Source organism: Rutidosis leptorrhynchoides, chromosome 3, assembly GCF_046630445.1.
Source record: "Rutidosis leptorrhynchoides isolate AG116_Rl617_1_P2 chromosome 3, CSIRO_AGI_Rlap_v1, whole genome shotgun sequence".
Taxonomy (NCBI): domain Eukaryota; kingdom Viridiplantae; phylum Streptophyta; class Magnoliopsida; order Asterales; family Asteraceae; genus Rutidosis; species Rutidosis leptorrhynchoides.
In genome coordinates, this window is record NC_092335.1 from 150,423,177 (window position 1) to 150,495,265 (window position 72,089).

At 33.9% G+C, this 72,089-nt stretch overlaps 1 long non-coding RNA gene across 1 annotated transcript; it reads left to right on the top strand.

Annotated features, from left to right (window-relative positions):
- The first annotated feature begins 962 nt into the window (after positions 1-962).
- LOC139902773 (uncharacterized) lies at positions 963-60,432 on the top strand. The gene is made up of 3 exons (XR_011777677.1): positions 963-1,025; positions 59,788-59,847; positions 60,316-60,432. It is a non-coding gene; the product is annotated as an uncharacterized lncRNA (long non-coding RNA).
- Positions 60,433-72,089: the final 11,657 nt, after the last annotated feature.

The window sequence follows — 72,089 nt, forward strand, 5'->3', positions numbered from 1 at the left end:
TAAGGAGTGAAATAATAAATTATGAGTTGATAATTTATTATGTGACTAAATTAATGTGCTTGTGACGATGGTCATAGAAAATATCTGTTTTTGTGATTTGGACTTCGTTAGGACTGCCTAACGAATACATTTTGTTTTAGATAACAAATAAATACCCGTGTCTTTTGAATAAAGTGACTACTCCTTTTGCTAAATACACGTGGTGTCTTGTGGTTTAATTTCATATTAAATCTAATGACTAACGGATTAAACTCTTTGCTTTAATCCTTATTCCCTTTTTGGTAGGTAGAATTATCTACACACATACATCTGCGCATACAAACACAGACTTTTCTCTCAACATTTAATTCTTGAATCCTTGATTTTAGCAAGCCATCTATGGTACTTAATCTATATCGCGATTTAAACATAAATCAGGTAACTAGCACTTGATTTATTGTGATTTAAATTGATTATGTTTTTTTATAAGTTTGTTTCTTTTTATATATATAGGGTAGTGATTAAATTGTGCTATATGATAATTATATGTTAAAATTAGTTGTCCTTATAGCTTGATTATGATAAATACATGATTGTGATATGCTTGATTGATGCTGAAATTAAGAACATGGTGATTCTAGGGTTCTTGTTAAGAATTCGGTATTTTGTGTATTATGACCAATCTTGTATGATACATGTTTGTAAGTGTTGTTAGCTTGTTGAATGTTTGTTTTGTGATGTATACATGATTTATGTATACTTAACTTATGATAAACATGTTGAAATGATAGTTTTAGGGTTCATGTTTGTATAAATTGGGGATTTTAGTACTTTGATCCTAAATCTTGTGTATAAGTATTAGATCTTAGTGATTTTGAGTAAGGAATATGTGTATATATGTTTTGTGAATATTTTCTGTTAAATATGAAGCGTGATTCAACACTTGTACACTATACTAACTTGAGATATTTTGTGGTGATTCTCAGGTGATAAACGAAAAGGTGAAGGCTCAGTGATATAAGACAACTGAGTGCTTGTGCTTCCAGGTGAGTGGGATTATCTTTATGAATGTGATTATACAGTGACAAGTATAGTGATTCGTGTCATGCTTAATTAGACTGTGTAATGAGTATGTGACCAGTGCAGTGACTATATGTGATTATGTGCGCACCCAGTGAACGTCGAGGTGTTTTGTGCGACGTGCGTTGAGGTGTTTTGTGCGACGTAAGAGGTCAATGCTATTTACCTTGGTGTCGGGTAGTAGTATTGGGTCCAAGCGTTACTGATTGTCGATATAGTGTGAATGAGGAGTGCGTCACGTCTGGAAGACTATACCAGTGATTCAGTAATGGGGGCTATCGGTATATTCCAGCTTGATCAGCTACGGGTTGCTGGTCCTCTTGTTTATGGCTTTAAGTGATTAGTGACCAGTGCCTTTAAGCTGTGCTTGATGCTTGTAGTGATGTCCAACTAGATATTGTCATTCACTTAGCGTTATGCTAATTCCCCCACAGTGTTTTGCCCTGTAGGTGCGTATTAGCAGCTTTTGGTAAGTTTTGCAAGGCAAGTGAAGATGTTTGACACAGTGTATAACTCTGATGTTTTGTAATAATCTATATGGTCAACTGGTTTGTATTAATAATGTAACACCTGTGATTTCGTGTAATCATATTACTATGTAGTAATATATGATGTGTAAACTTTAAAGTCTTCGGCTGTGAGTGTTTAAAAAAAATGTGTATGTAAAAAGTACGATGTTACAATTTGGTATCAGAGCATAGGTTTGGCAGTATGTGCACTGTGTACGTAACTTACTCCCAAACTTATGAATGTGTCATGTGAAACATCCGAGTGGGGAATAAGTGAATGTAGAGATATGTGTCTAGGTGATTGTGCTTAGTGATAGGTGCTAACAGGTTATCAACTAAGCTTTTGTGAGATGATGTGTTTGCAGACAGGTATGGCTGACCAGACCAGAAATAACAATGCCCCTGTGACTCCCGGACCCGGAATATTTATAGCGCCATCAGTGGAACATAGTCCCGAAAGTGATCCAGATGAATATGTTCATCAGCTAGAAAGTCAATTACAAGAAACTCGAGAAAAGGTAAAGGAATTGGAGGCCCACATTATGAAATGTCCCGTTCTTATTGATTAAAAACGTTCCATATTAATTGATTTCGTTGCGAGATTTTGACCTCTATATGAGACGTTTTTCAAACACTGCATTCATTTTTCAAACAAACCATAACCTTTATTTCATAAATAAAGGTTTAAAAAACTTTACGTAGATTATCAAATAATGATAATCTAAAATATCCTGTTTACACACGACCATTACATAATGGTTTACAATACAAATATGTTACATCGAAATCAGTTTCTTGAATGCAGTTTTTACACAATATCATACAAACATGGACTCCAAATCTTGTCCTTATTTTAGTATGCAACAGCGGAAGCTCTTAGTATTCACCTGAGAATAAACATGCTTTAAATGTCAACAAAAATGTTGGTGAGTTATAGGTTTAACCTATATATATCAAATCGTAACAATAGACCACAAGATTTCATATTTCAATACACATCCCATACATAGAGATAAAAATCATTCATATGGTGAACACCTGGTAACCGACATTAACAAGATGCATATATAAGAATATCCCCATCATTCCGGGATCCTCCTTCGGACATGATATAAATTTTGAAGTACTAAAGCATCCGGTACTTTGGATGGGGTTTGTTAGGCCCAATAGATCTATCTTTAGGATTCGCGTCAATTAGGGTGTCTGTTCCCTAATTCTTAGATTACCAGACTTAATAAAAAGGGGCATATTCGATTTCAATAATTCAACCATAGAATGTAGTTTCACGTACTTGTGTCTATTTTGTAAATCATTTATAAAACCTGCATGTATTCTCATCCCAAAAATATTAGATTTTAAAAGTGGGACTATGTGATGACCCGGAAATTTCTGACCAAATTTAAACTTAATCTTTAACGTTTCCGACACGATAAGCAAAGTCTATGAATTTGAATCTCAAAATTTTGAACTATACAATTACCCTTCGACTGTTCTCGATGATTCGCGAACAATTATATGTAAATAGATACCTATATATACTATAACCTGAAAGCGTAATAAGGTATTAATTGTATGATACCGTACATTGAACTTATTGGTTTATATATCTATTTGAATATATATGATAAGTTGGAATAGTAATTGTATGAATAACTTGCGACGTATATTTAAAACGTGGTTATGAATATTGAATATAATTAGTTCTAGAAAACTAAATTTTATAATATTTATATATGAAATGATAAAAATTTACTATTAAACGATGCTTTTTCTATTTAAAAATTTTACGTATTAAGTCGTTTTATTTTTATGATATAATTTTTGTAATTTTTTTTAAGAAATGAAGTTAAATTAAAAATGTACAATTTGTAAAGCATAACGTACAACAACGTGTAGCTTAAATAGTTGAATTTAAATTAATTCATTTACTATTCATTGAATAGTAAATGAAACGAAATTAATTAATTTACTATTCACATGAAAGCGACATGATAGAAATTATTAATTATAAGTTACATAATATAACCCTGAAGTATTTAATAAATACGATTTTTTTTAAACATTTACGATTCAAATTTGATTCTAAATATATTATTATATTATTATATTTTATTTTAATATTATTATATTATTATATATATTATATTTAAATATGTCGACAAGGAAAACAACAAAAATGATTATTATTTTATTATTTTATTATATTATATTAATGTTTTATTATATTATTAAATTTAAAATATCTACATCTATATCTCTATATATATACGCATATGGATAGATAGATGGATTACACTCAATCATTTTTTTTTATAAAACACACTTGTTACTTCATAGTATCAATATTTTATTATTATACTTAATATTATTATTATCAATTTTATTACTATTAGTATTATTATTTTTATGATACAAAAATAATAATATACATAAAATACAACGACGGGGTTATGTTCGGGTGATTTTGAAAACGAGTTTCAAGTGGGTTATAGCTAAGGAGGTTATGGATAATGTTCGGGTGTATTGTTCGTGAATCTCAGACCAACTATGCATTCGTTGTTGTCATTGCATCTACATATTTTGCCTACAATATTGAACCACAATATTGTAATGTGAGTTTCATAAGAACCCTTTTTCTCTCAATATTTTTGGGCTGAGAATACATGCAAATGCTTTATTAACTGATTTACAATATTTATATGGGTGAGTTTCATACGATCCCTTTTTAATTGCTTTTGCAATATATATTTTTGGGCTGAGAATGCATGCACTTTATTTTAAACATAATGGATACAAGTACATACTAAATTCTACACCGAGTTTGAACCGAAAATCCCTTAGCTTTGGTAACTGTTAACTGCCAGTTATAAGAACTGGTGGGCGCGAGTAGTAGTATATGGATCCATAGGGTTTGACATCCCCGTCTGTTCCAGGTATAGAAATCCTATCCTGAACTATAAAATAGACGTATGCTATTTGAGTGTATTGTACATGTTGGTTGCATGTTAAACGAGGGGTACTTATTATATAGACGTTAAAGCTTAGTTACCAGGGTGCTCATTCTTGTAGAATATTTTGATAACCATTTATGGAAGAAACAACTGAAATCTTGTGATCCATCTTTATATACAGATTATGCGAAACATATAAACTATGAACTCACCAACCTTTGTGTTGACACTTGTTAGCATGTTTATTCTCAGGTTCCCTAGAAGTCTTCCGCTGTTTGCTTATATGATATACAAGCTATGTGCATGGAGTCTTACCTGACATATTTTTCAAGAAAACGTTGCATTCACCAATTCATCACCATGTACCTTATTTGACTGTATTGTCAACGAAAGCACTATTGTAAACTATTATATACGGTGATTGTCTATATGTAGAAATCATCAGTTGTCGAAAACCTTTGATTTAAATATACATTTATGGTGTTCCTTTTCAAAAGAATGCAATGTTTACAAAACGTATCATATAGAGGTCAAATACCTCGCAATGAAATCAACGAATGACGTGTTCGTCCATATGGATTTGGAGCGATAGTCACAGTTGGTATCAGAGCGTTGGTCTTAGTGAATCAGGTCTTGCATTAATGTGTCTAACTGATAGATGTTAGGATGCATTCGTAAGTCTGGACTTTGACCGTGTCTGCATGTAAAAAGTTTTGCTTATCATTTCTTGTCGGAAATTACCTGTTTATCAATCTTACGTCTTGACACGTGTTTTTGCATTTATTGCATACACGGTGTATATACAAATCATATCCTATCATATCTACTACAGTGAATCTTATTTGGCGCTTTTCGAAATTTCCTCCGTAAATTACGGAATCCTTTTACTATATATACGTATGCGAGAAGATGAAGGTATCATCCAGTATTCAACCCTCAATTTATACCAAGAATCATTTCATAACTTTCTGTGAACACGTAAGATGGCCTCCTCGAATAGACCAAGTCCCTCCAACTCCGAAGACAGCGTGACGGGACCGCATCGACCGATCAACTACCGTGATTTCTTTAGAAAGTGGAGATGGGTTAGCGAAATACTTACCCTATGGAGAAATGAAGAAGGTACTCCATACCACGAGCCGAACCTACCGCCTAACGTCGGAGTACTCGATCCACTTACTGGCGAACCTGTTCGCAACACCGTTTATACTCTTTTTGCGAGAATTTTTCATCTTGAAGCTACCATTAACGGAACCAGAAAAGATATCCGACCTCACACCGATAACCAACCAGGGTTAGTAGAAGAAGTTAAAGAACTTCAAGCTCGAGTGTTAACTTTAGAGAGCACGGTACACAATTTACAAACACCAGCAGTATCACCAACACCAGTAACATCACCATCCTCAGCACCAACAGCACTAGTACCACTGACAACAACACCAACAGTACCATTACCACCACCAACAACATCCACATCACACGCCTCAACATCACGATCTGTACCTCGGATATCAACATCATACGCACCATAGATACCAAGGTGTATCAACAACAATAAACGATGAAGTATTGATTCATAACTTCATCGGAGAAACATTCTACGGTGATTATGTAATTTCTAAAGTTTAGAGATTATCTATTCAAGCCTTAACCATAAATCAGATAGATTAGAAACCTTGATCGGAATAGTGAATGATTTACAAGTTAGACTTGTTATATCACAATAACAACAATACCCTTAGCCTCACCAGCACAGTCAGTGCTGTCAATATCGTTAGAATCGTCAGCACCTCTAACATCACAAGCTCCTCTAGGTCAAGAATTACCGTGGACATCATTACGAATCAATAACGCGTATATTGAATCAACGAGTTATAAAATAATAACTCATTCCCTCCGAAGAAATTATATGTATATCTTATATATATATAAATTTTAAACCCTAATAAATCTTTCTGTGCTAAGCTATTATGTATGAAACTTAACTACTCTGTTAATTCATATTACTAATATGATATGATGTACAACCTTCGTTAACTACAATCTCTGTTTCAATTCAATGAATTTCGTTTCATAATAAACCAAGTGTATTATTCAATAACATGGTTAATTTTACACTTTCATCTTCGATGCACTCGAAACTTTCTAGAAAACATCAATTGCACCTTGCAAAGTTAGCAAGAATTCCACGAATACCAACATCCTTTATTGAGGAATATTAATAAGAATAAATAATGAAGTATTGATTTCATTAGTGAAATACTCCGCGAAGATTATGCAATCTCTAATGTTTTAGAGATTATTCATTTCTAATTCAAGCCAAAAATCAAATGAGCTTAATATGATATTAACTCATTAAATCTGTATTACATCTGAAGAAAATATACATACATATATTTTCATAAAGACTGTAATAAAAATTCTTTTGTACAAAATGTTAATTGTGAAATCTTTAACGGGTAGGTAATACTCGGGAAATATATAAGTTCGCAATTAATATGTTAGATTGTACATTCTTCAACTTTGATTCACAAATCTATCAATCATGCTCACAATGATACCCAATCATCTCATACAAATTCAATTCCACATTCTGATATTGACGAATCAGAATCCAATTCATAACTCTGAACCGGTGACATCATTCTTAGATCACTACATCTTTCAAAGCTATACTTTGACTTCAAAACCGTGCAAGATCCTTTAGCGTTGTTTTTACCGAAAATAATCTTGCAATTCCTTTTCAAGGTATCTAGTGTTATCACCCTTGCAACCAGTAAATTTCGACCTTTTAGATTTGTAACCTTGACATATATGATATTGTTACCGGGGAACCTTTTATGTTCCCCCACATTTACCAACAACTTCATTTGTTCTTGACCTTCTGAAAAATCCGTATACTCATTATAACCCTATCATGTACTCATCCACATCTCTTAACAATAATTGCCATACGAATTAAAGGAAATTAGCAATCAGTATTTTGAAATCTTGCAGCACCTCTACGCCAACAGTTACATACTTTGAATGTGAAGTTTCTGAAAAACACCCTGAACTGCGAACTAGTTCTATAAATGCTGATGAAGCAGCAAAAACTGTAAACGACTTTAACAGTCAAAAGTTTGATGATAAAGAATGGTATGATGGTAAAGCTGAGAAAAGAGGAGGTTGGAACTGGAAAACGGATTGAGCAAAGTATGAAGGAGGATAAATCACAAAGATTGAACCTGCCTTCAAAGAATTCAAATGATTCAGTATCTGCCGAAGCCATTAACGAATACCTTACTCCTTACTCTAAAACCCTTACGGATAATATTCTTCATCATCATCTTATCTTGAATATTCTAAGATATCATCGTATCTTTCATTATAAATATCCTCAATATTTCTGAGGATAATTTCGTGACTATCTGAAATTATTCATTCCTTCACGCTATCTGTGTTACATCATAAAAGAAACTGTGTTAGTTTCTAAATTCTGAAAAAATTCAAGTTTAAAATATGAATGTTATGAAGTAGTGTTGAGAACTGAAGCATGAATTAGTATAATATAATGACGTCAGGCCAACGTGATTATATTACAGTAAGTCATGCTGAGTTTCTAATGGAACGTGATGAAGGTTCACAGATCCCACCCTCATCATGAACCATGTTACATAACTCTTTCATTCTATTTAACCTCTAAAATTATCAAGAAAACATATTTCTTGATGATTCGGCCTTTTCCAGATATTCTGGTAATTTGACAAATCAAGATCGTGCCATTACAATTTCTTTCCTTGAACATTAATTATGTTCATTCCGAAATCCATACCTACGAATTCTGGACCATTATTCGCTTGACTTAAAGTCGGGAAGAGAGAACGAAAGCATGGAGCTCCGAAATATAACGGAGGATATAAAATCCTGGAACAACCCCGAAATTACAAACCGTGTATATCAATACGTATAGCAATATAAAGACACGGGAGAATGAAAAACACTATAACCCCAAGGTAATGGTAGAAGAAAGTAACTTCCTCTGGTGGTAGATGAAAAAGAAGAATGACAGATATGAAAGTTAGGAGTATATCAAGAATCAGAACTGGATTAAGCATTTCACAATCTGTTGAAAGTATGAAATAAGGAAGAAGATTATAGGAGTGGTGAAAATAAATGAAACGGAAGTGGTCAATTTATAGCGAAATATCAGATATAGCAATCGAGGTAGATTACGCATTCAATCAAAGGAAAACTTAATTTCCCTAATTCCCGAAGAATCAAATCTTATTTAGATTATGAAGATTTTCTATTCCTTAAATTCCGGAAATCAATCGTTACTACATCAAAAGTTAAGACGAATCTCTATTCCTTCAAATTCACTATTATGCGATAACTTCTCTCTTACGCTTCGAGTAATCGGATTGTTATATCCATATTATTCAACGGTGATAAAACTCTATTTATCGACTCATATACGTCATGAAAACATTGTTATTGTTAGCCATTACGACCTCACTCAAATTTCGGGACGAAATTTCTTTAACGGGGGGATACTGTGATGACCCGGAAATTTCTGACCAAATTTAAACTTAATCTTTAATGTTTCCGACACGATAAGCAAAGTCTATGAATTTGAATCTCAAAATTTTGAACTATACAATTACCCTTCGACTGTTCTCGATGATTCGCGAACAATTATATATAAATAGATACCTATATATACTATAACCTGAAAGCGTAATAAGGTATTAATTGTATGATACCGTACATTGAACTTATTGGTTTATATATCTATTTGAATATATATGATAAGTTGGAATAGTAATTGTATGAATAACTTGCGACGTATATTTAAAACGTGGTTATGAATATTGAATATAATTAGTTCTAGAAAACTAAATTTTATAATATTTATATATGAAATGATAAAAATTTACTATTAAACGATGCTTTTTCTATTTAAAAATTTTACGTATTAAGTCGTTTTATTTTTATGATATAATTTTTGTAATTTTTTTTAAGAAATGAAGTTAAATTAAAAATGTACAATTTGTAAAGCATAACGTACAACAACGTGTAGCTTAAATAGTTGAATTTAAATTAATTCATTTACTATTCATTGAATAGTAAATGAAACGAAATTAATTAATTTACTATTCACATGAAAGCGACATGATAGAAATTATTAATTATAAGTTACATAATATAACCCTGAAGTATTTAATAAATACGATTTTTTTTAAACATTTACGATTCAAATTTGATTCTAAATATATTATTATATTATTATATTTTATTTCAATATTATTATATTATTATATATATTATATTTAAATATGTCGACAAGGAAAACAACAAAAATGATTATTATTTTATTATTTTATTATATTATATTAATGTTTTATTATATTATTAAATTTAAAATATCTACATCTATATCTCTATATATATACGCATATGGATAGATAGATGGATTACACTCAATCATTTTTTTTTATAAAACACACTTGTTACTTCATAGTATCAATATTTTATTATTATACTTAATATTATTATTATCAATTTTATTACTATTAGTATTATTATTTTTATGATACAAAAATAATAATATACATAAAATACAACGACGGGGTTATGTTCGGGTGATTTTGAAAACGAGTTTCAAGTGGGTTATAGCTAAGGAGGTTATGGATAATGTTCGGGTGTATTGTTCGTGAATCTCAGACCAACTATGCATTCGTTGTTGTCATTGCATCTACATATTTTGCCTACAATATTGAACCACAATATTGTAATGCGAGTTTCATAAGAACCCTTTTTCTCTCAATATTTTTGGGCTGAGAATACATGCAAATGCTTTATTAACTGATTTACAATATTTATATGGGTGAGTTTCATACGATCCCTTTTTAATTGCTTTTGCAATATATATTTTTGGGCTGAGAATACATGCACTTTATTTTAAACATAATGGATACAAGTACATACTAAATTCTACACCGAGTTTGAACCGAAAATCCCTTAGCTTTGGTAACTGTTAACTGCCAGTTATAAGAACTGGTGGGCGCGAGTAGTAGTATATGGATCCATAGGGTTTGACATCCCCGTCTGTTCCAGGTATAGAAATCCTATCCTGAACTATAAAACAGACGTATGCTATTTGAGTGTATTGTACATGTTGGTTGCATGTTAAACGAGGGGTACTTATTATATAGACGTTAAAGCTTAGTTACCAGGGTGCTCATTCTTGTAGAATATTTTGATAACCATTTATGGAAGAAACAACTGAAATCTTGTGATCCATCTTTATATACAGATTATGCGAAACATATAAACTATGAACTCACCAACCTTTGTGTTGACACTTGTTAGCATGTTTATTCTCAGGTTCCCTAGAAGTCTTCCGCTGTTTGCTTATATGATATACAAGCTATGTGCATGGAGTCTTACCTGACATATTTTTCAAGAAAACGTTGCATTCACCAATTCATCACCATGTACCTTATTTGACTGTATTGTCAACGAAAGCACTATTGTAAACTATTATATACGGTGATTGTCTATATGTAGAAATCATCAGTTGTCGAAAACCTTTGATTTAAATATACATTTATGGTGTTCCTTTTCAAAAGAATGCAATGTTTACAAAACGTATCATATAGAGGTCAAATACCTCGCAATGAAATCAACGAATGACGTGTTCGTCCATATGGATTTGGAGCGATAGTCACAGACTATAACTCACTTTCACATATTTTTACTTCATCGGGAAGTAAGACTTGGCCACTGGTCGATTCACGAACCTATAACAAATATGTACATATATATCAAAGTATGTTCAAAATATATTTACAACACTTTTAATACATTTTGATGTTTTAAGTTCATTAAGTCGGCTGTCCTCGTTAGTAACCTACAACTAGTTGTCCACATTTAGATGTACAGAAATAAATCGATATATATTATCTTAAATCAATCCACGACCCAGTGTATACGTATCTCAGTATTGATCACAACTCAAACTATATATATTTTGGAATCAACCTCAACCCTGTATAGCTAACTCCAACATTCATATATAGAGTGTCTATGGTTGTTCCGAAATATATATAGATGTGTCGACATGATAGGTCAAAACATTGTATACATGTCTATGGTATCTCAATATTACATAATATACAATACAAGTTGATTAAGTTATGGTTGGAATAGATTTGTTACCAATTTTCACATAGCTAAAATGAGAAAAATTATCCAATCTTGTTTTACCCATAACTTCTTCATTTTAAATCCGTTCTGAGTGAATCAAATTGCTATGGTTTCATATTGAACTCTATTTTATGAATCTAAACAGAAAAAGTATATGTTTGTAGTCGGAAAAATAAGTTACAAGTCGTTTTTGTAAAGGTAGTCATTTCAGTCGAAAGAACGACGTCTAGATGACCATTTTAGAAAACATACTTCCACTTTGAGTTTAACCATAATTTTTGGATATAGTTTCATGTTAATAATAAAAATCATTTTCCCAAAATAAAAACTTTTAAATCAAAGTTTATCATAGTTTTTAATTAACTAACCCAAAACAGCCCGCGGTGTTACTACGACGGCGTAAATCCGATTTTACGGTATTTTTCGTGTTTCCAAGTTTTAAATCATTAAGTTAGCATATCATATAGATATAGAACATGTGTTTAGTTAATTTTAAAAGTCAAGTTAGAAGGATTAACTTTTATTTGCGAACAAGTTTAGAATTAACTAAACTATGTTCTAGTGATTACAAGTTTAAACCTTCAAATAAGATAGCTTTATATGTATGAATCGAATGATGTTATGAACATCATTACTACCTCAAGTTCCTTGGATAAACCTACTGGAAATGAGAAAAATAGATCTAGCTTCAAAGGATCCTTGGATGGCTTGAAAGTTCTTGAAGCAGAATCATGACACGAAAACAATTTCAAGTAAGATTTCCACTCGAAATAAGATTGTTATAGTTATAGAAATTGAATTAAAGTTTGAATATGATTATTACCATGTATTAGAAAGATAACCTACTGTAAGTAACAAAGGTTTCTTGATCTTGGATGATTACTTGGAATGGATTTAGAAAACTTGGAAGTAAACTTGCAATCTTGGAAGTATTCTTGATTTTATGAAACTAGAACTTTTGGAATTTATGAAGAACACTTAGAAATTGAAGATAGAACTTGAGAGAGATCAATTAGATGAAGAAAATTGAAGAATGAAAGTGTTTGTAGGTGTTTTTAGTCGTTGGTGTATGGATTAGATATAAAGGATATGTAATTTTGTTTTCATGTAAATAAGTCATGAATGATTACTCATATTTTTGTAATTTTATGAGATATTTCATGCTAGTTGCCAAATGATGGTTCCCACATGTGTTAGGTGACTCACATGGGCTGCTAAGAGCTGATCATTGGAGTGTATATACCAATAGTACATACATCTAAAAGCTGTGTATTGTACGAGTACGAATACGGGTGCATACGAGTAGAATTGTTGATGAAACTGAACGAGGATGTAATTGTAAGAATTTTTGTTAAGTAGAAGTATTTTGATAAGTGTCTTGAAGTCTTTCAAAAGTGTATGAATACATATTAAAACACTACATGTATATACATTTTAACTGAGTCGTTAAGTCATCGTTAGTCGTTACATGTAAGTGTTGTTTTGAAACCTTTAGGTTAACGATCTTGTTAAATGCTGTTAACCCAATGTTTATAATATCAAATGAGATTTTAAATTATTATATTATCATGATATTATGATGTATGAATATCTTAGTATGATATATATACAGTTAAATGTCGTTACAACGATAATCGTTACATATATGTCTCTTTTCGAAATCATTAAGTTAGTAGTCTTATTTTTACATATGTATTTCATTGTTAATACACTTAATAATATATTTACTTATCATTTAACATAATTAACCAAGTGTATCAATATCTTAATATGATTCATATGTACCTAGTAAGACGTTGTTATAACGCTAATCGTTATATATATCGTTTTTGAGTTTCTTAAATTAATAGTCTCATTTTTATGTATATAACTCATTGTTAAAATACCTAATGAGATACATACTTATAATAAAATCATGTTAACTATATATATAACCATTTATATGTCATCGTATAGTTTTTACAAGTTTTAACGTTCGTGAATCACCGGTCAACTTGGGTGGTCAATTGTCTATATGAAACCTATTTCAATTAATCAAGTCTTAACAAGTTTGATTGCTTAACATGTTGGAAACACTTAATCATGTAAAATAACAATTTCATTTAATATATATATAAACATGGAAAAGTTCGGGTCACTACAGTACCTACCCGTTAAATAAATTTCGTCCTGAAATTTTAAGCAGTTGGAGGTGTTGACGTATCTTCTGAAAATAAATGCGGGTATTTCTTCTTCATATGATCTTCACGCTCCCAGGTGAACTCGGGTCCTCTACGAGCATTCCATCGAATCTTAACAATCAGTATCTTGTTTTGTTTAAGTCTCTTAACCTCACGATCCATTATTTCGACGGGTTCTTCAATGAATTGAAGTTTTTCATTGATTTGGATTTCGTCCAACGGAATAGTGAGATCTTCTTTAGCAAAACATTTCTTCAAATTTGAGACGTGGAAAGTGTTATGTACAGCCGCGAGTTGTTGAGGTAGCTCCAGTTGGTAAGCTACTGGTCCGACACGATCTATAATCTTGAATGGTCCAATGTACCTTGGATTTAGTTTCCCCCGTTTACCAAATCGAACAACGCCTTTCCAAGGTGAAACCTTAAGCATGACCATTTCTCCAATTTCAAACTCTATATCTTTTCTTTTACTGTCGACTCTGGGCGGTTTTCAATCTTTGTTGAATTTGGATGATTTTCTCGGTAGTTTCTTGTATTATCTCCGGACCCGTAATCTGTCTATCCCCCACTTCACTCCACCAAATTGGAGACCTGCACTTTCTACCATAAAGCGCTTCAAACGGCGCCATCTCAATACTTGAATGGTAGCTATTGTTGTAGGAAAATTCTGCTAACGGTAGATGTCGATCCCAACTGTTTCCGAAATCAATAACACAAGCTCGTAGCATGTCTTCAAGCATTTGTATCGTCCTTTCGCTCTGCCCATCAGTTTGTGGATGATAGGCAGTACTCATGTCTAGACGAGTTCCCAATGCTTGCTGTAATGTCTGCCAGAATCTTGAAATAAATCTGCCATCCCTATCAGAGTTAATAGAGATTGGTATTCCATGTCTGGAGACGACTTCCTTCAAATACAGTCGTGCTAACTTCTCTATCTTGTCATCTTCTCTTATTAGCAGGAAGTGTGCTGACTTGGTGAGACAATCAACTATTACCCAAATAGTATCATAACCACTTGCAGTCCTTGGCAATTTAGTAATGAAATCCATGGTAATGTTTTCCCATTTCCATTCCAGGATTTCAGGTTGTTGTAGTAGACCTGATGGTTTCTGATGTTCAGCTTTGACCTTAGAACACGTCAAACATTCTCCTACATATTTAGCAATATCGGCTTTCATACCTGGCCACCAAAAATGTTTCTTAAGATCCTTGTACATCTTTCCCGTTCCAGGATATATTGAGTATCTGGTTTTATGAGCTTCTCTAAGTACCATTTCTCTCATATCTCTAAATTTTGGTACCCAAATTCTTTCAGCCCTATACCGGGTTCCGTCTTCCCGAATATTAAGATGCTTCTCCGATCCTTTGGGTATTTCATCCTTTAAATTTTCCTCTTTTAAAACTCCTTGTTGCGCCTCCTTTATTTGAGTAGTAAGGTTAGTGTGAATCATTATATTCATAGATTTTACTCGAATGGGTTCTCTGTCCTTTTTGCTCAAGGCGTCGGTTACCACATTTGCCTTCCCCGGGTGGTAACGAATCTCAAAGTCATAATCATTCAACAATTCAATCCACCTACACTGCCTCATATTCAGTTGTTTCTGATTAAATATGTGCTGAAGACTTTTGTGGTCGGTATATATAATACTTTTGACCCCATATAAGTAGTGCCTCCAAGTCTTTAATGCAAAAACTGAAATGTCCCGTTCTTATTGATTAAAAACGTTCCATATTAATTGATTTCATTGCGAGGTTTTGACCTCTATATGAGACGTTTTTCAAAGACTGCATTCATTTTAAAACAAACCATAACCTTTATTTCATCAATAAAGGTTTAAAAAGCTTTACGTAGATTATCAAATAATGATAATCTAAAATATCCTGTTTACACACGACCATTACATAATGGTTTACAATAAAAATATGTTACAACAAAATAAGTTTCTTGAATGCAGTTTTTACACAATATCATACAAGCATGGACTCCAAATCTCGTCCTTATTTAAGTATGCGACAGCGGAAGCTCTTAATAATCACCTGAGAATAAACATGCTTAAAACGTCAACAAAAATGTTGGTGAGTTATAGGTTTAACCTATATATATCAAATCGTAACAATAGACCACAAGATTTCATATTTCAATACACATCCCATACATAGAGATAAAAATCATTCATATGGTGAACACCTGGTAACCGACATTAACAAGATGCATATATAAGAATATCCCCATCATTCCGGGACACCCTTCGGATATGATATAAATTTCGAAGTACTAAAGCATCCGGTACTTTGGATGGGGTTTGTTAGGCCCAATAGATCTATCTTTAGGATTCGCGTCAATTAGGGTGTCTGTTCCCTAATTCTTAGATTACCAGACTTAATAAAAAGGGGCATATTCGATTTCGATAATTCAACCATAGAATGTAGTTTCACGTACTTGTGTCTATTTTGTAAATCATTTATAAAACCTGCATGTATTCTCATCCCAAAAATATTAGATTTTAAAAGTGGGACTATAACTCACTTTCACAGATTTTTACTTCGTCGGGAAGTAAGACTTGGCCACTGGTTGATTCACGAACCTCAAGTTTAGTAGGTAAACCTACTGGAAGTGATAAGAAATGATCTAGCTTCAAAGGATCTTGGATGGCTTGAAAGTTCTTGAATAAGAAAGATAACCTACTGTATATAACAAAGGTTTCTTGATCTTAGATGATTACTTGGAATGGATTAGAAAGCTTGGAAGTAAATTAGTAAACTTGAAGGGATTTTTGAAGTGTTCTTCCTATGATGATTATAGCTTGATTCTTGAAGTGATTTTTGATGAAGATGATGATTAACTACTGGAAAAATACATTCATAATAGTGTGTGTGTTGAGAGAGAATTAGAAAGAGAATTGGAAGTGAAATGGAGTGAATGATGAGTGGTAATTGGTGAGTGGTGAGTGGGGTTAAAAGGAGTTCTAGTTAGTTGACTAGCTCATGGTAGAAGTTAAAATTGATTAGTCATACATGACATAATCAAGAGTGGAATCCCATGCTAGTTCCTATTGGTATATACCCATAGTAAGTACGTTTTGAAGCTGTGTATAATACGGGTAAGAATACGACTAGAATTCTTGATGAAAGAAAAGAATGGGAAAGTAACTGTAACCATTTTCATTAAGTATGAGTGTTTTGATATATGTCTTGAAGTCTTCCAAAAGTATTTTAATACATCTAAATACACTACATGTATATACATTTTAACTGAGTCGTTAAGTCATCGTTAGTCGTTACATATAAGTGTTGTTTTGAAACCTTTAAGTTAACGATCTCAATTAATGTTGTTAACCCATTGTTTATTATATCTAATGAGATGTTAAATTATTATATTATCATGATATTATGATATATTAATATATCTTAATATGATATATATACATTTAAATGTCGTTACAACGATAATCGTTACATATATGTCTCGTTTCGAAATCCTTAAGTTAGTAGTCTTGTTTATATGTATATAACTCATTGTTAATATACTTATGGAGATACTTACTTATCATAATCTCATGTTAACCATATGTATATCCATATATATATATCGTCATGTCGTTTTTACAAGTTTTAACGTTCGTGAATCGCCGGTCAACTTGGGTGGTCAATTGTCTATATGAAACATATTTCAATTAATCAAGTCTTAACAAGTTTGATTGCTTAACATGTTGGAAACATTTAATCATGTAAATATCAATCTCAATTAATATATATAAACATGGAAAATTTCGGGTCACTACAGTACCTACCCGTTAAATAAATTTCGTCCCGAAATTTTAAGCTGTTGAAGGTGTTGACGAATCTTCTGGAAATAGATGCGGGTATTTCTACTTCATCTGATCTTCACGCTCCCAGGTGAACTCGGGTCCTCTACGAGCATTCCATCGAACCTTAACAATTGGTATCTTGTTTTGCTTAAGTCTTTTAACCTCACGATCCATTATTTCGACGGGTTCTTCGATGAATTGAAGTTTTTCGTTGATTTGGATTTCATCTAACGGAATAGTGAGATCTTTTTTAGCAAAACATTTCTTCAAATTCGAGACGTGGAAAGTGTTATGTACAGCCGCGAGTTGTTGAGGTAACTCAAGTCGGTAAGCTACTGGTCCGACACGATCAATAATCTTGAATGGTCCAATATACCTTGGATTTAATTTCCCTCGTTTACCAAATCGAACATCGCCTTTCCAAGGTGCAACTTTAAGCATGACCATCTCTCCAATTTCAAATTCTATATCTTTTCTTTTAATGTCAGCGTAGCTCTTTTGTCGACTTTGGGCGGTTTTCAACCGTTGTTGAATTTGGATGATCTTCTCGGTAGTTTCTTGTATAATCTCCGGACCCGTAATCTTTCTATCCCCCACTTCACTCCAAAAAATCGGAGACCTGCACTTTCTACCATAAAGTGCTTCAAACGGCGCCATCTCAATGCTTGAATGGTAGCTGTTGTTGTAGGAAAATTCTGCTAATGGTAGATGTCGATCCCAACAGTTTCCGAAATCAATAACACATGCTCGTAGCATGTCTTCAAGCGTTTGTATCGTCCTTTCGCTCTGCCCATCAGTTTGTGGATGATAGGCAGTACTCATGTCTAGACGAGTTCCTAATGCTTGCTGTAATGTCTGCCAGAATCTTGAAATAAATTTGCCATCCCTATCAGAGATAATAGAGATTGGTATTCCATGTCTGGAGACGACTTCCTTCAAATACAGTAGTGCTAACTTCTCCATCTTGTCATCTTCTCTTATTGGTAGGAAGTGTGCTGATTTGGTGAGACGATCAACTATTACCCAAATAGTATCAAAATCACTTGCAGTCCTTGGCAATTTAGTGATGAAATCCATGGTAATGTTTTCCCATTTCCATTCCGGGATTTCGGGTTGTTGAAGTAGACCTGATGGTTTCTGATGCTCAGCTTTGACCTTAGAACACGTCAAACATTCTCCTACGTATTTAGCAATATCGACTTTCATACCCGGCCACCAAAAATGTTTCTTGAGATCCTTGTACATCTTCCCCGTTTCAGGATGTATTGAGTATCTGGTTTTATGAGCTTCTCTAAGTACCATTTCTCTCATATCTCCAAATTTTGGTACCCAAATCCTTTCAGCCGTATACCGGGTTCCGTCTTCCCGAATATTAAGATGCTTCTCCGATCCTTTGGGTATTTCATCCTTTAAATTTCCCTCTTTTAAAACTCCTTGTTGTGCCTCCTTTATTTGAGTAGTAATGTTATTATGAATCATTATATTCATAGATTTTACTCGAATGGGTTCTCTGTCCTTCCTGCTCAAGGCATCGACTACCACATTTGCCTTCCCCGGGTGGTAACGAATCTCAAAGTCGTAATCATTCAATAATTCAATCCACCTACGCTGCCTCATATTCAGTTGTTTCTGATTAAATATGTGTTGAAGACTTTTGTGGTCGGTATATATAATACTTTTGACCCCATATAAGTAGTGCCTCCAAGTCTTTAATGCAAAAACAACCGCGCCTAATTCCAAATCATGCGTCGTATAATTTTGTTCGTGAATCTTCAATTGTCTAGACGCATAAGCAATCACCTTCGTTCGTTGCATTAATACACAACCGAGACCTTGCTTTGATGCATCACAATATATCACAAAATTATCATTCACTTCAGGCAATGACAATATAAGTGCCGTAGTTAGCTTTTTCTTCAATAACTGAAACGCTTTCTCTTGTTCATCATTCCATTCAAATTTCTTCCCTTTATGCGTTAATGCAGTCAAGGGTTTTGCTATTCTGGAAAAGTCTTGGATGAACCTTCTGTAGTAACCAGCTAGTCCTAAAAACTGGCGTATGTGTTTCGGAGTTTTCGGGGTTTCCCACTTTTCAACAGTTTCTATCTTTGCCGGATCCACCTTAATACCTTCTTTGTTCACTATGTGACCGAGGAATTGAACTTCTTCCAACCAAAATGCACACTTTGAAAACTAAGCGTACAATTCTTCCTTCCTCAATACTTCTAACACCTTTCTCAAATGTTCACCGTGTTCTTGGTCATTCTTTGAGTAAATAAGTATGTCATCAATGAAAACAATGACAAACTTGTCAAGGTATGGTCCACACACTCGGTTCATAAGGTCCATGAACACAGCTGGTGCATTAGTTAAACCAAACGGCATGACCATAAACTCGTAATGACCGTAACGTGTTCTGAAAGCAGTCTTTGGAATATCATCTTCCTTCACCCGCATTTGATGATACCCGGAACGTAAGTCAATCTTTGAATAAACAGACGAGCCTTGTAGTTGATCAAATAAGTCGTCGATTCTCGGTAGTAGGTAGCGGTTCTTGATGGTAAGTTTGTTCAACTCTCGGTAGTCGATACACAACCTGAATGTACCATCTTTCTTCTTGACAAACAAAACAGGAGCTCCCCACGGTGATGTGCTTGGTCGAATGAAACCACGCTCTAAAAGTTCTTGTAATTGGCTTTGCAGTTCTTTCATCTCGCTGGGTGCGAGTCTGTAAGGAGCACGAGCTATTGGTGCAGCTCCTGGTACAAGATCTATTTGAAATTCAACGGATCGATGTGGGGTTAATCCCGGTAATTCTTTCGGAAATACATCGGGAAATTCTTTTGCAATGGGAACATCATTGATGCTCTTTTCTTCAGTTTGTACTTTTTCGACGTGTGCTAGAACAGCATAGCAACCTTTTCTTATTAGTTTTTGTGCCTTCAAATTACTAATAAGATGTAGCTTCGTGTTGCCCTTTTCTCCGTACACCATTAAGGGTTTTCCTTTTTCTCGTATAATGCGAATTGCATTTTTGTAACAAACGATCTCTGCTTTCACTTCTTTCAACCAGTCCATACCGATTATCACATCAAAACTCCCTAACTCTATAGGTATCAAATCAATCTTAAATATTTCGCTAACCAGTTTAATTTCTCGTTTCCGACATATATTATCTGCTGAAATTAATTTACCATTTGCTAATTCGAGTAAAAATTTACTATCCAAAGGCGTCAATGGACAACTTAATTTAGCACAAAAATCTCTACTCATATAGCTTCTATCCGCACCCGAATCAAATAAAACGTAAGTAGATTTATTGTCAATAAGAAACGTACCCGTAACAAGCTCCGGGTCTTCCTGTGCCTCTGCCGCATTAATATTGAAAACTCTTCCGCGGCCTTGTCCATTCGTGTTCTCCTGGTTCGGGCAATTTCTAATAATGTGGCCCGGTTTTCCACATTTATAACAAACTACATTGGTATAACTTGCTCCGACACTACTTCCTCCGCCATTACTCGTTCCGACACCATTTGTTCCTTTCGTTCTATTAACCCCTGGTCCGTAGACCTCACACTTCGCCGCGCTATGACCATTTCTTTTACACTTGTTGCAAAATTTGGTGCAGAACCCCGAGTGATACTTTTCACACCTTTGACATAGCTGCTTCTGATTGTTGTTTTTGTTGCGGTTATTATTGTTGTTGGGATGATTATTGTAGTTGCTGCTGTTGTCGTTGTTGTTGTTGTTGTTGTTGTTGTTGTTGTTGTTGGGCCGTTTGTTGTAGTTGCGATTGATGTTGCGATTGTTGGGATAATTGTTGCGATTATTGTTGTAATTGCTGTTGTTGTTGTATTGGTGATTCTTATCACCGTTTTCCTCCCACTTTCTTTTGACTTGCTTCACATTGGCCTCTTCAGCAGTCTATTCTTTAATTCTTTCTTCAATCTGGTTCACTAGTTTGTGAGCCATTCTACATGCCTGTTGTATGGAGGCGGGCTCGTGTGAACTTATATCTTCTTGGATTCTTTCCGGTAATCCTTTCACAAACGCGTCGATCTTCTCTTCCTCATCTTCGAATGCTCCCGGACACAATAGGCACAATTCTGTGAATCATCTTTCGTACGTGGTAATATCAAATCCTTGGGTTCGTAACCCTCTAAGTTCTGTCTTGAGCTTATTGACCTCGGTTCTGGGACGGTACTTCTCGTTCATCAAGTGCTTGAATACTGACCACGGTAGTGCGTACGCATCGTCTTGTCCCACTTGCTCTAGATAGGTATTCCACCATGTTAACGCAGAACCTGTGAAGGTATGCGTAGCGTACTTCACTTTGTCCTCTTCAGTACACTTACTTATGGCAAACACCGATTCGACCTTCTCGGTCCACCGTTTCAATCCGATCGGTCCTTCGGTTCCATCAAATTCCAAAGGTTTGTAGGCAGTGAATTCTTTGTAGGTGCATCCTACACGATTTCCTGTACTGCTAGATCCAAGGTTATTGTTGGTATGTAGCGCAGCCTGTACTGCGGCTATGTTTGAAGCTAGAAAAGTACGGAATTCCTCTTCATTCATATTCACGGTGTGTCGAGTAGTCGGTGCCATTTCCTTCAAAATAGTCAAATGGAACAAGTTAATCATACAGAATATTAAGAGTAGTTAATAGTATTTCGTAGCATAATATGAACTCATTTATAAAAGCTTTTTCTTCATATTAGCGTTTTATAAGTTTAAATTCGGGTAGTACCTACCCGTTAAGTTCATACTTAGTAGCTAATATACAATTCAACTACTACAATTCTATATGAAAAACTGATTATAATAATATTTCGCGTTCAAACTTTTACACAATATTTTACAAACTTACAATACCGCTTATTTTACATATAGCATGAAATATAGCACACAATAAATTTGATACAAGATGGTTGTGAAGATAATTCTAGCTAGTACACAAGTCGTTCAGCAAAGGCAATAAAGACACGTAATTCATACGTCCAGAAACAAGTCATGCATTCTGGTTTTACTAGGATTACTTCCCATCCTTGGTCTTGTGGAACATAACCGTTATGGCCGTTGATAAGACAGCGTGTTGTAACATCGTCAAAGGGACGAGGGTTACGTAATGTCCAACAGTCCCGTAACAATCTAAAAACCTCATTTCTTACCCCAATTACCGACTCCGTCACTTGTGGGAACGTTTTGTTTAATAGTTGTAGCCCGATGTTCTTGTTCTCACTTTGGTGAGAAGCGAACATTACTAATCCGTAAGCATAACATGCTTCTTTGTGTTGCATGTTAGCCGCTTTTTCTAAATCACAAAGTCCAATATTCGGATATATTGAGTCAAAATAATTTCTTAACCCATTGCGTAAAATAGCATTTGGGTTCCCCGCAATATATGCGTCAAAGTAAACACATCGTAACTTATGGATTTCCCAATGTGATATCCCCCATCTTTCGAACGAAAGCCTTTTATAAATCAAGGCATTCTTGGAACGTTCTTCGAATGTCTTACAAACTGATCTCGCCTTAAATAGTTGTGCCGAAGAATTCTGACCGACTCTAGACAAGATTTCATCAATCATGTCTCCGGGTAGGTCTCTTAAAATATTGGGTTGTCTATCCATTTTGTGTTTTTATACTGTAAAATAGACAAGAGTTAGATTCATAAAAAAAATACTTATTAATACAAGCAATTTTTACATATATCATAAAGTATAAGCACACTATATTACTTATATTACACCACACGAATACAACTATCTTATTCCGACTCGCTTGTTTCTTCTTTTTTGGTTTTGATTCGTTTTGCCAAGTTTCTAGGGATATATGATGTTCCCCTAATACGAGCCGTCGTTATCCACATTGGTTTAGAAAAACCTGGTGGTTTAGAGGTTCCCGGGTCATTGTTACAACTTAAGGACTTCGGGGGTTGACGATACATATAAAGTTCATCGGTGTTGGAATTAGATTTCTCTATTTTTATGCCCTTTCCCTTATTATTTTCTTTTGCCTTTTTAAATTCAGTTGGGGTAATTTCTATAACATCATCGAAATTCTCGTCGGAATCCGATTCATCGGAGAATTGGTAATCCTCCCAATATTTTGCTTCCTTGGCGGAAACACCATTGACCATAATTAACCTTGGTCGGTTGGTTGAGGATTTTCTTTTACTTAACCGTTTTATTATTTCCCCCACCGGTTCTATTTCTTCATCCGGTTCCGATTCTTCTTCCGGTTCCGATTCTTCTTCCGGTTCCGATTCTTCTTCCGGTTCCGACTCTTCTTCCGGTTCCTCTTCGGGAACTTGTGAATCAGTCCACGAATCATTCCAATTTACATTTGACTCTTCATTATTATTAGGTGAGCCAATGGGACTTGTTCTAGAGGTAGACATCTATCACATAATATCAAACGCGTTAAGAGATTAATATATCACATAATATTCACATGTTAAAAATATATAGTTTCCAACAAAATTTGTTAAGCAATCATTTTTCAAGTAAACACGGTCGAAGTCCAGACTCACTAATGCATCCTAACAAACTAGATAAGACACACTAATGCAAAATTCTGGTTCTCTAAGACCAACGCTCTGATACCAACTGAAATGTCCCGTTCTTATTGATTAAAAACATTCCATATTAATTGATTTCGTTGCGAGGTTTTGACCTCTATATGAGACGTTTTTCAAAGACTGCATTCATTTTAAAACAAACCATAACCTTTATTTCATCAATAAAGGTTTAAAAAGCTTTACGTAGATTATCAAATAATGATAATCTAAAATATCCTGTTTACACACGACCATTACATAATGGTTTACAATAAAAATATGTTACAACAAAATAAGTTTCTTGAATGCAGTTTTTACACAATATCATACAAGCATGGACTCCAAATCTCGTCCTTATTTAAGTATGCGACAGCGGAAGCTCTTAATAATCACCTGAGAATAAACATGCTTAAAACGTCAACAAAAATGTTGGTGAGTTATAGGTTTAACCTATATAAATCAAATCGTAACAATAGACCACAAGATTTCATATTTCAATACACATCCCATACATAGAGATAAAAATCATTCATATGGTGAACACCTGGTAACCGACATTAACAAGATGCATATATAAGAATATCTCCATCATTCCGGGACACCCTTCGGATATGATATAAATTTCGAAGTACTAAAGCATCCGGTTCTTTGGATGGGGTTTGTTAGGCCCAATAGATCTATCTTTAGGATTCGCGTCAATTAGGGTGTCTGTTCCCTAATTCTTAGATTACCAGACTTAATAAAAAGGGGCATATTCGATTTCGATAATTCAACCATAGAATGTAGTTTCACGTACTTGTGTCTATTTTGTAAATCATTTATAAAACCTGCATGTATTCTCATCCCAAAAATATTAGATTTTAAAAGTGGGACTATAACTCACTTTCACAGATTTTTACTTCGTCGGGAAGTAAGACTTGGCCACTGGTTGATTCAAGAACCTCAAGTTTAGTAGGTAAACCTACTGGAAGTGATAAGAAATGATCTAGCTTCAAAGGATCTTGGATGGCTTGAAAGTTCTTGAATAAGAAAGATAACCTACTGTATATAACAAAGGTTTCTTGATCTTAGATGATTACTTGGAATGGATTAGAAAGCTTGGAAGTAAATTAGTAAACTTGAAGGGATTTTTGAAGTGTTCTTGAAGTGTTCTTCCTATGATGATTATAGCTTGATTCTTGAAGTGATTTTTGATGAAGATGATGATTAACTACTGGAAAAATACATTCATAATAGTGTGTGTGTTGAGAGAGAATTAGAAAGAGAATTGGAAGTGAAATGGAGTTAATGATGAGTGGTAATTGGTGAGTGGTGAGTGGGGTTAAAAGGAGTTCTAGTTAGTTGACTAGCTCATGGTAGAAGTTAAAATTGATTAGTCATACATGACATAATCAAGAGTGGAATCCCATGCTAGTTCCTATTGGTATATACCTATAGTAAGTACGTTTTAAAGCTGTGTATAATACGGGTAAGAATACGACTAGAATTCTTGATGAAAGAAAAGAATGGGAAAGTAACTGTAACCATTTTCGTTAAGTATGAGTGTTTTGATATATGTCTTGAAGTCTTCCAAAAGTATTTTAATACATCTAAATACACTACATGTATATACATTTTAACTGAGTCGTTAAGTCATCGTTAGTCGTTACATATAAGTGTTGTTTTGAAACCTTTAAGTTAACGATCTCAATTAATGTTGTTAACCCATTGTTTATTATATCTAATGAGATGTTAAATTATTATATTATCATGATATTATGATATATTAATATATCTTAATATGATATATATACATTTAAATGTCGTTACAACGATAATCGTTACATATATGTCTCGTTTCGAAATCCTTAAGTTAGTAGTCTTGTTTATATGTATATAACTCATTGTTAATATACTTATGGAGATACTTACTTATCATAATCTCATGTTAACCATATGTATATCCATATATATATATCGTCATGTCGTTTTTATAAGTTTTAACGTTCGTGAATCGCCGGTCAACTTGGGTGGTCAATTGTCTATATGAAACATATTTCAATTAATCAAGTCTTAACAAGTTTGATTGCTTAACATGTTGGAAACATTTAATCATGTAAATATCAATCTCAATTAATATATATAAACATGGAAAAGTTCGGGTCACTACAAAAACAACCGCGCCTAATTCCAAATCATGCGTCGTATAATTTTGCTCGTGAATCTTCAATTGTCTAGACGCATAAGCAATCACCTTCGTTCATTGCATTAATACACAACCGAGACCTTGCTTTGATGCGTCATAATAAATCACAAAATCATCATTCCCTTCAAGCAATGACAATATAGGTGCCGTAGTTAGCTTTTTCTTCAATAATTGAAACGCCTTCTCTTGTTCATCCTTCCATTCAAATTTCTTCCCTTTATGCGTTAATGCAGTCAAGGGTTTTGCTATTTTGGAGAAATCTTGGATGAATCTTCTGTAGTAACCAGCCAATCCTAAAAATTAACGTATATGCTTCGGAGTTTTTGGGGTTTTACACTTTTCAACGGTTTCGATCTTTGTCGGGTCCACCTGGATACCTTCTTTGTTCACTATGTGACCGAGGAATTGAACTTCTTCCAACCAAAATGCACACTTTGAAAACTTAGCGTACAGTTTTTCTTTCCTCAATACTTCTAGCACTTTTCTCAAATGTTCTTCGTGCTCTTGATTATTCTTTGAGTAAATAAGTATGCCATCGATGAAAACAATGACAAACTTGTCAAGATATGGCCCACACACTCGGTTCATAAGGTCCATGAACACAGCTGGTGCATTAGTTAAACCAAACGGCATGACCATAAACTCGTAATGACCGTAACGTGTTCTGAAAGCAGTCTTTGGAATATCATCTTCTTTCACCCGCATTTGATGATACCCAGAACGTAAGTCAATCTTTGAATAAACAGACGAGCCTTGTAGTTGATCAAATAAGTCGTCGATTCTCGGTAGTGGGTAGCGGTTCTTGATGGTAAGTTTGTTCAACTCTCGGTAGTCGATACACAACCTGAATGTACCATCTTTCTTCTTGACAAACAAAACAGGAGCTCCCCATGGTGATGTGCTTGGTCAAATGAAACCACGTTCTAATAGTTCTTGCAGTTGGCTTTGCAGTTCTTTCATCTCGCTGGGTGCGAGTCTATAAGGAGCACGAGCTATTGGTGCAGATCCTGGTACAAGATCTATTTGAAATTCAACGGATCGATGTGGGGGTAATCCCGGTAATTCTTTCGGAAATACATCGGGAAATTCTTTTGCGACGGGAACATCATTGATGCTCTTTTCTCCAGTTTGTACTTTCTCGACGTGTGCTAGAATAGCATAGCAACCTTTTCTTATTAGTTTTTGTGCCTTCAAATTACTAATAAGATGTAGCTTCGTGTTGCCCTTTTCTCCGTACACCATTAAGGGCTTTCCTTTTTCTCGTATAATGCGAATTGCATTTTTGTAACAAACGATCTCTGCTTTCACTTCTTTCAACCAGTCCATACCGATTATCACATCAAAACTCCCTAACTCTACTGGTATCAAGTCAATCTTAAATATTTCGCTACCCAGTTTAATTTCTCGATTCCGGCATATATTATCTGCTGAAATTAATTTACCGTTTGCTAATTCAAGTAAAAATTTACTATCCAACGGCATCAATGAACAACTTAATTTAGCACAAAAATCTCTACTCATATAGCTTCTATCCGCACCCGAATCAAATAAAATGTAAACAGATTTATTGTTAATAAGAAACGTACCCTTAACAAGCTCCAGGTCTTCCTGTGCCTCTGCCGCATTAATATTAAAAAATCTTCCGCGACCTTGTCCATTCGTGTTCTCCTGGTTCGGGCAATTTCTAATAATATGGCCCGGTTTTCCACATTTATAACAAACTACATTGGCATAACTTGCTCCGACACTACTTGCTCTGCCATTACTCGTTCCGACACCATTTGTTCCTTTCGTTCTGTTAACCCCTGGTCCGTAGACCTCACACTTCGCCGCGCTATGACCATTTCTTTTACACTTGTTGCAAAATTTGGTGCAGAACCCCGAGTGATACTTTTCACACCTTTGGCATAGCTGCTTCTGATTGTTGTTGTTGTTGCGGTTGTTATTGTTGTTGGGATGATTGTTGTAGTTGTTGTTGTTGTTGTTGTTGTTGGGCCGTTTGTTGTAGTTGCGATTGATGTTGCGATTGTTGGGATAATTGTTGCGATTATTATTGTAATTGCTGTTGTTGTTGTATTGGTGATTCTTATCACCGTTTTCCTCCCACTTTCTTTTGACTTGCTTCACATTGGCCTCTTCAGCAGTCTGTTCTTTAATTCTTTCTTCAATCTGGTTCACTAGTTTGTGAGCCATTCTACATGCCTGTTGTATGGAGGCGGGCTCGTGTGAACTTATATCTTCTTGGATTCTTTCCGGTAATCCTTTCACAAACGCGTCGATCTTCTCTTCCTCATCTTCGAATGCTCCCGGACACAATAGGCACAATTCTGTGAATCGTCTTTCGTACGTGGTAATATCAAATCCTTGGGTTCGTAACCCTCTAAGTTCTGTCTTGAGCTTATTGACCTCGGTTCTGGGACGGTACTTCTCGTTCATCAAGTGCTTGAATACTGACCACGGTAGTGCGTACGCATCGTCTTGTCCCACTTGCTCTAGATAGGTATTCCACCATGTTAACGCAGAACCTGTGAAGGTATGCGTAGCGTACTTCACTTTGTCCTCTTCAGTACACTTACTTATGGCAAACACCGATTCGACCTTCTCGGTCCACCGTTTCAATCCGATCGGTCCTTCGGTTCCATCAAATTCCAAAGGTTTGCAGGCAGTGAATTCTTTGTAGGTGCATCCTACACAATTTCCTGTACTGCTAGATCCAAGGTTATTGTTGGTATGTAGCGCAGCCTGTACTGCGGCTATGTTTGAAGCTAGAAAAGTACGGAATTCCTCTTCATTCATATTCACGGTGTGTCGAGTAGTCGGTGCCATTTCCTTCAAAATAGTCAAATGGAACAAGTTAATCATACATAATATTAAGAGTAGTTAATAGTATTTCGTAGCATAATATGAACTCATTTATAAAAGCTTTTTCTTCATATTAGCGTTTTATAAGTTTAAATTCGGGTAGTACCTACCCGTTAAGTTCATACTTAGTAGCTAATATACAATTCAACTACTACAATTCTATATGAAAAAACTGATTATAATAATATTTCGCGTTCAAACTTTTATACAATATTTTACAAACTTACAATACCGCTTATTTTACACAAAGCATGAAATATAGCACACAATAACTTTGATACAAGATAGTTGTGAAGATAATTCTAGCTAGTACACAAGTCGTTCAGCAAAGGCAATAAAGACACGTAATTCATAGGTCCAGAAACAAGTCATGCATTCTGGTTTTACTAGGACTACTTCTCATCCTTGGTCTTGTGAAACATAACTGTTATGGCCGTTGATAAGACAACGTGTTGTAACGTCGTCAAAGGGACGAGGGTTACGTAATGACCAACAGTCTCGTAATAACCTAAAAACCTCATTTCTTACCCCAATTACTGACTCCGTCACTTGTGGGAACGTTTTATTTAATAGTTGTAGCCCGATGTTCTTTTTCTCACTTTGGTGAGAAGCGAACATTACTAACCCGTAAGCATAGCATGCTTCTTTATGTTGCATGTTAGCCGGTTTTTCTAAATCATGAAGTCCTATATTCGGATACATTGAGTCAAAATAATTTCTTAACTCGTTGCGTAAAATAGCATTTGGGTTCCCCACAATATATGCGTCAAAGTAAACACATCGTAACTTATGGGTTTCCCAATGTGATATCCCCCATCTTTCAAACGAAAGTCTCTTATAAACCAAGGCATTCTTGGAACGTTCTTCGAATGTCTTACAAACTGATTTCGTCGTAAATAGTTGTGCCGAAGAATTCTGACCGACTCTAGACAAGATTTCATCAATCATGTCTCCGGGTAGGTCTCTTAAAATATTGGGTTGTCTATCCATTTTGTGTTTTATACTGTAAAATAGACAAGAGTTAGATATAAAAAAATACTTATTAATACAAGCAATTTTTACATATATCATAAAGCATAAGCACACTATATTACATATATTACACCACACGAATACAACTATCTTATTCCGACTCGCTCGTTTCTTCTTCTTCGGTTTTGGTTCGTTTTTCCAAGTTTCTAGGGATATATGATGTTCCCCTAATACGAGCTGTCGTTTTCCACAACGGTTTAGAAAAACCTGGTGGTTTAGAGGTTCCCGGGTCATTGTTACAACTTAAGGGCTTCGGGGGTTGACGATACATATAAAGTTCATCGGGGTTGGAATTAGATTTCTCTATTTTTATGCCCTTTCTCTTATTATTTTCTTTTGCCTTTTTAAATTCAGTTGGGGTAATTTCTATAACATCATCGGAATTCTCGTCGGAATCGGATTCATCGGAGAATTGGTAATCCTCCCAATATTTTGCTTCCTTGGCGGAAACACCATTGACCATAATTAACCTTGGTCGGTTGGTTGAGGATTTTCTTTTACTTAACCGTTTTATTATTTCCCCCACTGGTTCTATTTCCTCCTACGGTTCCTCCTCTTCCGGTTCTGATTCTTCTTCCGGTTCTGATTCTTCTTCCGGTTCTTCTTCGGGAACTTGTGAATCAGTCCAATATATATTCGACTCTTCGTTATTATTAGGTGAGTCAATGGGATTTGTGCTAGAGGTAGACATCTATCACACAATATCAAACATGTTAAGAGATTAATATATCACATAATATATACATGTTAATAATATATAGTTTCCAACAAAAATGTTAAGCAATCATTTTTAAAGAAAACACGGTCGAAGTCCAGACTCACTAATGCATCCTAACAAACTCGATAAGACACACTAATGCAAATTTTCTGGTTCTCTAAGACCAACGCTCTGATACCAACTGAAATGTCCCGTTCTTATTGATTAAAAACGTTCCATATTAATTGATTTCGTTGCGAGATTTTGACCTCTATATGAGACGTTTTTCAAAGACTGCATTCATTTTTCAAACAAACCATAACCTTTATTTCATAAATAAAGGTTTAAAAAACTTTACGTAGATTATCAAATAATGATAATCTAAAATATCCTGTTTACACACGACCATTACATAATGGTTTACAATACAAATATGTTACATCGAAATCAGTTTCTTGAATGCAGTTTTTACACAATATCATACAAACATGGACTCCAAATCTTGTCCTTATTTTAGTATGCAACAGCGGAAGTTCTTAGTATTCACCTGAGAATAAACATGCTTTAAATGTCAACAAAAATGTTGGTGAGTTATAGGTTTAACCTATATATATCAAATCGTTACAATAGACCACAAGATTTCATATTTCAATACACATCCCATACATAGAGATAAAAATCATTCATATGGTGAACACCTGGTAACCGACATTAACAAGATGCATATATAAGAATATCCCCATCATTCCGGGATCCTCCTTCGGACATGATATAAATTTCGAAGTACTAAAGCATCCGGTACTTTGGATGGGGTTTGTTAGGCCCAATAGATCTATCTTTAGGATTCGCGTCAATTAGTGTGTCTGTTCCCTAATTCTTAGATTACCAAACTTAATAAAAAGGGGCATATTCGATTTCGATAATTCAACCATAGAATGTAGTTTCACGTACTTGTGTCTATTTTGTAAATCATTTATAAAACCTGCATGTATTCTCATCCCAAAAATATTAGATTTTAAAAGTGGGACTATAACTCACTTTCACAGATTTTTACTTCATCGGGAAGTAAGACTTGGCCACTGGTCGATTCACGAACCTATAACAAATATGTACATATATATCAAAGTATGTTCAAAATATATTTACAACACTTTTAATACATTTTGATGTTTTAAGTTCATTAAGTCAGCTGTCCTCGTTAGTAATCTACAACTAGTTGTCCACAGTTAGATGTACAGAAATAAATTGATATATATATTATCTTAAATCAATCCACGACCCAGTGTATACGTATCTCGGTATTGATCACAACTCAAACTATATATATTTTGGAATCAACCTCAACCCTGTATAGCTAACTCCAACATTCACATATAGAGTGTCTATGGTTGTTCCGAAATATATATAGATGTGTCGACATGATAGGTCGAAACATTGTATACGTGTCTATGGTATCTCAAGATTACATAATATACAATACTAGTTGATTAAGTTATGGTTGGAATAGATTTGTTACCAATTTTCACATAGCTAAAATGAGAAAAATTATCCAATCTTGTTTTACCCATAACTTCTTCATTTTAAATCCGTTTTGAGTGAATCAAATTGCTATGGTTTCATATTGAACTCTATTTTATGAATCTAAACAGAAAAAGTATAGGTTTATAGTCGAAAAAATAAGTTACAAGTCATTTTTGTAAAGGTAGTCATTTCAGTCGAAAGAACGACGTCTAGATGACCATTTTAGAAAACATACTTCCACTTTGAGTTTAACCATAATTTTTGGATATAGTTTCATGTTAATAATAAAAATCATTTTCCCAGAATAACAACTTTTAAATCAAAGTTTATCATAGTTTTTAATTAACTAACCCAAAACAGCCCGCGGTGTTACTACGACGGCGTAAATCCGATTTTACGGTGTTTTTCGTATTTCCAAGTTTTAAATCATTAAGTTAGTATATCATATAGATATAGAACATGTGTTTAGTTGATTTTAAAAGTCAAGTTAGAAGGATTAACTTTTATTTGCGAACAAGTTTAGAATTAACTAAACTATGTTCTAGTGATTACAAGTTTAAACCTTCAAATAAGATAGCTTTATATGTATGAATCGAATGATGTTATGAACATCATTACTACCTCAAGTTCCTTGGATAAACCTACTGGAAATGAGAAAAATAGATCTAGCTTCAAAGGATCCTTGGATGGCTTGAAAGTTCTTGAAGCAGAATCATGACACGAAAACAATTTCAAGTAAGATTTCCACTCGAAATAAGATTGTTATAGTTATAGAAATTGAATTAAAGTTTGAATATGATTATTACCTTTTATTAGAAAGATAACCTACTGTAAGTAACAAAGGTTTCTTGATCTTGGATGATTACTTGGAATGGATTTAGAAAACTTGGAAGTAAACTTGCAATCTTGGAAGTATTCTTGATTTTATGAAACTAGAACTTTTGGAATTTATGAAGAACACTTAGAACTTGAAGATAGAACTTGAGAGAGATCAATTAGATGAAGAAAATTGAAGAATGAAAGTGTTTGTAGGTGTTTTTGGTCGTTGGTTTATGGATTAGATATAAAGGATATGTAATTTTGTTTTTATGTAAATAAGTCATGAATGATTACTCATATTTTTATAATTTTATGAGATATTTCATGCTAGTTGCCAAATGATGGTTCCCACATGTGTTAGGTGACTCACATGGGCTGCTAAGAGCTGATCATTGGAGTGTATATACCAATAGTACATACATCTAAAAGCTGTGTATTGTACGAGTACGAATACGGGTGCATACGAGTAGAATTGTTGATGAAACTGAACGAGGATGTAATTGTAAGAATTTTTGTTAAGTAGAAGTATTTTGATAAGTGTCTTGAAGTCTTTCAAAAGTGTATGAATACATATTAAAACACTACATGTATATACATTTTAACTGAGTCGTTAAGTCATCGTTAGTCGTTACATGTAAGTGTTGTTTTGAAACCTTTAGGTTAACGATCTTGTTAAATGCTGTTAACCCAATGTTTATAATATCAAATAAGATTTTAAATTATTATATTATCATGATATTATGATGTATGAATATCTTAGTATGATATATATACAGTTAAATGTTGTTACAACGATAATCGTTACATATATGTCTCTTTTCGAAATCATTAAGTTAGTAGTCTAATTTTTACATATGTATTTCATTGTTAATACACTTAATAATATATTTACTTATCATTTAACATAATTAACCAAGTGTATCAATATCTTAATATGATTCATATGTACCTAGTAAGACGTTGTTATAACGATAATCGTTATATATATCGTTTTTGAGTTTCTTAAATTAATAGTCTCATTTTTATGTATATAACTCATTGTTAAAATACCTAATGAGATACATACTTATAATAAAATCATGTTAACTATATATATAACCATATATATATCATCGTATAGTTTTTAAAAGTTTTAACGTTCGTGAATCACCGGTCAACTTGGGTGGTCAATTGTCTATATGAAACCTATTTCAATTAATCAAGTCTTAACAAGTTTGATTGCTTAACATGTTGAAAACACTTAATCATGTAAAATAACAATTTCATTTAATATATATATAAACATGGAAAAGTTCGGGTCACTACACATTAGGCATTCAGCTGTGGTGTCTGAAGCTAATGATCCACCGATACCTCCAGGGTTTACTTGTACTCAGTGTACATCTGGCCCATCGGGTAGTGCTTCTCAACCATTCCAGTCTCAACCTCAAGTTATACCTCAAGTGCCATATCAATCTTCCCAACAATACCAATACCCTCTTCAATATCAGAACGCGACAACGAATCCATTTCAAACTCCTATGTTTCAGCAAGTGGTGAAGGAGAAGAAGAAGTGTACGTTCAATCAGTTTATGGACTGCAAGCCCTCTGAGTATTTTGGTCATCGCGATCCGATTGTGACAATGAATTGGTTAAGGGAAGTGGAACGGGCATTGAAAGCCTGTCAATGTGAACCAGAATTACGAGTAACTTATCCTAGCCGACTATTAAATAATCGAGCTATGGTTTGGTGGGATACAATTACTGCTCCATTGTTCGAAGTGCAACTCAATCAGGTCACATGGGAACAATTTTCTACAAAGGTCAAAGAGCAGTACTGCACCGCATTTGATATCAATCGATTGAAGCAAGAGTTCATGCAAATGACGACGACTGAAGAAATGACAGTTGATGAAGCGTTTGAGCAGTTTATGGACAAGTTAAGGTTTGTGCATCAATAAATACCTGACGAACAATCTAGAGTTCAACGGTTTGTAGAAATTTTGCGACCTGAGTATCGCACGGTTGCAAGACTTGCTACTACTTTGTCACAAGCGCATATGTTAGCAAAGGTAACTGAAAGTGACATTAAGGCGGCCAAAAGTGTGAAAACTGAAAGTGTGTCGCAAGTGAAACCAGCGGCAAGTCAGTCTAGCTAGCAATTAAATAAATCAAGTCGGTTTAAGCCAAAAGGGCAATCTAGCCATGGTGGATCAGTGTCAAGTAGTCAGAAGACATGGTGTAGAATGTGCAAGTCTTCGCATAGTGGGCAGTGTACAACCTTGACGAAACGTTGTTTACGTTGTGGTACAGTGGGACATGAGCCTCAAGATTGTTCATTTAAGAATAATGTGTGTTGGAATTGTCAAAAAGAGGGTTACAGATCTGCAGAGTGTCCAGCTGCAAGAAAGAGTTATTCCGGGGTGGGGTCCGGGTCAGGGGTACGTGCTGTGTCAGCTGGGGGATCATCTGCTTCCTTTGTGGGGCAGAAGCGCAAGAATCCTTCGCAAGAATCCTTTATGGGGCAGATGCAATCACCGGTATGTTCTTAGTAAATTTTGTACTGGCTCGTGTACTATTTGACTGTGGAGCAAATTGCTCGTTTGTGCCAACTACATTTTGTTCTAAGTTAAATGTGCCTGTCAGTGTAATAAATGAACCCTTAAGCGTCGAAGTGGGTGACGGTAGGACAGTTCCAGTTACAAAGTTTGTGTCTGGAATTACTATTGACATAGAGGGTAGTTTTTTCCCTGTGACTTGTTTAGTGATGCCTATACCAAGCTTTGATGTAGTGCTAGGCATGAATTGGCTTAGTGACCATAAGGCCAGTATTAAGTGCGATAGGAAAGTTATCTCTTTTTCGGTGGCTGGTGGGAAACGAGTAGTGGCTCGTGGTGATTGCGGTGGGTTCCGTTGTCCATTATTGTTGATGATGAAAGCTCGGAAATCTTTGTCTAAGGGATGTGATTCTTTCTTAGCTTATGTGATCGATGTAAAGAAGGAAAAGAAAGTAGTGTCCGATATTCCTGTGGTGTCTGAATATCAAGAAGTGTTCCCAGATGAATTGTCAGGCTTACCGCCGATCAGGGAAGTTGAATATAAGATCGAGTTAGTGCCAGAGGCTACGCCGGTTGCTAAAGCTCCGTATAGATTAGCTCCTTCAGAAATTCGTGAAATGATGTCTCAAATTCAAGAATTGTTGGACCGCGTGTTCATTCGTCCGAGTTCTTCGCCGTGGGGTGCGCCAGTGTTATTCGTGAAAAAGAAAGATGGTACGCTTCGAATGTGTATAGATTATCATGAATTAAATAAAAGAACAGTGAAGAATAAGTATCCGCTTCCGAGGATAGATGACTTATTCGATCAGCTTCAAGGAGCTTCGTTCTTTTCGAAAATAGATCTACGTTCGGGATATCACCATGTTCGTGTTGCTGAATCTGACATTCCTAAGACTGCATTTCGTACTCGTTATGGTCATTATGAGTTCTTAGTGATGCCGTTTGGGTTAACCAACGCTCCAGCAATTTTTATGGATCTTATGAATAGAGTGTGTAAACCGTTTTTGGATAAGTTTGTCATCGTGTTCATTGATGACATCTTAGTGTACTGATGTGCGCAGAGGTGTATACGAAATAGTTATAATTTTATTACAAAATGCTATTAAATACGATACAATTTTACACAAGTTATTTATATAGATGGGATATACCTTAACCTTGATACAACACTTATAGGCAGTGTACCTAATCGTACAGTAGTGTAGTTTTTAGTAAGTCCGGTTCATTCCACAGGGAGCTAGCTGAGTTTAACACTATATTTTTAACAACTATATTTATATAAAATATATATAATTATAATTATATATAGTAATATTATTATAAAAGGGGGTTTTTACCGTTTAATGACCGGTTTGTCGATTTTAAATAAAGCGTAAAGATAAATGACGATAACATAAATGACAGAATTTAAATTGCGATAAAGTAAATTGCAGTAAATAAAATGACAGTAAATAAAAGTACAATGAAATATGAAATAAAACAATTATGCTTATTTAAACTTCCGTAACCATGATGTTTGACATTTTGATCTTAATTTATTTATCTGGGTTAATTATCATTTGTCCTGGATTTATTTGATACCTATCTGGTTTTTGTCCATAATAGTCCATCGGTCATTATAAAATGCTCGTCAAATTAACCTTATTCCCGAAGTCAAATATTCTAACTAATTAGGGATTCGAACTGTAACAAGGTTTTAATACTTTGTTTAATAATTACACCAGGTTATCGACTGCGCGTAATTCAAGGTTTTAATATTTTGTTAACAATTACACCAATTATCCTTGTATGTAATCCACCCCTGTTTTAATGAGATATGAATATTAATTTACCCACTTGATCAGAATGAATAATCAATTACCCAATCCGAATATTTTATTAAATGATCGTAAAAGATGTCGTATAAACGTCATTTTAATAATTATTAGATTAACTAATTTGAAGATAGGTTCGACAGGTTCCAATGAGTTGTCGTTCAATTAGACAATACCCCCTACCTATTAATAGTCAATAGTCCAATGTTCACAAGTGTCGGTCTTTTGTCCAAACCTTAATTATGGTACAAAATCTAATAACCCAATCTTAATTTTTAGCCCAACATCACGATTACTTTGGCTTAAATAAGCATAATAATAACTTAGTTACGAGACATTAATTTAAAAAGGAAGAACATAGATTACAGTGATTATTTATCGCGTAACGTTACCCGGACAGAGTTCCGACTTAAAACCCGTAAAACATTTCTTATAATAACCCAATTATTATTAAAATTAAATTAAAATTATAATTATAAATATATATATTTATGTTACAGATGAAGAGAAGAGAAGAGAAAAAGATGTACATAAACTCGACTGAAACTGCGCCTTTTATAGCAATGTGGCCAACTTTTTTGCTCCATGCGATCGCATGGCATTTGTGCCTTCTGGCCATGCGATCGCATGGCCTGGGAATCCAGCTCAGAATTGTTTGTTTGCTAGTTTGTCGACGTTATTTAATATAATATATAATATATAAATAATTTATATAATTATTTAAATATTATATTATATTCTTATGCATAGTTGACTTGTAGTTTTAGCTCCGTTGCGTCGCGCGTTGATAGTTGGCTCAGGTCCCGGTTCCGGTTTTTCGAACGTCCTTTCGTATAATTTAATATCTTGTACTTTGCGTTTTGCGACTTGTACTTTTGTAATTTTGAGACGTTTCTCATCAATATTTCGAACCACTTGGATTTTACTTTGTACTTTTTAGCTTTTTGGTCATTTGCATCTTCAAATCATCATTTTCTTCTTTTGTCTTCACAATTATTTATTTAAACGAATATTACATAAAAATAGAACAATTACAACTAAAAGCTTTACATATTGGAAGGATATTGTACCTAAATATATGTTCATTTGGAGTACTATCAAATATCCCCACACTTGAGTGTTGCTTGTCCTCAAGCAATACAGAACTTGAAATTAAATCACACTTCACTCGAATCACTTTTTTTATTCTCACACTTTATACATCAGTGATTTTGATACTGCGGTATAAATAATGATAGTAACGATGTGGTTTACAGTCCCACATGACTATTAAAAATTTAGATTCTTTAAGGAAATTGGATCTTTATGAAAACATTTGATCTTTTGAAAATTCATTCTAGCTTTTACCCTAGATAAGTTTTCCAGAATAACCCTTCACCGGCGTTTGCAAATTGTTTTTGTAGGTTTGGTGGGTTTCAGATTTGAAAATTTTAGCTCAAAACTTATGGTTTTGTGTCACCCACTTGCTAACCTTGTATTGGGAAAGCAACACAACCAGTATACTTGCTCCGTATATTACCTTTCGGTAAACTACCGTCCGGTTGTAAAGGAAAACGTTGAACAAGCAACTTTAAGGCAATGTCTAATGACATGCAAATGTTCATGGTCTAAAACACGTCGGATGCAATTACTATCCTTTGTAGGAGCAATAGTAAAGATCACCCTATAATTTTTCGGTCTGGCACAAGGTCCTATATTCGACCATGCTATGCAACCACCGTTCTTACGGTTGACACCCGATTTAGTTCAGGTGACCTAATAAATTCCGGTGAATTCTTAGGATTTTACGTTCAATGGTAATGAACGCATTGAAAATGGGTTTTCAGAAAACAAATCGGTTTTATTTTGATCAAAATATTTTCTCGTTCAAGCTCGAGTTTAGATATCATCGAATTCCATGAGTTTGTAATTCTCAATCTTTAAGGTCAATCTCAAGGATTGAGTAATATCAGTCTTAAAAGCTGATTTTTAATCTTTTAGGAGATTATCCTTTTCTGGGGGTCTGATTCTTTAGTCTTATCAAACTAATTTGCACGGCGCCCTCCCCATTTTACGAGACAGATCCTTTCATAGTTAGGATAAGTCTGACCACTTGGCGACCCTGTTTGATTCTGAGGTCCGTGGATTTTCAGCTGATTTTTGAGAAAACTTTTCAAGGTTTTTCGTAGACTCTACAACTGGTCTGGACGACAACTTCCTGACCTAAATCAAGAAGCGCGTGTCTTTTTTGGAAGACTTTACTTCCTTTTAATGATAGAATTGATTCATCATGTAGATCCATCTTTCTTTCAAATATAATATAGTAAATCGGGTAAAACTTATTAGTATAGTTCAAAGCAAAAGTACCTGCAATAATCTTGTACAAATATGTGATATATGTTTTGAAGAACTTGATAAATTCTTCCCACACTTAGCTTTTATTTATTTTTTTCTTTGCCTTTTTATTCTCCTCTATTCCATTTTAAATGAATTCTAACATTTTGGGTTGTTTCTCCATTTATGTTCTCTCAGAAGTAACAATAATTTCGGCATTAACACCTAGTTTTATCGTTCATAAATATGTGTAAACATGATTTTGAATTCATTTAGTTGAAAGTTTTTCAAATTTTCACAAAATTTGGCAATTAAACTAAGTGTAAACACGAGAGAATTTATAACCCTTCCCCACACTTGAGATCATGGAATGCCCTCATTTGCATGAAATCAGACTATAATTATAAATTCATGAGGGTGATTAGTGTAGAAAAGTGATTAAAAATACCGAGTTTGCAAACATATTATTTTATATCACATTTGATATTTTGCGTCTTGTCGTCAAAATTAGTAGCTTTTGCTGAACTTTAATGTCAATCTTTGAAAATGCGCTGTTTTACCTTGTTTTGTACATAAGATAAACTACAAACATATAATATATATATATATATATATATATATATATATATATATATATATATATATATATATATATATATATATATATATATATATATATATATATATATATATATATATAAAACCTTTATTCATTAAAACAATTTAAATGGGTGATTTTTAAAATTTTGTTTCCTTTTACTTTAGGTAGTTTCGGTATGTTTACCTAGTCCGTCAATCGACAAAATTTAAAATTTGTCGTTTTTAAAGCGATTGTTTTAAAAGCAAAGATTTTTGGTTTTTTTTTTTATTTTTTTGGTATACTTTAGATCAATAATATTAAAAATAATGATAACAAAATTTGTCTCCCCGCTCTCGGGTAAAGCAATTTCGGTTCCATGACCTAGTCTTCAACTTACGATGAATTTTAGAAATCATTTTTTAAACTTAATGAAATAAAGTAAATTTTTTTTGTAACACAAAAATTAAATTTAAAAATATGTATTAATTTCATACAAAACCTACAAAACAAAAATTTAGAATGGGGGGGAGAAAACTAGTTCTTTAGTGTCTGCTAGTGGAAAAGACCAATCAGATTCCATTCTCAGAACTACACTAGAACAGCATAACTAACCCTAGACAGCATTATTTCTTAGAACATTTGAATCCCCCACACTTAGGTAGCTGTGGTGTCGAAATTGTGATTAACCTCATCGTCAATTTCTCTTGGACCATAATCAACTTACAATATCTGTGACTTTTGCTTTAAGCCATTGGTCGGATTCCTGTGTAATATCCACAAATTCAACTAGTTTTGCCTTTTCTTTAGGCGATAGATTGGATACTAACCGGTTACATAACTTAAAGTTCCCCTTGATTCTAGCATCGCGAATCCATTTAATAAGTTTCTTCATTGAACTGTTAATAACGGAGTCATTTAATTTCGTATCAATAACGGGGTTCTTTGTTATTAGGTCATCATTAGGTGTTACTTCATTTTCCCCACACTTAGGCGTTTTATTATTGCTAAGCACTAGCGTTGGAGTTGGTAAAACAATATGCTTCTTACCAATCATTTTCGTTGGTTCAACAGTTTTGGTTGGTGGAGATTTAGACTTTCGACTCACAAAGGTGATTGATTTTTCATCATCACTAAGTGTCATTCTTCCCTCTCTTACATCAAATAATGCCCCGGTGGACGCTAAGAATGGTCGACCTAAAATTAGAGGAATGTTTGAGTCCTCTTCTATGTCAATGACAATAAATTCGACTAAAAAGGTTAAATTACCCACTTGAATGGGTAGGTTGTCAGCAATTCCAACTGGGTGCCTAATGGTTTGATCGAAGAGTCGAACACTCATTTCTATTGGACTTAACTCACATACTCCTAATCTCTTATATAATGAAAGAGGCATAACACTCACACTCGCACCTAAATCTGCTAGTGCATCATACATGACACAATCACTAAGTAGAGAAGGAACAATAAATTCACCTGGATCACCCAACCTGGGTGGAGGTTTCGGTGGAACTGTCTTCACCGGGTTTATCTTTACGGTTTTTGTTTCTTGCACTTTCTTATTCTTTTTCTTCTTTCCAGAGGTATCACAAACTTTATTACCTATCACTTGCTCATACTCAACTCCTTTTCTTGAAAACGGGATGGGTGGTCTGTATGGTGCCACCACTGGCTTTACATACTCGGGTGGTGGTGGTGGTGTTGTAACTTCTTTATTGTTACTCACATCTAAAACCTTCCCATCTTTTGGAGCTGGTTTTTCAGAATTTGTTGATACCATATTAACATTCTCATTCCGAGGATTTACTTCAGTATCACTTGGTAGCTTTCCTTGTTCCCTCTCACTCATCATGCTAGCAAGAGTACCTACGTGTTTTTCTAGATTCAAAATGGAAGCTTGTTGAGTTCTTAATGACTGATCAAACCTCTCATTTGTTTGGGTTTGAGATGTAATAAATTGTGTTTGAGATTCCATTAGCTTTGCCATCATTTCTTCTAGATTTAACTTTTTCTCTTCGGTTTGTTGTGGTGGTTTATACAAGCTAGGTTTTTGTTGATTAAAAGTGTTGTTTTGAGTTGGTTGGTTATTCGGACCTTGTTGGTTGTACGAGTTGTTGTTGGGTCCATTTGGATTGTAAAGAATGTTTTGATTTCGATTAAAGTTCGGCCTTGGAGGTTGATAATTATTTTGATAATTATTTCCCAGCCTTTGGTTCATGTAGGAAACATTCTCACGTTGTTCCATCGTTTGCTCAATGTGACAATCTTTCATTAAGTGTGGTCCACCACATTGTTCACAACTGATTCGTATTGCGTGAATATCTTTAGTCATCTTTTCCATTCGTCTCTCGAAAGCATCTATTTTTGCGAAAACGGAATCAAAGTCATGGCTAGAATCGGCTCTAGCCGCTTTAGATGATCGAAACATATCTTTTTCTTGATGCCACTCATGTGAGTGGGATGCTGTGTTATCAATAATTTTGTAAGCTTCAGTTGCGGTTTTCTTCATAATGGAACCACCACCTGTTATGTCGATGTCTTTTCGTGTAGCAACGTCGCATCCTTGGTAGAATATTTGTACTATTTGATAAGTATCTAAACCGTGTTGAGGACATCCTCTCAACAACTTTCCAAATCTTGTCCACGCCTCATATAGAGTTTCATTTGGCTTTTGCGTGAATGTAACAATTTCTCCTTGAAGTCTTACGGCTTTGGATGCCGGAAAGAATTGTTTAAGAAAATTTTCAACTAAAACATCCCATGTATCAATCGCCCCTTCAGGTAACGATTCTAACCAATCTTTGGCTTCTCCCTTTAAAGTCTAGGGAAATAACATGAGATAGATCTGTTCATCCTCAACTTCTCTGATTTTGAATAGAGTACAGATCCTATTAAAGGTTCGAAGATGTTCGTTTGGATCTTCCTTCGGCGTACCACTATATTGGCATTGACTAGTTACCATGTGTAGGATTTGTCCTTTGATTTCATAATCTGGCACATTAATGTCTGGCTTAATAATGGCGTGACCTTGGCCAGTGCGTGCGGCTCTCATTCGGTCTTCCATACTTAAAGGTTCTGTTACTTCCATAATTGAATTTGTTGAATCTGAATCACTAGAGGATTTTGATTTAATGGTTTCTTCCTCAACAATCTCTGGATGAGTAATTTGTGGTTCCGGAGGAATGATTATTGGTTCAGGATCTCTGAATTGTCCTTGAATATCCTCCGGGTTTTCAATTGTGAGGTCGGGTTCAAAAAATGGATTATCGGAAATTTGAATTGGAGTACTTGTTCGACTAGATGATGTTTCTAAAGAAAAATCAACGGCGACAATATTGGCTAGATGTCTTGATCGAGTTACAGGTGGTGAACGTTTGAAAGGTGGTGAACGTTTTGCTCAGTGCATTCACTGAATATCCTATTAGTTATAAAAGATAAGAATTATATAAGCTATCAAATTAATAGACTTTTCTGATTTTGCCCACGTTTCGAATAGCCAATAGATGCAGCAGGTAGCCAGGACCCTTTAAATCGGAAGCCCACAACTCGCTACTAACAAATCCAACTATTACTACGAACCAGAAAATTTTGGATGTCTATCAATTTAACCGCTTAAAATAATTTTTCGTTTTGAAATTTTAGAGAAGAAATAGAAAAAATTCTAAGTCCTAAAAACTAGAGCGTCGAGAAATAAGAAAGAAAAAGAGTGCGTCGAAAAACGTCGAAAAATAAAAGGTCAAAAAATAAAAATAAGAAAGAAAAACGTCGAAACTTAAAAGTCTAAAAACTAAATCTAAAAAGTTGCGCCTAAAGGTATTAAAGCTTAAAAGGAAATTTATATCCAAAACGGCAATAACTTAAAAGGCACTATAATATATAAACGGCGTCGCAAAATTCTAAAGCGCCTAAATCTTAATCTAAAGAAAAAGCACTTAAGGGATTTTACGGTAAAACCTAAAAATCTAGAAATAAAATACTACGGCAAAAACTAATCTTAAAACTAAGTACGAACGATAAATATACAAGTTACGAATTAAATATTTAAAAAGATACGAAATATAGAAAATAGAACTTAAAGTTATAAAAATACAATTTTTATAAAAATCTTATTTTTATATTACTATTTTATAAAAGTATTAATTTTTAAAATTTATTAAAACTAATAATTCTTAAAATTACTAAATATAAATTAAAACTAATTAAACTAATTAATATTAAAATTAAACCCTAATAATAATTGTTATTATAAAATTAAAACCCTACGTAATTAATGCAGTACAAGGTTTCTGGCCTGTCAGACAGTCTCATGCAATCGCATGAGTTCTATGTGTCTGGGCCATGCGATCGCATGGGTATAGATACCAGGCCAGTTTGTTGGGCTGCTACAGTGTTCGGCCCGAATACTTTTTACTTTTTTTTTTCTGAGTTTAATTTATTTATATAAAATAAACAAAAACTTAATTTTTAAAAACTAAAATAGAAATAGAAAAACTTTATAATTTTATATATTTTAAACAAACTCTTAAAAATATATATATTTCGTTTTTCTTTTTATATTTTTGTATTTTTAATATTTAAAACATATTTTTACAAAATGAAATTAAAACTTAATAAAAAACTTTTTTTTATAGCGTTTCGCTTCGGCGTCCCCGGCAGCGGCGCCAAAAACTTGATGTGCGCAGAGGTGTATACGAAATAGTTATAATTTTACTGCGAAATACTATTAAATACGATACAATTTTACACAAGTTATTTATATAGATGGGATATACCTAAACCTTGCTACAACACGTATAGGCAGTGTACCTAATCGTACAGTAGTGTAGTTTTTAGTAAGTCCGGTTCGTTCCACAGGGAGCTAGCTGAGTTTAACGCTATATTTTTAACAACTATATTTATATAAAATATATATAATTATATATAGTAATATTATTATAAAAGGGGGTTTTTACCGTTTAATGACCGGTTTGTCGATTTTAAATAAAGCGTAAAGATAAATGACGATAATATAAATGACAGAATTTAAATTGCAATAAAGTAAATTACAGTAAATAAAATGACAGTAAATAAAAGTACGATGAAATATGAAATAAAACAATTATGCTTATTTAAACTTCCGTAACCATGATGTTTGACGTTTTGATCTTAATTTATTTATCTGGGTTAATTGTCCTTTGTCCTGGATTTATTTGATACCTATCTGGTTTTTGTTCATAATAGTCCATCGGTCATAATTATAAAATGCTCGTCAAATTAACCTTATTCCCGAAGTCAAATATTCCAACTAATTAGGGATTCGAACTGTAACAAGGTTTTAATACTTTGTTTAATAATTACACCAGGTTATCGACTGCGCGTAATTCAAGGTTTTAATATTTTGTTAACAATTACATCAATTATCCTTGTATGTAATCCACCCCTGTTTTAATGAGATATGAATATTAATTTACCCACTAGATCAGAATGAATAATCAATTACCCAATCCGAATAATTTATTAAATGATCGTAAAAGATGTCGTATAAACGTCACTAAATAGAACATACATAATCATTTTTATAATTATTAGATTAACTAATTTGAAGATAGGTTTGACAGGTTCCAATGAGTTGTCGTTCAATTAGACAATACCCCCTACCTATTAATAGTCAATAGTCCAATGTTCACAAGTGTCGGTCTTTTGTCCAAACCTTAATTATGGTACAAAATCTAATAACCCAATCTTAATTTTTAGTCCAACATCACGATTACTTTGGCTTAAATAAGCATAATAATAACTTAGTTACGAGACATTAATTTAAAAAGGAAGAACATAGCTTACAGTGATTACTTATCGCGTAGTGTTACCCGGACAGAGTTCCAACTTAAAACCCGTAAAACATTTCTTACAATAACCCAATTATTATTAAACTTATATTTAAATAAATATATATATTTATGTTACAGATGAAGAGAAGAGAAAAAGATGTACATAAACTCGACTGAAACTGCGCCTTTTATAGCAATGTGGCCAACCTTTTTGCTCCATGCGATCGCATGGCATTTGTGCCTTCTGGCCATGCGATCGCATGGCCTGGGAATCCAGCTCAGAATTGTTTGTTTGCTAGTTTGTCGACGTTATTTAATATAATATATAATATATAAAAAATTTATATAATTATTTAAATATTATATTGTATTCTTGTGCATAGTTGACTTGTAATTTTAGCTCCGTTGCGTCGCGCGTTGATAGTTGGCTCAGGTCCCGGTTCCGGTTTTTCGAACGTCCTTTCGTATAATTTAATATCTTGTACTTTGCGTTTTGCGACTTGTACTTTTATAATTTTGAGACGTTTCTCATCAATATTTCGAACCACTTGGATTATACTTTGTACTTTTTAGATTTTTGGTCATTTGCGTCTTCAAATTTTCATTTACTTCTTTTGTCTTCGCACTTATTTATTTAAACGAATATTATATAAAAATAAGAATAATTACAACTAAAAGCTTTACATATTGGAAGGATATTGTGCCTAAATATATGTTTATTTGGAGCACTATCATGTACTCCAAAACCGAATCTGAGCATGCTAAGCATTTAAGACAAGTGTTGGAACTCTTGAAGCGTGAACAACTATATGCAAAGTTTTCTAAGTGTGAGTTCTGGTTACGTGAAGTTCAATTTTTGGGTCATATTATCTGTGCAGAAGGTATAAAAGTGGATCCGTCTAAAATTGAAGCTGTGATGAATTGGAATTCACCAAATAATCCGACAGAAATCAAGAGTTTTCTAGGATTGGCCGGTTACTACCGATGGTTTGTTAAATATTTTTCAAAGATTGCAAGTTCTTTGACAAAGTTAACTAGGAAGGATGTGTCTTTTCAGTGGGGTAATGAACAAGAAACTGCGTTTCAGACTTTGAAAAGTTTGTTGTGTCAAGCGCCAGTGTTAGCCTTACCCGAGGGATCCGACGACTTCGTTGTGTATTACGACGCGTCTTTATCCAGTTTGGGCTGTGTATTAATGCAAAGAGATCGTGTAATTGCGTATGCGTCTCGACAGTTAAAACCAAGTGAAAAGAATTATCCAGCACATGACTTACAAATGGCTGCAGTAGTGTTTGCGTTAGAGTTGTGGAGGCATTATCTTTATGGTACGCATTGTGTTATCTGCACCGATCATAAAAGTTTACAGTATATATTTTCGCAAAAAGAGATGAATATGCGTCAGTGACGGTGGCAAGAATTAATTAAGGATTACGACTGTGAGATCAAATATCATCCTGGCAAGGCAAACGTCGTGGCTGATGCGTTAAGTCGTAAGAAATCCGCTGACGGTGTAAAATTTATGCGAATTGAGATTGTGTCTAATTTAGTGGATCGACTAAAGATAGCTCAACTAGAAGTATTACAAGATGAACATTTGAAATCTGAGTTAATGGTGAAATGAAGAGTAGAATTGATGAATGATTCTCGAGGATTAAAAACTTATCGTGAACGAGTTTGGGTGTCGTTACTTGGAGGATTGAGGGATTTAATCTTAAATGAAGCACATAAATCGAGATTATCTGTGCATCCCAGTATTACAAAAATGTACCATGATCTGAAAGTGTTATATTGGTGGCCAACTATGAAAGCAGACATCGCGCAATACGTGAAAAAGTGTCATATTTGCGCCCAAGTGAAAGCGGAACACCAGAAACCATATGGGTCTTTGCGTCAATTAGAGATTCCAGAGTGGAAATGAGAACATATCACCATGGATTTTGTGACAAAACTACCTAGAACCCAGAAAGGAAATGACATGATTTGGGTAATAGTGGATCGTTTAACCAAAAGTGCGCATTTTCTAGCTACTAGTGAAACAGCTTCATTGACCAAATTAGCTCAGTTGTACCTAAATGAAATATTATCACGACATGGGATATCGTTGTCTATTGTGTCAGATAGAGATTCGAGATTTGTGTCCAGTTTCTGGAATAGTCTACAAGAGAATTTGGGAACTCGTGTCAACCTTAGTACAGCTTATCATCCTCAGACTGAAGGTCAAAGTGAACGAACTATTCAGACTTTAGAGGATATGTTAAGGGCTTGTGTGTTAGAATATGGTGGATCGTGGGATTATCATCTGCCATTGATCGAATTTGCTTACAACAATTCCTATCATTCAAGTATTGGCATGCCGCCTTACGAAATGTTGTATGGTAGAAAGTGTCGAACTCCATCATGTTGGTTAGAGGCAGGTGAGAAACAGTTTGCGGGTCCAGAAATTGTGCAGCAGACTGTAGAAAAAGTGGCTATCGCACGTGAAAAGCTGAAAGCTGCTAGAGATCGACAAAAGATGTATGCAGATCCTCGTCAATGACCAATGATGTTTATCGTGGGTGAACGTGTGTATTTAAAAGTGTCACCATGGAAGGGTGTAATTCGGTTCGACAAACGAGGAAAAGTAGCTCCAAGGTACATTGGTCCTTTTAGAATTCGTCAAGTGTTAAACGATCAAACCGTAGTGTTAGATCTTCCTCCAGAGTTAGCTGGTATTCATGACACGTTCAACATCTGCTATATTCGTAAGTGTAAAGTGGACGATGAAAACCAAATTCTTTCGCTCCAAGATCTGAAAGTAGATTCAAGTAAGAAATTGGTGGAAGAACCAGTGAGGATCATCGACAGAAAAGTGACTAAGTTACGTAAAAAGCAGATTCCTATGGTGCGTGTGGAATGGAAGCATAGTTTAGCAACCAATCTGACATGGGAGACCGAGGAGTTGATGACCTCTAAATACGCTCCTCTGTTTAACCGTGACCAGATTTCGAGGACGAAATCTTTTTAAGGGGGGTAGATTTGTAACACCCTAGTTATGGGCCTAAATGAAATAGGTATATTGTGTTATTTTATTATTATAATTTAAATATGATATTTAAATTATGAGTAATTCATATGTGATTTAATTATAAGGAGTGAAATAATAAATTATGAGTTGATAATTTATTATGTGACTAAATTAATGTGCTTGTGACGATGGACATAGAAAATATCTGTTTTTGTGATTTGGACTTCGTTAGGACTGCCTAACGAATACATTGTGTTTTAGATAACAGATAAATACCCGTGTCTTTTGAATAAAGTGACTACTCCTTTTGCTAAATACACGTGGTGTCTTGTGGTTTAATTTCATATTAAATCTAATGACTAACGGATTAAACTCTTTGCTTTAATCCTTATTCCTTTTTGGTTGGTAGAATTATCTACACACATACATCTGCGCATACAAACACAGATTTTTCTCTCAACATTTAATTCTTGAATTATAACAACCCTCACTTTTCCATTTCTATTTTTACTAAATTGCCCTTAGGGTTGTGTGCTCGTAAACTTTATTTGCAAAACGTCGACCGAATAGTAAACTTTTAGTCGACACTCTCTGTTAATTAAAGTTTATGCATTTTTGTAATATTATAAATATTAAACTTTAGGTAATTAATAAAATGTGACATTCCCCTAAACTAATAAACTTTTGGAGAACTATTAAAATTAAATAAAGTTGTAGGCGTAATTAAAAACTAATAATACTTATCATATAAAAGATAAATGTTACAAAAAAAATATAAAAAAAAAACACATAAAGATATATGTGAGCCGATAAAATAAAACATAAAGTTTAAACTTAAACATTTATCCTAATCTAAATCTAAAAAAATAATCCTACTCAACTCCAAGTATTCAAGTCTTCTAATCCTAATCTTATCACAACTTTAAACTAATCCTAATTTCAAGCCTTTGAACAATTTGTGTTGAATTATAACTCTTGCTAATTCCCTATATAAACACTTGCATAGCTCTCACAATTGCATCATAAAAATACACAACAATCCCTCCCTTTAACTTGTTTTACTCGACAGATTTCTACACCTATATCCCAACCACCATCGACTCACAATATCACCCATCACAGCCTCTTTTTGTCGACTCACAAACACACCAAAAGAGCCTGCAAATTCGTCACCCATTCAGGTACCTGTCGTCACCTTGTTCAGCCCAAAACAGTCGCTAGTTTTCCTGCTTCCTGCTGCCTTTTTCAAGCAACAACAGGCTGCTATTTGCAGCTGTAAAATCGCCACTCAATTAGCCTTTTAATTCGACTTTTCCTGCTCCTTTTTGCTGCTATTTTTGCCCCAAAACGGACTGCCCAGCTGCAGTCTTAAACCACCACCAAACAACCTATTATTCTGCAGTTTTCCTCCTATTTTTCTGTTGCTATTCGCCACCCAAACCAGCTCCAGAGTACGCCTGGTTTGCTGCTATTTTTCTGCCGTTTTGCGTGACCAAACATGCCCCAAGACCCGCTCGTTTTGCTCCTGGGTTGCTGCTGTGTTTTTGTTTCTGTTTCGGGTCATAATCACCATCATTCATCATCTTTTTCTTGCTTCAATCCACTTTGAGGTATCCTAAACACCTTAATTTAATCATACTATTTAAATTGTTACTTTTAAGTATTATGTTAAGTATATTGAATTAATAAAAGTGACTCTTGTATTAATAATTATAAGTATTATGAATATGTTAGTGATGATGAAAAAGAATAAAAGTATAGATTAAATTATGAACTAGTAATCAATTTAGTATGAAAATAAGTTGATCATGAAGTATTAATAAGGTTAGAGATTATGATTTTATGAAAGTAAGCTAGGAGATTAATTAGTTGTTATAATGAAAGATTAGTGTTTTGATTAATAAGCTAGATAATAATAATAGTTGTAAGATTATGATTATTAGTAATAAAGATAATGATGATGATAAAAAAAAGGGTATGAACTAGTTAAAGATCATGGTTAAGGTTGATTGAATGATTATGATATAGATAATGATTATGATTATTATGATTAGGGTTTAGATATGATTATTGAAATAAATAAAGATTGTGATTAAAAAGTTTAGGTTATGAATATGAATAAGAAGTTTATGATTTTATGTGTAAAGTTAATAAGCTATTTAAAAATAATAGATGAAGAGTATGGTCATGAGTTAGAAGATTTGGTTTAAGTATGGTTAATAAAGGTTAGGGTTGATGAATATTGCATGATTAATGTTGCTAGGTTAAGTTTATGATAAAAGGTTATGATTATGGATTAGTAAATAATTATGATCATGGTGTACGTGCATGCATGCATGCATACGTACGTATGTGCATGTCTACATTGTAGGTATATGTGTGTATATATGTAAATATATACATACGTGTATATGTATGTGTATATATATATGTATATGTACGTGTGTATGTATGTATGAATGTGTATTGTGTAAGTTATATAAGTTAGTAAACATAATAATAAAAGTAACAAGTATATATATATGTATCATCTTACACTTATGTATATGTAACACCTACACCTAATATATATATATATATATATATATATATATATATATATATATATATATATATATATATATATATATATATATATATATATATATATATATATCATATAGTTATGAACACATACATGTATAATAATAAATAAAGAATATATATGTATGTATCACCTAGGTATAATTATATATGTAACATATAATGATAAGGCTACATGATAGTTGAATAATTAAAGACTAATAATACTATCATTAGTATAACCTATACACTTATCTATATAGTAACACTTAAGTACACTAAGTATATTATCATTTATATAAATATAACTTTTCTCGAGAATGGTCACTGTTAATATAGTTTGCTATATTAATAAACAAAATTTATGTCTATTAGACATTAACTAATCGAACATAATATCTCTAGGTTGAGATCTCCTTGTTCAACACTCCGATCATATAACTTGCGTGGAATATCTATCTGCTATTAAAATGAACTTCATAGCCCCACTTTTTAACTATCTTTATATATTTATTTTAAATTTTTGGGGTGAGACACATACTTGTTTTTAAACTGTTTTACGCTTAGACACGAGTACATGAAAACTTTATTTTGATTAGTTCAAACTGTGCTAACATGCTTTGATTCATGCTAAATCCCTATCATGATATCGTTAATTGCTACGTATAAAGGCAAGCTTAGTTATTGTGAATAGCGCTATTGAGGATGACGTCTCTATCCGAATGACCGTTGGTCAATGGATACATAATAATGATGCACGACACGAACGTGATGTGTTTAGGGTAACTTATGGTTAGTATCGATATCATATACACCAGCACTACTACCGAACTGATTAAACTTTATAATTAAATCTTGTGGTCTAAAAACTTGGTTATTATTGATAAACCTATGTTGTTCACTCAACCATTTTGGTTGACACTGTAAGCATGTTTTGTCTCAGGTGAAGATTGCTAAAGATTATTTGCTATTTGGACTTAGCTGCTTTTGGAGTCCGCATATCATCATTCATATTATTGCATTAGAACATTTTAGATTACATTTAAATTTTTAGGAGTCATTTGTAATGACTTAATACTTTTCGCTGCTTATAATACATTGGTTTTTAATTAAAACGTCTCATATAGAGTCGTTCTCGTTTATACATACTTGTGTTGTGATATTGTGAAGTCATATTTCCCCAGCCCTATTTGGGGGTATGACAGAGTGGTATCAGAGCCAGGTTTATTATAGAGAACCAGGATTGCATTTTATGTGTGCCTTATGTGTTAGTTAGGTGCCTTAGCAATCTATAGGACTATAACCTTTCCTGCCTTAGTTTTAAGAGCTTTCTTTATACTGCCATTTCATCATACTTCCTGCCTTTATCCCTTCTGATATTTTGTATCCTTTCCTTAGGATGTCAAGTTAAAACCCAATCATCTTGCCTGATCCCGACTCTAAAGTTTCGGTTAGTATGTGATTGTTATCATATCCATACATATCTTATGACCTGACTTAGCCATTTTGATTCAAAGTATTCTTGACTCACGCGAAGGGATGTCACTCATGACTCAACATTCCAACGCCAACTATCTAAGTTTGATCACATGTCCTGACCATATGAGGTGATATTGAAGTGGAAGTATGAAATAGTGAAATATAATGACGCTTGGCCGACGTGATTATATTACGGTAATTCATATAGAAATTCCAATATCATGACATATGGAATAGAAAGTGAATCAAAGAAAAATTTCTAAGCCATTCATTCAAAAATCTAAATGTTATTACATGAAGGGAAATTATCATCAAATATACGAAGAGATCGTTATGATCAAACTATCTATCTCATACCCATGAGTAGATTAACAAATTCTCCTATGCCATAAAAGTTGTAAAGCTTAGCATTCTTTCTTTCTTAAACAACTTATCTCTTTGACGCTTAATTATCACATCCCCGCTGGAAGGAAGGATGCATGTTCTTAAGTGACCTGAAGTGACACCCCCGAAACTTCATCGAAGCATGCCTCCTGTTATCTGCAATTACGCTCCTAGTGTAGATTTTCATAAACCCATTAGGAAACCCGTCGAAGATAAGCGACAACCACACGCAAGATTTTCATTTGAATATTCAAACGACGATATTATAAACACCACCTTCACCATCATGTTCTCATACTCTACCACTCATATATCACTTGCCAGCAACAGCTTCACACATGAACATTTTGAATTCCAAAAACTTATGCCCTAATAATAGTCAACAGCCGCATTTAAATAAAATAGATTTCATTACCACGCAACATTTTTGCTTAAAAATAACCCAAAATTTTCAAAATTTCCTTCACCCGATCTTCATCGATCTTCTTCCAACTTGTAACCTCCGAAATATGGAAATTCTCTTACCAAAAATTTTACACACACTATTTTACTATGCGATCCTCCCGAAATTTTATAAAATAAATTTATTTACTACCATTCGAGCAAATTTTATAACTCAAATATGTTTATATAATAAAGTAAATAAAATTTACCTTTACTTATTTTTGACTAGTACATAATTATACTCTGACTTTTTCAAATCAATTCTTTTATTCAAAAGATATTTTACGTAAAATAGTACATGTTGTACATAACTCTAGTTTTACTAAGAACTTCGCTTCTTTTTTTTATTGTCGCCTTAAATTACTCGAACTTCTATAAAATTTTCATTGCTTGTTTATATAAAATTTTTTGTATTATTCTACACCATGTAGTAAAATCACAATTTCTCTTGCCCTTTGAAACTTATCATTAAGTTCATCATTCAAAACTCTATGTTCTCGTCAATTTTTCCCTTATTGAGGTTGACCGTTGAGAGGATTATACTTCTAATAACTCACGGTTAAACCACAACACCCTCGTGAACATTAAATCTATAATTCTATATTTTGTGGTACAAGAAATTATTTTTGGAGATTTTCTCACCTAGTGAAAACTATTCTTATACCCAATGATTCCCATTTCTTCTCATCCGCACTTAAACTCATAAGTGAATGATAGATCGATTCGCCATAGGTGCGAGAATGTCTAACACGATCAGAGATCACACCTCCCATACGGTTTCCTTTTAGTAATGGGAATCTATGATCCTCGCTATCTTCTTTAAAGGAGTTACCTTAAATGTATATGCCATTTATTTGTTTACTCCAAATATCTCTCTTCGTTGGTTGCAACTAGATGATTATCCTAGATAAGGGTTCGTCCTCTGTTTCGACCTAACGCAAAATCATAATCATAAAGTTACATTCGACAGTGTGCCTCCAAAATTTTCTTCCAAGGATAAGTTCACATGTATTGTAATATGTTGGACAACATATTTTTCATAAGACCATTTTTGAGGGCATCTTAGTAATCATGGCTTGCTTTGCATATAAGCCAGATTAATGACCCCTCGGCTGGCATCTCGTTTCGCCTTCCTTGAAAATCATAGGCATTATGCCTATGGTTAATCATCCGAAATTAAAATCTAAACACCAACTATATCAAACACAAGTCATGCATCAAACTACATGGCTGTGATCTCTAAGTACTTCTCTCTGATTGTCTGCCCTAATGGCGACATAAGCGCTCAAGGTTTCAAATAAACTTAGTAATGTTCGTTGCACATTTCAGGTATCCAACTTACTGAAATGCTTGTACGACTAAAATATCACAATCCCTTTTAAGGAAATCTAGTCAGATGACACTCATGTTATTCCTTTGAATAACCTTCGCATTGATAATAAAATATACTTCATAGAAGAACCTGTAGAAATATTGGATCGTAAGATTTAAACGCTTTAAACAAAACAATATTTCTATCCGTTGAAAATCACGCAAAGACCCCGGGTATACCTGGGAACGTGAAAAGCAAATGAAACGGAAATATCCCCATCTCTTCTCAACCGCAGATGCATCCGAAAAGGCTACCTAAAACTTCGGGATGAAGTTTTCATTAACGGGGAGGTACTATAACAACCCTCACTTTTCCATTTCTATTTTTACTAAATTGCCCTTAGGGTTGTGTGCTCGTAAACTTTATTTGACAAAACGTCGACCGAATAGTAAACTTTTAGTCGACACTCTCTGTTAATTAAAGTTTATGCATTTTTGTAATATTATAAATATTAAACTTTAGGTAATTAATAAAATGTGACATTCCCCTAAACTAATAAACTTTTGGAGAACTATTAAAATTAAATAAAGTTGTAGGCGTAATTAAAAACTAATAATACTTATCATATAAAAGATAAATGTTACAAAAAAAAATATAAAAAAAACACATAAAGATATATGTGAGCCGATAAAAAAAAAACATAAAGTTTAAACTTAAACATTTATCCTAATCTAAATCTAAAAAAATAATCCTACTCAACTCCAAGTATTCAAGTCTTCTAATCCTAATCTTATCACAACTTTAAACTAATCCTAATTTCAAGTCTTTGAACAATTTGTGTTGAATTATAACTCTTGCTAATTCCCTATATAAACACTTGCATAGCTCTCACAATTGCATCATAAAAATACACAACAATCCCTCCCTCTAACTTGTTTTACTCGACAGATTTCTGCACCCATATCCCAACCACCATCGACTCACAATATCACCCATCACAGCCTCTTTTTGTCGACTCACAAACACACCAAAAGAGCCTGCAAATTCGTCACCCATTCAGGCACCTGTCGTCACCTTGTTCAGCCCAAAACAGTCGCTAGTTTTCCTGCTTCCTGCTGCCTTTTTCGAGCGACAACAGGCTGCTATTTGCAGCTGTAAAATCGCCACTCAAATAGCCTTTCAAGTCGACTTTTCCTGCTCCTTTTTGCTGCTATTTTTTCCCCCAAAACGGACTGCCCAGCTGCAGTCTTAAACCACCACCAAACAACCTATTATTCTGCAGTTTTCCTACTATTTTTCTGTTGCTATTCGCCACCCAAACCAGCTCCAGAGTACGCCTGGTTTGCTGCTATTTTTCTGCAGTTTTGCGTGACCAAACATGCCCCAAGACCCGCTCGTTTTGCTCCTGGGTTGCTGCTGTGTTTTTGTTTCTGTTTCGGGTCATAATCACCATCATTCATCATCTTTTTCTTGCTTCAATCCACTTTGAGGTATCCTAAACACCTTAATTTAATCATACTATTTAAATTGTTACTTTTAAGTATTATGTTAAGTATATTGAATTAATAAAAGTGACTCTTGTATTAATAATTATAAGTATTGTGAATATGTTAGTGATGATGAAAAAGAATAAAAGTATAGATTAAATTATGAACAAGTAATCAATTTAGTATGAAAATAAGTTGATCATGAAGTATTAATAAGGTTAGAGATTATGATTTTATGTAAGTAAGCTAGGAGATTAATTAGTTGTTATAATGAAAGATTAGTGTTTTGATTAATAAGCTAGATAATAATAATAGTTGTAAGATTATGATTATTAGTAATAAAGATAATGATGATGATAAAAAAAGGGTATGAACTAGTTAAAGATCATGGTTAAGGTTGATTGAATGATTATGATATAGATAATGATTATGATTAGGGTTTAGATATGATTATTGAAATAAATAAAGATTGTGATTAAAAAGTTTAGGTTATGAATATGAATAAGAAGTTTATGATTTTATGTTTAAAGTTAATAAGATATTTAAAAATAATAGATGAAGAGTATGGTCATGAGTTAGAAGATTTGGTTAAAGTATGGTTAATAAAGGTTAGGGTTGATGAATATTGCATGATTAATGTTGCTAGGTTAAGTTTATGATAAAAGGTTATGATTATGGATTAGTAAATAATTATGATCATGGTGTACGTGCATGCATGCATGCATACGTATGTATGTGCATGTCTACATTGTAGGTATATGTGTGTATATATGTAAATATATACATATGTGTATATGTATGTGTATATATATATATGTATATGTACGTGTGTATGTATGTATGAATGTGTATTGTGTAAGTTATATAAGTTAGTAAACATAATAATAAAAGTAATAAGTATATATATATGTATCATCTTACACTTATGTATATGTAACACCTACACCTAATATATATATATATATATATATATCATATAGTTATGAACACATACATGTATAATAATAAATAAAGAATATATATGTATGTATCACCTAGGTATAATTATATATGTAACATATAATGATAAGTCTACATGATAGTTGAATAATTAAAGACTAATAATACTATCATTAGTATAACCTATTCACTTATCTATATAGTAACACTTAAGTACACTAAGTATATTATCATTTATATAAATATAACTTTTCTCGAGAATGGTCACTGTTAATATAGTTTGCTATATTAATAAACAAACTTTATGTCTATTAGACATTAACTAATCGAACATAATATCTCTAGGTTGAGATCTCCTTGTTCAACACTCCGATCATATAACTTGCATGGAATATCTATCTGCTATTAAGGTGAACTTCATAGCCCCACTTTTTTAACTATCTTTATATATTTATTTTAAACTTTTGGGGTGAGACACATGCATGTTTTTAAACTGTTTTACGCTTAGACACGAGTACATGAAAACTTTATTTTGATTAGTTCAAACTGTGCTAACATGCTTTGTTTCAAGCTAAATCCCTACCATGATATCGTTAATTGCTACGTATAAAGGCAAGCTTAGTTTTTGTGTATAGCGCTATTGATTGTGACATCTCTATCCGGATGACCGTTGGTTAATGGATACATAATAATGATGCACGACACGAACGTGATGTGTTTAGGGTAACTTATGGTTAGTATCGATATCATATACACCAGCACTACTACCGAACTGATTAAACTTTATAATTAAATCTTGTGCTCTAAAAACTTGGTTATTATTGATAAACCTATGTTGTTCACTCAACCATTTTGGTTGACACTTTAAGCATGTTTTGTCTCAGGTGAAGATTGCTAAAGATTATATGCTATTTGGACTTTGCTGCTTTTGGAGTCCGCATATCATCATTCATATTATTGCATTAGAACATTTTAGATTACATTTAAATTTTTAGGAGTCATTTGTAATGACTTAATACTTTCCACTGCTTATAATACATTGGTTTTTAATTAAAACGTCTCATATAGAGTCGTTCTCGTTTATACATACTTGTGTTGTGATATTGTGAAGTCATATTTCCCCGGCCCTATTTGGGGGTATGACATGAATCCTTGATTTTAGCAAGCCATCTATGGTACTTAATCTATATCGCGATTTAAACATAAATCAGGTAACTAACACTTGATTTATTGTGATTTAAATTGATTATGTTTTTTTATAAGTTTTTTTTTATATATATAGGGTAGTGATTAAATTGTGCTATATGATAATTATATGTTAAAATTAGTTGTCCTTATAGCTTGATTATGATAAACACATGATTGTGATATGCTTGATTGATGCTGAAATTAAGAACATGGTGATTCTAAGGTTCTTGTTAAGAATTGGGTATTTTGTGTATTATGACCAATCTTGTATGATACATGTTTGTAAGTGTTGTTAGCTTGTTGAATGTTTGTTTTGTGATGTATACATGATTTATGTATACTTAACTTATGATAAACATGTTGAAATGATAGTTTTAGGGTTCATGTTTGTATAAATTGGGGATTTTAGTACTTTGATCCTAAATCTTGTGTATAAGTATTAGATCTTAGTGATTTTGAGTAAGGAATATGTGTATATATGTTTTGTGAATATTTTCCGTTAAATATGAAGCGTGATTCAACACTTGTACACTATACTAACTTGAGATATTTTGTGGTGATTCTCAGGTGATAAACGAAAAGGTGAAGGCTCAGTGATATAAGACAACTGAGTGCTTGTGCTTCCAGGTGAGCGGGATTATCTTTATGGATGTGATTATACAGTGATAAGTATAGTGATTCGTGTCATGCTTAATTAGACTGTGTAATGAGTATGTGACCAGTGCAGTGACTATATGTGATTATGTGCGCACCCAGTGAACGTCGAGGTGTTTTGTGCGACGTGCGTCGAGGTGTTTTGTGCGACGTAAGAGGTCAATGCTATTTACCTTGTTGTCGGGTAGTGGTATTGGGTCTAAGCGTTACTGATTGGCGGTATAGTGTGAATGACGAGTGCGTCACGTCTGGAAGACTATACCAGTGATTCAGTAATGGGGGCTATCGGTATATTCCAGCTTAATCAGCTACGAATTTCCGGTCCTCTTGTTTATGGCTTTAAGTGATTAGTGACCAGTGCCTTTAAGCTGTGCTTGATGCTTGTAGTGATGTCCACCTAGATATTGTCATTCACTTAGCGTTATGCTAATTCCCCCATAGTGTTTTGCCCTGCAGGTGTGTATTAGCAGCTTTTGGTGGGTTTTGCAAGGCAAGTGAAGATGTTTGACACAGTGTATAACTCTGATGTTTTGTAATAATCTATATGGTCAACTGGTTTGTATTAATAACGTAACACTTGTGATTTCGTGTAATCATATTACTATGTAGTAATATACGATGTGTAAACTTTAAAGTCTTCCGCTGTGAGTGTTCAAAAAAAAAAATGTATATGTAAAAAGTACGGTGTTACAGGTTACTATGTTTTATTGTTTCTGTCGATGGTTGTTGCGGTGGATTTCGTCTGCTGGATTTTGTTTAAGGTTTCTTCTGGTTGAGAATGTTACTTTCTGTATCAAAATCTTCATCGTTGTTGACGATGGTAATTTGTGTTCCTTATTTTCTGATCGTGTTCCTCATTTCCTGATCGTAAGGGTTTAATCTTCACTATAATTTTCCTAAAAAAGTTGTAAAGACGATTTAGGTTTTAAACCGTTTGATTATTGTTGTTTATAGTGTTGATGTTTATGGTAAATTTATGTTCCTTATTTTTTGATCGTTAGGGAATCTTGACTATAATTTTCCTAAATAATTTTCCTTATTTATAGTGTTGCTATATGTTTTTCTTTTAATTTTATAAATAGTAGGATGTATAGTTGATAATGAAACATGATGGATACACTAGGATGTACAGTTGATAATGAGATAGGATGTACAGTTGTTTTTTTAGCATGAAACAACTGCTGCATATGTGCTCCTTTCATGTTGATAATGAAATACGATGGATACCAAAAGTTCGATTTGTATTTGTTATTGGAATGGATACATTAGGTTTTCACTTCCACAATTTCAGTTTGAAGGTGCTTTAAAAGTTATTTCGATTAGTTATGTACCATATCAATAATCGGATCATATCTTGGCATGGCAACGTACGAGTTACGGCCATGATGATTCAATGTATGTGTTGCAACCATGGTTGTTCATACTGCTTCACATTTATTTAAACTGGAAACATATTTTGCCAAAAAAATACACCGCGAAGCATCTTAAATACGAGGTTGTGATAACAAATGCTTATAACTTGAGCCTCTCAATGGGAAAGAATTGGATTATATCTTGGTATGGCAACATATGGAGTTGAAGTCATGATGATCCTTGTTCTCATGAATGGGCTATGATGATAAGCACGTAAGAGCTGAATCGAGAAACGATAATAAATGGTTTCGTAACTTGACGGGGCAACATAACTTGCTGCCATGGCGACTTATTATTTATTACTTTATATTTCCCGAGCCCCCGACTATTTAACTGTATGGTTAATGTCTTAGGAGTAATTTTTTCATTCACAAATTTTTTTGGGTTGTTTCCTTGGAAGTAAAGTTTATATAATTACTTCCAAAAAATAGGTTGTGATGATTAACATGTGAGATTTGGGCAAATTAAGGAAGGAAAATGAATACGTATTTTTGCATGGCAACTTACAAGCTACAGCCATGGCGTATCATATCTTATTCCCTGATTTTCTACACAAGTCTGAGCCAAATTTTATGATCTAATTGTTGTAATTTTGGGTATAGTTGTATCGATATCTGAGCAGACTATCACTAAGGAAATGTTAGTTGTATGTTGGGTATCGCTGTATTGCTACATTATTTACACTTGATAGTTGTTAATTCAGGGAACTGATATTCAAAAGTAACAAATGGGACTGGATCTAGATGTTGAGAAAAGCGACACCGAATTATAGCAAACCGCTAGTAATAATTGAAATAGCGACAATAAAGAGACACCGAGATTTAACGTGGAAAACCCCAATAGGGTAAAAACCACGGGCAAGGAAAGAAACGTTTCACTAATAAGAATAATATGAATTACACTTCTCTCTAATTACAATGATAAGCACTAATCTTTATATCTCTTGTAATTAGGAGATTAATCTCACTAACTCTCTATTTAACTCTTTTAGTATACAATGGAGAATGTGTTTTTGGGATGACAAATGAGCTTGCTAAAGGCTCATATTTATACTACTAGAAATGAGGGTAGGTGAAATTATGCAGACAATTTCAAAGCCTCCTTTGTAATAGTTTTATCATAATAAACATGTGAGTGTTGACTCTATCTTGCATGAATCATACACCAACCATCCACCGTCCAATTTAATATTTCAACAATCTCCCACTTGAAGGTTTGATTGAATCTCAATAAATCTTCACACGATAATCCTTCATTGCCAATGATGTTGCTTACGTCTCTGCTAGGCCGCATGAGGAACGACACCAAATAAACTTGTCACGGTTGATTGACTTTGTTAGAAAATCAGCCACATTGTTGTCAGTATGAATTTTCTGCACATCCATGGTTCCTTCTTCCACTTTCTCACGAACGAAGTGATATTGAACTCGTATATGCTTTGTCTTTGAATGAAATGCCGGATTCCTTGCAAGATGCAAGGCACTCTGGTTGTCACAAAACAAAGTGATCTTCTCTTGTTTGTGCCCGAATTCCTCCAACAACATCTTCAACCATACTGCTTCTTTAGTAGCATGAGTAGTTGCAACATATTCTGCTTCCGTAGTTGACGTCGCTATAACTGACTGTAGTTTTGAAACCCATCTTACTGTTCCACCACAAAGTGTAAAAACATATGCAGAGGTGGATTTACTTTTATCCATATCACCTGCATAATCTGAATTAACATACCCTTTGACAATAAATTCCGGTTCCCCATAACATAATGCAACATCCGAGGTACCCTTAATGTATCTTAGGATCCTCTTTACCGCATTCCAAAGTTCTTTACCAGGATTCGCCATGTACCGACTAACTACTCCCACTGCATGTGCAATGTCTGGTCTTGTACATATCATTGCAAACATTAAACTTCCCACTGCTGATGCATATGGTACTCGCGACATCTCCTTCCTCTCGCCTTCACTGCTAGGACACATAACGGAGGATAACTTGAGATTAGTAGGAAGTGGGGTTGAGATTGGCTTACTATCTTGCATATTGAAATGCTCCAAGATTTTCCTCAAATAATTCTTTTGAGAAAGTCAAATCTTCCTATTATCTCTGTCTTGGTGAATTTGCATCCCCAGAATCTTGTTTGCCGCACCCAAATCTTTCATTTCAAACTCCCTAGCCAATTGAGCCTTCAGCTTATTAATACGATCTTTGTTGGGGCCTGCAACCAACATGTCGTCTACATATAACAACAAAATGACATAATCATTGTCCCCAAACCTCTTGAAATATGCACAAGGGTCTGCATAAAGTCTGTTATATTCAAGGCTCATTATGAAAGAATCAAATCTCTTGTACCAGCATCTCGGCACCTGTTTGAGACCGTACAGAGATTTCTTTAACTTGCAAACCAAGTTCTTTTTTCCTTGTAGTTCAAAACCTTCTGGTTGAAGCATGTAAATTTCTTCTTCAAGGTTTCCATGAAAAAATGCAGTTTTCACATCTAGCTGCTCTAGATGCAAATGTAGCACACATCGCTAGAATTACTCGAATTGTTGTAAGTTGAACCACAGGAGAAAATATTTCATTAAAGTCTGTACCTTCTTTCTGAGCATATCCTTTAACTACCAGTCTTGCACGATACCGCTCCACTTGATCATCGCCGTTTCGCTTGATCTTATACACCCATTTATTTCCAATAGGTTTTCTACCTTTCGGCAATGGCACAAGTTCCCATGTTTTATTTTTATGAAGAGCTTCAATTTCTTCCTGCATAGCTATCATCCACTGAGATGCATCTGAATGATTTAGTGCCTCGCGAAGAGTTGTTGGCTCTCCTTCCTCTGTTAGAAGACAATATACAATATTGCTTTCCATAATATAATCCGAGTGCCACCCTGGACGTTTCCGTTCCATATTAGAAGTACGAGTCGTTGGAGCTTCATAATTATTGTCATTTATCTTTACGCTTAAAATTTAAAATTGACAAACCGGTCAATTAACGGTAAAACCCCCTTTTATATAATATTATTACTACCTATAATTATATATATATATTTTATATAAGAATAGTTGTTAAATATAGTACGTAATCACTAGCTCCCTGTGAAACGAACCGGACTTACTAAAAACTACACTACTCTACGATTAGGTACACTGCCTATAGTGTTGTAGCAAGGTTTAGGTATATCCCATTCTATAAATAATTAAAACTTGTGTAAATTGTACCGTATTTCATATTAAAAATAATAGTATTTCATACACCTCCGTTGCATCATCAATGATGATGATACTTAAGGCTTAACTTATTCACTTTTAAACTTTTGGGGACAATATACTGACCTAGTAACCTTTGACTTAGGTTGAGGACCTTTCGGACCGACTTACTACTTGCATACTTTTCATAGCGACTTTTACTGCACATTCATTGTGAGTTATAGCTCCCTTTATACTTTACTATTTTTGGGACTGAGAATACATGCGCTTTTTATGTTTTACATACTAGACACGAGTGCTTAAACTTTATATATGTATGAGTGACATAACGTCACTAAGATTCCCCTTAGCTCGGTAACGTTTAACTATTGGTTTATGAACCGGTAGACGCGAATCTTAGATATGGATCCATAGGGTTTGACATCTCCACTCGGGCTAGTCGCGCTAGCATTCAACGGGTGTTTAATACTTCGTAAACTTACGCACTTGCCATGTGTACTTTCAGGGGGTGACATTATGTAGTGACCCGAACTTTTCCATGTTTATATATATTAATTGAGATTGATATTTACATGATTAAATGTTTCCAACATGTTAAGCAATCAAACTTGTTAAGACTTGATTAATTGAAATATGTTTCATATAGACAATTGACCACCCAAGTTGACCGGCGATTCACGAACGTTAAAACTTGTAAAAACGACATGACGATATATATATGGATATACATATGGTTAACATGAGATTATGATAAGTAAGTATCTTCATAAGTATATTAACAATGAGTTATATACATATAAACAAGACTACTAACTTAAGGATTTCGAAACGAGACATATATGTAACGATTATCGTTGTAACGACATTTAAATGTATATATATCATATTAAGATATATTAATATATCATAATATCATGATAATATAATAATTTAACATCTCATTAGATATAATAAACAATGGGTTAACAACATTAATTGAGATCGTTAACTTAAAGGTTTCAAAACAACACTTACATGTAACGACTAACGATGACTTAACGACTCAGTTAAAATGTATATACATGTAGTGTATTTAGATGTATTAAAATACTTTTGGAAGACTTCAAGACATATATCAAAACACTCATACTTAACGAAAATGGTTACAGTTACTTTTCCATTCTTTTCTTTCATCAAGAATTCTAGTCGTATTCTTACCCGTATTATACACAGCTTCAAAACGTACTTACTATGAGTATATACCAATAGGAACTAGCATGGGATTCCACTCTTGATTATGTCATGTATGACTAATCAATTTTAACTTCTACCATGAGCTAGTCAACTAACTAGAACTCCTTTTAACCCCACTCACCACTCACCAATTACCACTCATCATTCACTCCATTTCACTTCCAATTCTCTTTCTAATTCTCTCTCAACACACACACACACTATTATTAACGTATTTTTCCAGTAGTTAATCATCATCTTCATCAAAAATCACTTCAAGAATCAAGCTATAATCATCATAGGAAGAACACTTCAAGAACACTTCAAAAATCCCTTCAAGTTTACTAATTTACTTCCAAGCTTTCTAATCCATTCCAAGTAATCATCTAAGATCAAGAAACCTTTGTTATATACAGTAGGTTATCTTTCTTATTCAAGGTAATATTCATATTCAAACTTTGATTCAATTTCTATAACTATAAACTATCTTAATTCGAGTAAAAATCTTACTTGAACTTGTTTTTGTGTCATGATCCTACTTCAAGAACTTTCAAGCCATCCAAGATCCTTTGAAGCTAGATCAGTTCTTGTCACTTCCAGTAGGTTTACCTACTAAACTTGAGGTAGTAATGATGTTCATAACATCATTCGATTCATATATATAAAACTATCTTATTCGAAGGTTTAAACTCGTAATCACTAGAACATAGTTTAGTTAATTCTAAACTTGTTCGCAAATAAAAGTTAATCCTTCTAACTTGACTTTTAAAATTAACTACACACATGTTCTATATCTATATGATATTCTAACTTAATGATTTAAAACCTGGAAACACGAAAAACACCGTAAAACCGGATTTACGCCGTCGTAGTAACACCGCGGGCTGTTTTGGGTTAGTTAATTAAAAACTATGATAAACTTTGATTTAAAAGTTGTTATTCAGAGAAAATGATTTTTATTATGAACATGAAACTATATCCAAAAATTATGGTTAAACTCAAAGTGGAAGTATGTTTTCTAAAATGGGCATCTAGACGTCGTTCTTTCGACTGAAATGACTACCTTTACAAAAACGACTTGTAACTTATTTTTCCGACTATAAACCTATACTTTTTCTGTTTAGATTCATAAAATAGAGTTCAATATGAAACCATAGCAATTTGATTCACTCAAAACGGATTTAAAATGAAGAAGTTATGGGTAAAACAAGATTGGATAATTTTTCTCATTTTAGCTACGTGAAAATTGGTAACAAATCTATTCCAACCATAACTTAATCAACTTGTATTGTATATTATGTAATCTTGAGATACCATAGACACGTATACAATGTTTCGACCTATCATGTCGACACATCTATATATGTTTCGGAACAACCATAGACACTCTATATGTGAATGTTGGAGTTAGCTATACAGGGTTGAGGTTGATTCCAAAATATATATAGTTTGAGTTGTGATCAATACTGAGATACGTATACACTGGGTCGTGGATTGATTCAAGATAATATTTATCGATTTATTTCTGTACATCTAACTGTGGACAACTAGTTGTAGGTTACTAACGAGGACAGCTGACTTAATAAACTTAAAACATCAAAATATATTAAAAGTGTTGTAAATATATTTTAAACATACTTTGATATATATATGTATATATTGTTATAGGTTCGTGAATCAACCAGTGGCTAAGTCTTACTTCCCGACGAAGTAAAAATCTGTGAAAGTGAGTTATAGTCCCACTTTTAAAATCTAATATTTTTGGGATGAGAATACATGCAGGTTTTATGAATGATTTACAAAATAGACACAAGTACGTGAAACTACATTCTATGGTTGAATTATCAAAATCGAATATGCCCCTTTTTATTAAGTCTGGTAATCTAAGAATTAGGGAACAAACACCTTAATTGACGTGAATCCTAAAGATAGATCTATTGGGCCTAACAAACCCCATCCAAAGTACCGGATGCTTTAGTACTTCGAAATTTATATCATATCCGAAGGGTGTCCCGGAATGATGGGGATATTCTTATATATATGCATCTTGTTAATGTCGGTTACCAGGTGTTCACCATATGAATGATTTTTATCTCTATGTATGGGATGTGTATTGAAATATGAAATCTTGTGGTCTATTGTTACGATTTGATACATATAGGTTAAACCTATAACTCACCAACATTTTTATTGACGTTTAAAGCATGTTTATTCTCAGGTGAATACTAAGAGCTTCCGCTGTTGCATACTAAAATAAGGACAAGATTTGGAGTCCATGTTTGTATGATATTGTGTAAAAACTGCATTCAAGAAACTGATTTCGATGTAACATATTTGTATTGTAAACCATTATGTAATGGTCGTGTGTAAACAGGATATTTTAGATTATCATTATTTGATAATCTACGTAAAGCTTTTAAACCTTTATTTATGAAATAAAGGTTATGGTTTGTTTTAAAAATGAATGCAGTCTTTGAAAAACGTCTCATATAGAGGTCAAAACCTCGCAACGAAATCAATTAATATGGAACGTTTTTAATCAATAAGAACGGGACATTTCACATTACTTGTTAAGTTAGTTACCGGGTGCCCACGGATAAGCATATACTTTATCATACGGATTGAGATACTGTTTTGAATACGAAATCTCGTGCTCTACATTACATTGTTGTTTATAAACAAACTATAGCTCACCAACATTCGTGTTGACATTTTAAAGCATGTATTTCTCAGGTGCTTAGACGTTGTTGTTTCCGCTGGTAGACTTGCTGTTATAGTCTTGGTGCTATAGACTTACTGTTACAAAATCGTTGTGTTAGACTTCCGCTGCATTGTTTAGAGATGTCTCAATCATGGAACTTTTACTTTGCATTCACAACTAATGTTACATTTGAACAATGGCTTTGTAATGACCTTTGTGTTACGTACTTATTTTAATGCTTTCTATTCGTAGAAGCACGTTATCTTTTGTAAAACAATTGACGTTGGTAAAAACGTTACCTTTTCATGAATGCAAAACTTGTTTTAAAACAGCATATAGTATTATACCGTGTAATGGACCTGTTGTTGATGATCCGTACATGATGGTTTTGTACGGGGCATCACACCGGCCGTACCCATGGATCTCATGAATCGCGTATCTAAGCCTTATCTAGACAAATTCATCATCGTATTCTTCAAAGACATCTTAATCTACTCCAACGGTGAAAAAGGAACATGAACAACATCTTCGTCTTGTGCACGAACTCTTGAGAAAAGAACAACTCTATGCCAAGTTTTTCAAGTGTGAATTTTTGGTTAAATGAAGTCCAATTTCTAGGCCATGTTGTTAATGATCAAAGTATTAAGTCGATCTCGCAAAAATTGAAGCCATACGTAATTGGGAAACCCCCACGACTCCGACTCATATTCGTAAATTTTTGGATCTCGCCGGTTATTACCGAAGATTCATTTCCGAATTTTCCCATTTTGTTCGTCCTTTAACCTCGTTAACTCACGAAAGGAAAGAAATTCGTTTGGTCCGCTGAACCAGAGTCAGCATTTCAAATCTTATAGAAGAAGTTAACCACCGTACCGATCTTATCTCTTCCCGAAGGCAATGATGATTTTGTGGTATTTCGTGATGCCTCCAAACAAGGTTTTGGGTGTTGTTAATGCAACGAAGGAGAGTTATTGCTTACGCTTCCCGACAATTGAAATTTATGAACAAAACTACACGACACACAATCTTGAATTAAGAACCGCTGTCTTTGCACTTAAAACGTGGAGACACTATCCTTATGGAACCAAAAGTACCGTTCTCACCGACCACAAAAGCCTCCAACACATTTTCGACCAAAAACAACTCAACACGAGACAACGACGATGGATTGAAACTTTGAATGATTATGATTGTTAACTTCGTTACCTTCCGGGCAAAGCAAACGTTGTAGCCGACGCCTTGAGCCGAAAGGAAAGAATTAAACCTCTCCGTGTCCGAACCTTGAACGTGATTATCCACACCAACCTTGCTAGCCAAATTCGTGTAGCACAAAAGGGAGCTCAAATATGAAAATATTTCTAAGTGAACACCTGAAAGGCCTCCTCTCTCGACTCGAAATCAAAGACACTGAAATTCGTTAATTTTTGCCTGAAGAAATTGGATACCTAATTATGGGCTCGATCAACCTTCTCTTCACCACGTACCATGCTACATGACTCTGTCATTTTCTTTGCTACCATCTGAAAACTCCGAGAATATTGACAACACAATCCAAGAATACATCTTTCTTCATTGTCTTATCATCCTTATGCTTCTGATAAATGGCCAGCTACTACTCAACTCCGAAACATATAACTACGTGTACTATCTCGTTTCCATCAAAGTCTCAACTTTTGATCACAAGATGCGTGATGCGGCTAATTCAAAATAAAAACTCCTCCTATCATTACGCTCATACTTTCGTATAAGGAAATCTCATCATCCGATCTCTCAATGGAGAGAGACTCCACACACTATACCAGTATACACCACGAGGGGGAATAATCTTATCAAACATTTTCAGAAACTGACAGAATGGGAAAAACTTGCACAACTATACATTGAAGAAATTATATTCCAACACGGTGTGCCATTGTCAATTATCTCGAATCGAGATGCTCGTTTCACTTCTAGATTTTGGGGTACCTTACAAGAAACTTTAAGAACAGATTAGATATAAGTACCGCGTATCACCCACAAACCAACGGACAAAGCAAACGTATGATTCAAACCTTGGAAGCCATAATATGAGTTGAGTTATCAACTTTAAATGTACTTGGAAAAAGTAATTGCCTTTAGCCGAATTCTCTTACTACAATAGTTATCACTCGAGTATTAATGCCGCACCTTTCGAAGCTTCATATGGCCGCAAATGTCGTTCTCCTAATTGTTGGGCCGAAGTAGGCAAACAGCAAATCACCGGACCCACACTCATTCATGAAATAACCGTTAAGATCGTTCAAATCCAAGAAAGGCTCAAGACTGCCCGTAGTCGCCAAAAGAGCTATGCCGATGTTAGACGTAAACCCCTCGAATTTCAAGTGAATGACCGCGTAATGTTAATAGTCGCACCTTGAAAAGGTGTAATCCGTTTCGAGAAACGTAGAAAGCTAAATTCGCGGAATATTGATCCTTTTGAAATCTTGGAGCGTATTGAACCCATTGCTTTAGACCTTCTTATTCAATTGAGTCCCGTTCATCCTACATTCCATGTATCAAACTTGAAGAAGTGTCTTGCCGAACAAGAACTTGTTATCCCTTTTCGATGAGCTTACTATCGATGACAAACTCCACTTCATGGGAGAACCGGTTGAAATTATGAATCATGAAACCAAAGATTCAAAAACAAAATAAAATCCCGATCGTCAAAGTTCGTTGGAATGCTAAGATCAAATGAGAAGGAAGTACCCTCACTTATTCGTAGAATTGGCATCGGAAGGTCTCTAGGAAGAAACAACAACTACTAATTCCAACTAAATTTCGGGACAAAATTTCTTTTAATGTGTGGGTAATGTGATAACCCGCCTTTTTCCGTTAAATTATTTTAACGCCCGTCTTTTTTTTTTAGACAATATCTTTCGTTATCTAAATTCGTACCTCCCGTTAACTAACGTTCTTAATATTCCCGTTATTGGATTATAACATCTTCCGTTTACTCTCGCGTATTTAAAATAATTCGTTCAGTTAACTCACGCACCCGCTTTTAAACTCGAGAGACTAAAATTGCCAAGAAACCAAACTAGTTGATTAGGTCAACTAGTCAAGCACCTTCCCCACCACTCCTTCATTTTCACCTCCCATCTCCATTTTGATACTTTCATTTTTGCTCTCAACTCACACAATCAAAGAATCATCATCTAAATTTAATCTAACAAGCTCACAACAAAGTAAATTATATATTCGGAATCCTCTCTTCATCTTCTACAACTTGATACCAATTTCATCTCTAGTGGGTAACTTTCTAAAAACTTCAAATTTCTTGTTCTTGATGTTTTTAACTTAAAAGTGTGTTAATTAGTGTCTGTGGCTCAAGTCTAGCATGAATATGTGATTTGTTTGCTCGATCTCGTTATTTTGCATAACTAGCATGAACACTTGAAATGGGTTTGTTAAATCTTGATTTTTAGTTGATCTAATGTTGTTATATGTTAAAGTTCATGTATTAAATGTGTTACTAGCATCATTAGCTTCAATTTGATATGTTGGTTGGCTTGGTAAGACCTCATTAACATGATTGTTGATTTTGTGATTTTTGGTTAGAGTTTGATAGACTTAAATGTGAATTTTAATGCATTAAATGCTTTGAAATGTTGTTTGTAAGTATTTAGTAGTATTGTATGCATAATTACCTACGAAATGGCAT